This window comes from Solanum verrucosum, unplaced genomic scaffold (assembly GCF_900185275.1).
Source record: "Solanum verrucosum unplaced genomic scaffold, falcon-dt-bn FXZP01000073.1, whole genome shotgun sequence".
Classification (NCBI taxonomy): Eukaryota; Viridiplantae; Streptophyta; class Magnoliopsida; order Solanales; family Solanaceae; genus Solanum; species Solanum verrucosum.
Window position 1 is genome coordinate 2,012,496 of NW_026020298.1, and position 71,865 is coordinate 2,084,360.

The 71,865-nt window shown below is 34.8% G+C and overlaps 2 protein-coding genes across 2 annotated transcripts; both read left to right on the top strand.

Moving 5' to 3' along the window:
* The first annotated feature begins 14,055 nt into the window (after nucleotides 1-14,055).
* On the top strand, nucleotides 14,056-14,421 carry LOC125834805 (uncharacterized). The gene has a single exon (XM_049513955.1). The coding sequence runs from the start codon at nucleotides 14,092-14,094 to the stop codon at nucleotides 14,419-14,421; it is 330 nt and encodes a 109-aa protein (XP_049369912.1). The 5' UTR covers nucleotides 14,056-14,091.
* Nucleotides 14,422-34,380: 19,959 nt separating this feature from the next.
* On the top strand, nucleotides 34,381-55,292 carry LOC125834758 (uncharacterized). The gene is made up of 13 exons (XM_049513908.1): nucleotides 34,381-34,533; nucleotides 35,206-35,290; nucleotides 35,440-35,510; nucleotides 37,480-37,594; nucleotides 37,701-37,780; nucleotides 38,688-38,772; nucleotides 38,843-38,923; nucleotides 39,704-39,798; nucleotides 40,007-40,057; nucleotides 52,498-52,578; nucleotides 53,819-53,891; nucleotides 53,976-54,053; nucleotides 55,039-55,292. Exons 1-13 carry the CDS (start codon nucleotides 34,424-34,426, stop codon nucleotides 55,075-55,077), a joined length of 1,044 nt encoding a protein of 347 aa, XP_049369865.1. The 5' UTR covers nucleotides 34,381-34,423; the 3' UTR covers nucleotides 55,078-55,292.
* The last annotated feature ends 16,573 nt before the right edge of the window (nucleotides 55,293-71,865 follow it).

Here is a 71,865-nt window from a genome sequence, read left to right on the forward strand (position 1 = left end):
ATATATTCGGGTATTAAGAAAGTTTGTGATAAAATATATAATTTTTTTCATCTCCACAAAAATATCAATAAATTATAAAAATCTTATAAACAAATATATACACAGATTTATCGCAATTAAATAATTTTGAGTAAATATTTGAGATTTTTTTATTGAAAGTCTATAACAGTAAATTTTTATCAAAACATTAATTCAAACTCAATATTTTAGAATACAAGAAGTATCACAATAAAACTCTTAAATTTGAACTGTAAGACTTCGATACGTTATAAAGTACAACTGTAAATGCCTAGTGTTTTACAGATTACATGTCACGATCCGAGCCTACACCCCAAAAGTGACACGGCATACAAGACTCCAAAAAGTCTATAGCATTCATGAACATAAGAGCATAGGAAAATAATGCAGAATTTAAAACTTTTCTTTACAATCGAAGTCATTTTTCATAAAAGCAAGCGGAAGTCTTTCTATACTTTGTCTCAAACCATCTACAACACTTTGAATAAAACTTTGGGACTTACCCCATACAAAAGCTTTAAACATAAAGTAAAAGACATATAAGGAAAGGGTGGGTTTGTCCTCGAAACTATGAGGACTCACCAAATCTTCAACTCCAAGCTTATTAGAAACCTATCTTCCAAGTATAGGACATCAAATCTCCAAAGCCTACACTTTGGTAGAAAATGAAGAAATATGGGTTAGCACATTTAATGTACTAAGTATGATAGTCATGCAAAAATCATGCTTTAAAACGGACATTTGGTTGAAAATCATGCATATGCCAATTTTGAGAAAACTTCATGAAACTTTAGTATAAGAGGCATAAGATCATCACATTAAAGCCTTCACCTTAGGTAACCCCAAGCTATACTTTGTGCAATGTATGAATAGCGTCTCATACCACCATCCACACTAAGTACCACATTAAGGCCACCAAAAGTAAACTTACCATTCTTCCTTTTCATCTTTAGACAATACTCTTACATAAGGAACATAAACATTTCATAAGTCATGACAAGGAAGTAACTCATAATACAATCCAAGTAAACCATACATCATTACATTCAAGCATATAAGTCAACATTCTTCATTAGCTTCATTAAGAGCACGTTCATTCATTAGTCATTAAGACAATAGAGAACTCACTATAGCCCTCTCAAAGCCTACTCGTACAATGCATGAATGGCATCCCATACTACCACTCACACATAGAACTTCTTGAGTAACCATAGTGCACATCTCACATGATGGGAATAAGCATTAACCAACATAGACCATGAGAGAAAACTATGGAATCCAGTGTCATATAACCCCACACCGAAGGAAGGTGTTCTACTTGCCTAAGATAGAACTAGATACATTTTAGCTTAGGTGGATCCGCTAGCTAATAACCTATGCGGGCACACAGTTATGGGATAGAAAGATGTTCATTGGAACCTGACCTAAACATGGGGAGAGTTTCCATCTTACCATATCCATTCGGTGCTTAGCCTCCATTCCCATAGAGTATTTCATTACTTTATCATTATCACACATGAGAGGGTGCCATTGGCCTACTGACCCAAAGTAAATTGATTAGCACATCAAAGGGAGTCATAAGCCTACCGATTCAAGGTACATTAGTTGACACATGAAAGGGCGCCATAAGCCTACTGATTCAAGGTACATTATTAAGAAAGATCATTGAATCCTTATGAAAGGGTGTCATGAGCCTACCGATTCAAGTTTCATCATTTCACACATGAAAGGGCCAGCAACATTAGGTCTACCGATTCAAGGTTTATCATCACATTAGTTTCTAGACTCATCATGAAGGGCTACCAACATTAGGTCTACCGGTTCAAGACATTGCCTAGAATACTTCATCATTCATTTATGAAAGGGCTACCAACATTAGGCCTACCGATTCAAGGTTTATCATTACATTCATTCATAGACTCCTCATTAATGAGCTACCAACATTAGGTCTATCGATTCAAGACAAAGCCTTACAATACTTCATTAGTCATTTATGAAAGGGCTACCAACATTAGGTCTACCAATTCCATGTTCATTAATTCAAGACACATTCATTACACAAGAAGAGGATGCTTAAGCCTACCAATTCAAGATACAACCTTCAAGGTCAATTCATCAATACAAGAAAAGGATGTCTTAAGCCTACCAATTCAAGATACATCAATTCACATTACTTTCATTTATACAAGAAGAGGATGTCTAGGCCTACCAATTCAAGATATAACATTACATTATAGAAAGCCTCCACATTCTATCATCATCACTCATGAGTGTTAATTGAGAGTAAGCCTTCAATAATAACACAATTGCATTCTAAACATGATCATAATACTTTCATTGAGATCACACACCTATACTTCACATCATAATCATACATAGTTCCTTCATGAAATTGCCCTCCAAGGCTATGAATCAATCTCAACCCAAACATCTAGAATACTACATTAGATAAGGGAATTAACATGATTCAATAACTAATTCAATATAAACATAAACAATTCAACATACTTTCATGATCAATCAATTCTCAAACACAATTTACAACTTAGGATTTTGGGGGAAACTTGGGTTCATAGGAGAAATTAACCATAATTCATCATTAATTCAACAATCCATTCAAAATTCATCATATATAAACCTTTGAAAACGTTTTGGAATTAAACCCATGCATAGATTGAAAATCCTAGGTTTTTAGGGGATTTTGAAAACTTGAAATCATCTTTGAAGGGGCTCCTTGAATGAAACTTAATCAAGGATGAAGACTACCATACCTTTATGGAAGAAACTCCACGAAATTGAGAGTGAAAGGTGAGATCTTGAGCTTCAAAGCTTGACTCTTTCTTCTCCAATGATGGTTTCTAGAGAGAGAATATTTGGAGAGGGTGGCCGGTTTCTATTTTGTGATTTGAAGTAATGAATTGAAAAAAAGGTCTTTAATACTTTTAAAAGCCTTAAAATACTTTAATTAATCAATAATAACCGTCCCCCAACTTAACTAACCTTAAAAGCAATTTACCAAATCACCCTTGCCTTGGCTGAGTCTTGGGCAGCAACACAGGTGGGACTCACGAAACCCCACCCACGATCACGAGCCGTACTGGATGTCCGTGGTTTGGGTCTGCAATATGAAACTTAGGGCCTTGACCTATGGAAGTCGTCCAAGGGGCGTGGATGGACCTACGGGGCGTAGGTCCAATCCGTAGGTCATGACATTTTTGACAACTTTTGGGTTTTGGGCAGCTTTGGGGGTTAGACTTTAGGGTCCCCCTCAAGGACCCTTGGTTGGTCCTTGGAGGGTCGTACATTGACGTTTAACCCCTAAACCCCTCAACCTAAGCTCGGGACATCATTTTACCACTTCAAACCCCATATCAAACTCAAACACACACTCGTTAGGCTCTAGTTTCACCTACTAGTTTTTCGGGTAGTTACACTACAAGAGTGAAGTGCCTCAATCTCCAATAAATGTACTATGGGCCTCGAACCTTATGTGATGGCCTCTAACTAGAGGTGACAGCCTAGAACCGTAAAACATCAATCTCAGACTAGAAATACGACCTTGAACCGTGAACATCAGTCTCAAACTAGAGATAATGCCCTCGAATTGTGAGCATCAGCCTCGAACCAAAAATAGTCATAGTGTCTAGTGAACTCCCAGCCCAGCTAGCTAGCAAGAGTGACAAAAGGGTATGTCGACTCCGAAGAGGATTTCAATATCAACACTAAGTCAGCGTTGAACGACATCCACCCACCATCATCCATGAAAGGCTTCAAGCCTAGAACAATCCAATCTCAAGTTTTCATACGACGTAGTTCCTCTGGTAACTCATCAGAGCCATAGATATAGAGAGAGAAAGCAGAAGGTCCACAAGGTTGCGCAAACGCCTAAATTAAGGTTCATATATACTATTAGACTCAAATCTGCTATGCAGTCTCAAAGCACCTGGTTCATTGAACGACGTCATAGACATACAAAAGTCACAAGGTTCACGGGTCGAAGTCAACACTAGTCTATCCTAGACTAAGGTTGGACATGCTTCAAGAAACAAGTAGTAAAACAAGTAAATCACATAGCATGTTACACACATATACAACTCTTAACTAACACGGTACTACCCTCGAAACAGTGATAAACAATCCTAAATCATAGTTTCTAAGAAGAAAAGAAGGAATAACTACCCACCCCTAATTCACACTAATCACCATGAATTTACACAATCATGCTTAATCAAAAATAGAAAGGAAGTCATAGCCTACCTGTAGGGTGACCTCACGCGCTCCAAATCACAAGGTTGAAGCTTTTCTCTTTCAAACGACCTCTGAACGATGTCACGATATCAAGAATAGTATCACAACGCCAATATGGTAGTTTAGTTACTAAAATTACATAAAACGGAAACAGACCAATTTTAGAGTCAAATACGAATTGTGGGACCGTGCTGAAATTTCTGGAATTAACTCCATCAAAAGGTCCTAAGCTATGCCTTGAACTTGTGTTCCAAAATGGGACACAATCTGAGGCCTAGAAGCAACTACAACAACAACGTGCAATTAAATTAAGAAACCAAGCTAAGGAATCCCCAAATACGCCCAAAATTACCTCAGACGGAGGCTCACTAACGCAAGCTAATCGTACCACAACATAGCCACAACCTCTACGGATCCATCGGGCTTCGAATTTCCAAATTCCAACAAGAAATCAATGAGAAATTGTCTTTCTAAATTATGAATAGTTGATGCCTTCCCTGGTCTTATTTAAAAGACCTGACAAAGCTTCTCATTGCCAACGTGAGAAGGAGGGTGGCGATCGTGGCTCATTAAAAGGCTGACCGTCGTGATCGCAAGACCCAGCGTCACGATCGCAATGACCTAGGAAGGTCAACCCTTCATCACGATCGCGACAACGAACCACGAGGTCGCGAAGTACTAAGGCACATGTCTTTGCGAACGTGAAGGGTAAATCACCCTGCACCAGATGATGCATATCAATTGGTTTTGCAAGTTCCAAAATCTCTAACGGGGTATTCTGAATTCGTTTAGAACCCCGTGCATGCAAATGAGATATGTTACCCCATCAAATTTAACATTATAGACTCAATGGAACCACTGATACTTCCATCTAAGGTTATATATGAACGATGAAAAGGAGCCATAAACACAGAAATGACCTGAAGGTCATTATATATTGCTTATCTATCATCGTGTTTCAGACAATAAGCAAATTATATTAATCAATAATAAATTACATGAAGGTAAGTAATTGGCGTGAATTGATTTGTTAATAGATTTAGTAGTATATTATCTTGTTTTAGTAATTGAGAACATCCCTCACAACCTTACTTGTAAAAAACTAATATTGAATATTGAAAATCACGTAACTATAGTGTTAAACAACCAAAAACATAACATGATTAGCAAGATATTTTTATGATTGATTTCTTATTAGTCTCTCAACTAGTAGTTATTGATTCAAAGTACATTTCTTATTGAGTCCATTTTTTTCAGCAAAGAAAATGACTTTATGAGATAATAACTATTAGGTGAGTGACAATCTGAACCCCTACTCAATAATTTTACCAGAAAGAAATTTAGAAGCCAAACTTCCAGTTAGATTTCTCTTAGCATGCAATTAGAAGGTCGAGAAAGTAATATTCTCAAATATAATGGTTGGATTAAATGTTTGTATCTAAAAGAAATGTACATACAATTGCCATCAAATTTAAACAAACACTAACTACTAAAATAATCAATATTTAGAGTAAACAAATCAATAGCTCCTACTTGTGATTAGCATAAAACCAGGACTAATTATGATTTTGAAAAATATAATAACATGAGAAATTAATTCAAATCTCTCCCCTCTTCCTTTTTGGTCTAATTGAAAGAAATTTATGCAAGGTCTCTTTGGGACATGATCTAATAAAAAAAGAAGAAGAAAAAAATACCTTCCGTTATATCTGTGGTGCCAATAGATAATTGTTGAACGACATAGCATCTATCAGCAAGACACGATTGTTTCCGCCAATAGTGATTCCTCCATGGTTGGGAAAACTTTTTGTAACAACCTCATGCCCATTTTGTTTCATACCCATAACTCGCTATATCCTTTTAACACCACACCCACTTAAATAAAAACAAAAAAATCCTGCAAAAACCATCAAAATAAAATAATAATAAGTAGAGAAAAAGAGATGTTTATTAGATATAACATATTATGTGATAGAAGTGTTTAACCAAAGAAGTGCCATCATCTTCAACGAAAATCTCAATTTCATTAATTACAAGGACTCTTAATTATTACTTCCCAAACTGAAAATCAAAAGGGAAGTGCTAAATGGCTAGAAATTTTTGCCAGAATTTGACCAGAAAATAGTATTTTAATTATGTTATTTTACTTTTTTGAACATTTTTACCTTTTTAACTTTAATATCTTTTAATTAAAAAAATAAAAAAAAGATAAGTTTATTTTAAAATAAAAAAAATATTATACATTTTTTAAATTTCTAGCCAAATTCAGGCCAAATTTTCTAGCCATTTAGCATTACCCAAATCAAAAGTGTCAATTTATGGGGAGGGGAAAGAGTTTTACGGGAAGAAGGAAAAGAGGAAGACGTACAATTAAAAAAGGAGGTTAAAGAGTGTCAATTTAAGAGAGATTGTACAACACGTGTGGGTTTGGGAACAATACTTCCCTCTAATTTTTTCTATTATGTAGAAAGGTGAAGACCAAGACGATCAATGGCAATTCCGAAATTCTAATATGATTGAAGGGAAAAGTAATTACCAGGCTATTATCAATTTGTTTTAAAAAAGAAAAGAAAGAGGGATAGTAGAAGGAGAAGACCCAAAGCAATAGCTTCATCTTCTTAAAATGGATTGGAAAGAAACCCAAATTGCACATTTCATTTTCTTGGGATCAAAAGTCGTCGCTTCATCTTTTTGAAATCGAAGAGACGATCCAAATTGTACAATTTCATCTTCTTGAAATTGAAGAGGAGACCCAAATTGCACAGCTTCATCTTTTTGAAAAAATCGAAGAGTCACAGCTTCATCTTCTTGCAACCAAAGAGTCTTCATCTTCTTAAAATCAAAGAGTTGCGACTTAATCTTGAGGTATGATTTTCTTTTAACACACAAACAAAAAGAACGGAAGAGAAGGCCAAATCGCACAGTTCACAATTTTATCTGTAGCTTTTCATTTTTTCAATTTCAGTTCAATAAACAAGATTTTCAATTTCTTCTTCTTTTCGAACATTCTCTCTTTTACCTCCCAATTACAGATTAAAATATTCAGAACTTAAAGTTGTTATTCATTTAGATCTTACATCATGACAATTTTATGATCAACAAACTTCTTGCTTCATCATTAATGGAGACTTGCTCATCTTCTTGATATGGTATTTATTCATTTTTTTATGATTTTCATTCACTTTGGGATGAACTGAATTTTAATCTCTGGTATGTTTCATTTTGTCTCAATCTCAATGGAAAAAAAAATGAAAAAAAAAACTTAACAACGCAGTGCTTTTGTAATATTCAAGGGTATAATTGTCATTTTATTATATACCTACGATGATATAATTGTCATTCTACATAATATTTAATATATTTTTTTATGTATAAAATATTATTTTACTTGTCCATTAAGTTCCCTCCACGTGGCTAAATATCACACACAATTACTAAATATCTTCCGTCTAGAAATTTCCACTCATACCTTTAAATAATGCTTCATCTTCTCTTTTCCAGACAGTTCATCTTCCTGTTGTTTCAAGTTTGTTTAGTCTTTTGGTTCTTTCAATTTCAGGTAAGTTCTTCATCAATTTCTTTGTCGTTCTCACATAACTAGATTGTTAAATATTGGTTGACTATTCTTCGAGAATTTGCTGCAATGGTTTCTAGCATATCAGTCTCTCCTTCGCATTATTCCAATTCTATATGGAAGTTCATGAGGCATTTAGTTGTTGCCGACTCTTTTTGAATTTTGTGTTACTATGCAATTTTGTTTGTGGACATCATTATTGTTTATTCACTACAGGTGTGTATTGAATAAATATTGTGAAAATTTTATTTATATATCGCTAAAATGTCTTATTAAAGACGCTTAGATCCTACGTTGACCTTGAACAACACTTTGTCGTTTAAGCGTCGCAGGACCTCATCTTTAGCAATTGCACTAGCGAGGAGCCTAGGATGTCTGTAAAGTATTAAAGACTACAGTGATTTGAAAACTAATTTTTTTTTACATGTTCAGTCCTGATTAACAATCATTGTGTAGGATCAATAATGTGTTCAATATGATCACTAAGTATGCCATCAGCAACCTCATAAGAAAACATACTCATCATACAATCTATTGCCTGCTTTTGCCTAGCCTTAGCTTCCTTATGATTTCTCATTAGATTAGATGCCTCATTAGCATTTTCAACTTATTAACAGAAAATTCAGCCCATAAATGCCTCTTAAATGAACCTTATCTGACTTTAGTAATGGACAATCCCACTTTCAGTTAAAGTTATCACATGAAAATCAGTAGGAAGCCAAACAAAATTCAAAAAATTGCACCTTTTCACATGTTCATCATTAACTCTTATCGGTCTCAAAATAAATGCACCAATGTTGCAACTGAGAGTAAGCAACGAACAGTCACATTATAGTTATAATACCTCAAAATTTTAATTTGAAATAGAATCACTAGGAACAATCTCTTTGTTTTTTTAAGAATAAACCTTCAATCAGTACATCAGTAGTCTTGTTATCTTCATTTCTATCCTTCTCTTCTAATTCATTGTGCTTTAACTCTATGCTCACTCTTTAATGATCCTTCACTTATCTCATTTAGTCAAGCATCTATTCTTGCATTTCAGTTTTATATTAGTCCACTTCATTCTCCTGTTTCATTTGTTAATTCAAATTTACAAAAAGTAGTTTACTTATGTTATGTCTTGTCCATCATAATGTTTCACCCTGTAATTTTAACACCTTACTTCTGTATTGGTGACATATAACTTAACCTATGGAGCATAGAGTTGGTAATATAAAATTTCATGGTTCACATAAATTTGTCTTTGTCATAGTTTATATTTAATCTTTTCCTTTTTAGTATGTCATAGTTACTAACATGATACAGTAAAATAAAGTAGAAGTGATCAGCTATGTACTTGGTACTAAGAAGTTGTAAATGCAATAAAATAAAGTAGAAGTGACCAGCTATGTGCAAGAAAATTAGCCAAAGAGAAAAATAGAAAATAACAATATTATAGTGTGTTGAAAGCTATGTTGCGCAGACTTTTCACTTTTGATGTTGTGCCCGTGTCAAATTCTTCAAAAAATACACTACATTTGGAGAATCTGACACGCACCCACTGATATTTTTGAAGAGTTCGCGCAACATAGGTTAAAAGATGCACTGTTACATCTTTTTTGCTTAATGTTGCATGAATCATGAAGTGATTTTTCGAGCAATGGAACTTCCAGTTGATACAGTGTTGTCATAGGAAGCTTGCAACTTGGTTCTTTTGTTCTAGTACATGAATTGCACATTGATTTTTGTTTGCTATTTTCTACTTATCAATTATTGAAACTTAAATGGAAAAAAGCTATATGTTGTTTGTTACTATTTTCACTCCATATTCTCTTCTATAATACTTTCTAAATCAACCTCTTATTTTTAGTATTTTTTACTTCTTACTCTGTTATACATGTCTATTAAATAAGATTTAATATATGTTTTGAACTATTAACTTTACAGAATTTCCACTATTATGAGGTAGTTGTTCGCTCATGTGTTTCACTTTCCTCTCAGTGTGTTGTTAGTATTACTCAATTAATCCCTTTTTAAAGTTGTTATTACTATCATTTATCACATAATTATTTCCTGTAAAATTATTTTGGCCTCAAAGATATCAAGTAATAGAAACCATAAAAATGTGCATGCTTTCAAAAATCTGATAGAAATGCTAGGAGACGCGAACTATATAGATTGATGCCACCTAAGAAAAAAGAGATTCTTCTGGCACGCAATCGAGCAAAGAGAGCTAAAATGAGAAAATATAACTTATCTGAAAGTTCAATGAATAATGACTTGGCTACTGGATCGTCTTTTAATTCTACCATTGTTTCTCTTGCACAAAGTTCTCATCTAATGAGAGATCCCATGTCACTCCCATCCAAAATAGGTAGTACAATGCCATCAAAACTCAATTATATCAAATTATAAGAAGTCTCAAAATGTCAATTTTGTGAAGCCATAAAATTTGAATATGAACCGCCTGCATTTTGTTGTAGCAATGGTTATGTTCAATTAACTTCACATGAGATTTCAATAAAATTAAAGAGTCTTTATCTTGAAAATTCTGAGCTATCAAAACATTTTAGAACTTACATTAGAATATACAATAATATATTTGCCTTACATCTCTTTGAGTAACTTATGACAAAGAATTAATACCCTCCACAAGTTATTTTATTTCATATTTTGCTTGTGATGAACCATATAAGAGATTTCAGTCCATATGCTTGACATGGGATGAACCTACTTTTCAAAGTAATAGGCTTTTGCTGTAACTACTTCTATTAAATTTAAAATACATTAATAAGTCAATGTACCCTGAGATGAATTATTAATCGGCACATAGGGGCTCAGGTCCTACTTTTGGCACCTTGACCACTGTAGCTTTTCAAAGATATATTGGACCAGGCTACATCTAATATCAACTTTGCCTAAGCAAGCAAAATTGGTCAAACAAATCTCTTTCTTAGATAGAAGGGGAACCCTATGTGGTTACACTCACTCTCTCCTTACCCTCCCAATTCAGTGAATTTACACTTTGTGAATGAAGTAAGCCTCATTAAAATAAAATTTATCCAAATTTTGGGATAGGATTTGGTCAAACACTTCTACTGCCATGTTATTTCTCAAGTTGATCTTGTTATAGGATTACATAAATGCAATTTTACTTGATATTACATTTCTTTAACCCTGTATTTGTTTCTATTTTTTTTACTTCTTCAAAACTTTTCATTACACAAAATTTAACATGACATGCAAGTAATAATGATTAACACATGTAGTTGAGGTGAAGGATCATCTATTCAACATATGAGAGAGTTGAAAATTTTGAAAATGAGAACAAAATAATGAAGAAGATGCTTCAATGGTGAAATAGGGCTTCAGGACGAGGCTTAGTTGAAATTTGATGTTGTCGCATTTTATGTGATTTTGTGTTGTATAACTTATGTGATTAATTTAAAACTGATTCTCTGGGGAAATTCATCAAACTGGAGTGCTCTGTAAATTATTTGTTTCACTCCCTTTTTTAATTTCTTTTTAATCAATGTTGTAATTTATAGAATCCTCTTTTAGTAGTTAATTTCTTTAAATGTATTTAGCTGGAAATTATAACTCAAAATTTTATGATAAGTAAATTTCTGTAGGGAGAGTTCTCGACAAAAACATATGATGCTGGTGTTTTTTCTTGGTTGTTTGTTGCATTGTAGGTAGACACTTGTTGGACATAAAATAATTGTGATTTTGTCATAATTGAACATGATTTTTAATCCTTCATTACTTTTTCACCTGAAACACTGACATTTCATCCTCAATTTTAATGTAACTGGTGATTTTGATCAAAGATGATCTAGAAGATTCAATCATGAAAGATGCATCTGTTTTTGTCTAATTTAAAATAGTATGTAAATGTAATTAACAATCTCACATATAGAAATGTTCAAACTATGTAAATATCTCATTTCAACATTCAGTAGTTTGACATTCACATGAATATATAATGAACAAATTTGGCAGCTATAATATGTTCAAATTAGTAATTTTTTTTATTGAAACATATTTTATTTTATTTGTTTAATACTCAACTCATTAATTTTAGTTACATAATAAATTATACGTTGGGCATGTGCTAGCAGCACGAGCAATACCTATCTAGCATGAGTGGAGTAATGCGATTCTACATATGGTTGAAAACATTAATAACGTACATGTGTGTCGTCTTTTCAAAATGAGTATTGAAAATGTGATCCGTTACTAAATGACGGACATTGTGTTTTTTGAAATTACGGTTATTTAAAAATATTTTTTGCTATGTTGGATCTCGAATATATTTCATAGGTAGATACAAGTAAAATTATACTCCCTCCGTCCCATTTTATGTGAGGTACTTTGACTCGGCACGGAGTTTAAGAAAAGAAGGAAGACTTATAAAACTTGTGGTCTAAAATGAATGATAGAAATTTGTGTGGTTATAAATTATTTCATTAAGAATAAAATAGACATTTTAGAGTTAAATTATTGTACTTAACATAGAAATGTGTCATTCTTTTTTGGACTGACTAAATAAGAAAGTAAGTCATATAAATTGATACAGAGGAAGTAACAAAATTTTAAACGTTCTAGTTGAAAAAGAAAAAATTACTAACCCTCTAAAGGATAATACCTATTTGGACAAATTTCTAAAATCATTGTATTTTAAAAAATGCTCTTTTTAAAAAAATAAAAATAAAAGGAACTTTTCAAAAAAATATTATTCGTGATAAATAATTTGTATTTGATCAATAAGTAAAGAGAAAATGGTCAAAAGCTCAACTACACACTCATTCTTTAGGGTGGTCCTATTACCCTCTTAGACTATTTTAAAATGGAGTTATTTGCTCCCTATGTGCTAAGGTAGCAATGAATGTGTAGTTCACTCTCTTTGAGAGAGTGAGCAAAAACAAATAATAAAACTTTAACTTTATAAGTGTTTCTTTTATTTCATTATTAATTTTTTTTTTTATGTTTCCTTTTATTTTATTTTATTTTACTTTTAACGTTCTTTTTCTTCTTTCTCTTTAACAAGAAACACCAGCAACCTTTTCTTCTTTCTCTTTAACAAGAAACACCAGCAACAACAACATGGGCTGCAGCAGCGGCGGCACCATGTGAACTTCCTCATCCACCACCAATTCTTCGTCTTCATCGGCCTTCCACTATGTGAGAACAGACCCATCAACCATCAATTTCGTTGTGAACCATCATTGCCACTTTCTTTGTAGCTTCAAGATTTTTAAAGTAGGAAATGCAGATTCAAGCATAAACACAAAATTTAAATAGTTAGGTATTGCATCTACCTTCCTATTTCAGATCTGATAAAGCTTTGACTATCAAATCTACAATAAATATCGAATAGTACAAAAATCTTACAATATCTTCATTTTAAAGATTTCTATCCAACTAAACTAAACTAACTGCATCTAAAAATTTAATCCCCAAAATTGACCGACTTTTTGAAGCATTAAATTGTTAATGATTTTGAGTGAAATTTCATCAATATTGAGAGAAAAAGCAGAAAATGGTGTAGAAATTGAGATTTTGAAGGGTAATTAGGCGATTATTGAAAAAAAATTGGGGATTTTTGAAGATTGAATCGAGAGAAATTTGGATGAAAATGGATGAAAAATCTCCGGTCGGTGGCTGATGCCATGCCGGGAGATGAAAGAAAACAAAATAATTGAATTTTATACATTAAAAAAATATATATTTCGTGGCGGGCGCGTGTCCAGCACTACTTAATACGAATCTGGGGGTGAGTTATTAAGGGGTTATATATTCTACTTTTAAAATGTTCAGGGGGTAATAGGACCCCCGTAAAATATGAGTGTGTAGTTGAAATCCGGCTATAGGTAGGGAAGGCTTTTGACCATTTTCTCATAAGTAAATAAAAAAACTTTTTATTAATAATTAGTATTTGACCAAGTTTTTTTAAAAACAATTTTAAATGTATATTTTTTCAAAACTACTGTTATGAACAAGCTTTCTTTTTAACTTTTGAAAACTTTTTATTTTCTGCCAAAGATTTGATTACATTAAGCATTTTTTTTTAAAGAAAATAAGCAGTCTCAAATAAAACTAAATTTGGCCAAACATGGTGTTAGCACAACAAATAGAGTTAACATATTATTGCTACCAACTCAAGCCGTGGTCAACAACACCAACTGCTTGATGAAATGCTAAGAAGAAGGGACATGGAGTATTAGAAACCCAAAAAAATTTGACATTGAAATTGAAGGATTAGAGAAATGCCATTCAATGGAGTATTACTGGTGTCAGTGGCAAAGACATCAGCAGAAGTTTGGCAATTTTTGTCATGTCTGGCAGACCCAATTGACAGCGAAGAGCTTTTGGATCTGGTCATCTGCTTCCCTCTTCAACAATTGGGTCGCTTAGCTCGTTGTGTTTGGACTTTCCTTTGTGTCCCTCCTGACCCTTATTACTATCGCCGTTACTCTTACAATTCTTCTGCTTCTTCTTCATCTTCATCACTTTATGATAACCAAGATTTTGTTGCTGCGCCTCCTCCCCAATATTACTATGATTCTTCTTCTTCTTCTTCTTCACATTCGGATTGACCATCATTACCTAATCTAATCAACTTGTAAAGTTCTCTTCTTCCTTGGTTTGTTTTCCTGCTATTTTGCTCTATTGTATAATATATAATTTTTGTTGACCTGTTGTTGATGTAGTGAAACTGATGTTGTGTTCTTTTGTGATAATCATACTTCTTAGATATTCATATGGATTTATTGAGCGTATCTTACATTTTACCTTTCTAAAATATGTATATGCTTCTCTTTGGAGTTGGGGGTTCCCTCAGCATGTTAAGGAAAAAAAATTAACAAGATTTGTTGCTTGGCTAGAAGAGATTGATTCTGAGATGTGTAGGAAGATTTCTTCGACATTGTGCTAATTCTGTCATGGATCATACTATAGGGTAACAACTCGTGTTTTAGGATTCTAAGTTTGTACCTGTGTATGACATGTTTAGAGTAATGTCTTGGGCTGATGAATATCCACTATTTTAACTACATGTTTTGGGTTCCAACACTGAGGATGGAGTCTTCTATTGTAGGTAGGGAGTGCTTCCCTCCCCTCCAAAACTAGACTTCCCAATGGGAATCCGGATTAATTTGCCTCCAAATTGGCTACAAAAACATCAGGTAGGAAGCCAAGAGAAAATAAAAAATTAAGAGCTTGAAATATGCTTTGAGAAAAGGAGCGTGCTTTAAGAAATTTTAGTACCTCCTGACTTCCTTCTCTTTTCCTTGTTTTTGCTTTTCTTGCTTTCCTCCTTACTTCCATATTTCCTCCACTTCCATGCTTAAAATCTGTCTTATAGGTATTTCCAACCATTACCTTGAGCTGTATGCTTGCTTGTCTAAGAAAACATATTTAGCAAGATTTGACACTAGTCTAGTAGAGATTGATTTTGAGGTGTGGAAGTTTGTGTGAAATGTTCTCTTGAGACTTCTTGTGAAGGATATTGTGTGAATTCTATCATGGATCATACTGTGAGGTAACTATTCTATTTTAGGATTCTATAGAATTTCTCTAAGGTTCTACTTGTGTATGACATGTTTAGGGTAGTATGAGTATTTATTTACACAATTGCAACCTTTAAATCCTGGTATAAAATGTATCTTATGTCATACAGAACAAAGAGTTTGAAGTATGGCTTAGTGAGTAAAGGAGTGTGTATAATGGCCTGATGGGAGAGTACCCTTATTTGTGAAAGCTTAAAAAAGGTTTAAGTACTGACCTAGGTGGAGCTTTGAAAGAAAAATGCTGGTAATGCTGCTAAAACTGAGCCAGCAATATGCTCAAGTAATTATAGTTTGCCAGCTAATCAGGTGGAAAATATAGACAAATGTAGTGTCTTTTATGAAAATTGCCAAATGATGTAGTTTCCACATTTTGGCTAGAGAAAATATCCCATTTCTGAACAGCCGTAAGAATGGTGAAATGGAGATTCTGAGGAACAAATTGAGAGTACACTTACTAGTATATGATTGAGTAATTACAGGATCTGGAGATAGATGGCTACCACCATGGGTATCAAGCACGTTTTGTCCTCATTTCCATACGAGCTAGCTTTAGCCATCTTCACCAGACTATTCTGTCTCCATTATTTGTCTTTTCCACTTAAAAAAATCAAAAGATTATTGTTGGACGGTATGCAACTTGTTTCCTTTTTGGGTATTTATTGCTTTATTATTAATCAAATACTTGTAGAGTATCGTAATGTGGTATAAGATCAAGCAGTTGTCCTATGTGGTGGCTACCTTTATTGAGGGACTCTCTAAATCATCTATGTTAAGGAGTTGTCTTTAAGATTAAATATTGAACATATATTTTTTTCCATCATTAATTAGTGAACATATAATGACAAGTCTTCATTAGCACAACTCTGTTGTTGCGGTATCCACCATTTATGAAGATCTTTTATTGGGAGTGTTTTGCATGTCCAGTTATGCAATGTTAAGCATGCTACACAGCATGACATTATCCATCATCTATGTGTTGTGCCCTCTCTTGCATTTTGCTTGGGGTTCAGCAGAGCTATTAAAAGAAAGTGCTCCTAGTTTTCCGGTTCCCAGTTGTGGTGATAGTGAACTTAATTTATATGTTGTATGAAACCAAGTTTCCTTAACTTTGCTGATCAAGAGAATGTCCTGACATTCTGACATCCATGTTAAGGAATCGTATAAGATTATTTTAGTTATCAAAATCGACTGGGAATGCAATCCAAAGATTGATGTCAATGCTTAAGTAGGAGGATGATAGATTTATGTGCTTCAAGAAGGAATGAGTTATATGTTATCAAATTGGGAGCTCACATTACTTAGAATATGTGGATCTTAGACCAGATGTTTGCATAATCTTCATATCATGAGGTGAAAGAAAACACAATTTAAAGTGTATGATGTCATATGATCTAAGACCCATAGCCGTCAGTTGAAGTCAATCTTTCACTCAATATCCTAATAATGAGTCACTTAGGTACCAGAATAAATGATTGACGGAATACCTTGTCGAATGGGATAAATGCTTTTATTCTGTTTAATAACTTTTCGAAATGGGAAGGTATCTGGTTTTTCAGAGATGATGATAATTTCTTAGGTACTGACCACTTGCTTATAATTTATTTTTAGCGGATGGGGGACTAATGCAGTATTACAAACCACTTGCTTATAATTTATTTTTAGCGGATGGGGGACTAATGCAGTATTACAATCTTTCTTTGCCATGCTCTAGTACTAATCTTTATTATGGATATGTCAAATATGAGATTCTCTGGGATAAACTGCTCCACACATGTGCACGAGATGATGCTATTTTAAGTAATGAAGAGCATTCTTTAGATTTTAGATTTCATGGAATAGAGATGTCTATTTGAATCAGTGGCTCTTTTGTTGAAAACGTTGTTGCTTCTCTTCCCTACCTCCAACATTCAGTGGCTCTTTTAAATGATGAGGATACCTTGATGATTATAGTTATGTAGTTATGCAGGGTTCTCTGGAATAACACTCTTTTGAGGTCAACTTCTCTGTCTACCAACAAGGAATGCATAAAAGGAAATTGTTGGCTGAATTTAAGTTAGTATAAATTATAGGAACCACATATTATAAGTACTAAATAACATCCTATCCCTTCTAGTTTTCTATTTACCAAAAATTCCTTAAAAATGATGTTTGCGGGATACATAGCGTTGTGCACGGGATATATTAGGTTTGATACATTCCACATAGCGGGATACATAACGTTGTGCACGGGATACATAGCGCTTGATACATTCCACATAACGGGATACATGCGGGATACATAAGTAAATAAGGGATTTTTGAAATTTTTGAAATAAGTAGGGATAAATGAATATTAAGGTAAGTAAATGAGTGTAGTTAAGTAATTTGTCCTTTTAAGTTATATGTTGTGGATTGAGATCATCTTGGGATTTAATATGCATATGTAAGTGACACAAGATAACGTCACTTCTTTTTTTATGCCATTGATTTCCGTTTTTAACTAATCTTACTTGGAACTTTTTGGCATCCACATGCTAGCTAATGCCAAAACCTTGCCCACAATCAAACTCAATTCGTTCAACTCGTTTAACTGGCCCGCTCATTCATTAGATCAACCTATTTCAAATTATTAAAAATTGGGTTGGTATGTAACTCGAATTTGCTCATGAAAAATCTTGTCAAAATATTTTTTAAAAACTTTTTTTTTTTCAATTTGATATATTGTATATAGCGATAATAAAGAGAAAAAAAACTATTAGGTACTAAAAAAGTTTAAAAGAACAAATAGAACAATTAGTCTTGGTAAAAATTGGGTTGAGTTGGATTGGATCTAGATCGGTAATGTAATCCATTACCTAACCCATTTTGACCCAAGCGAATTTGGGTAGAATTGTGTTTTGATTCGATTGTTATCTTAATCCATTATGACCTATCTAAATTTGATTCAACCCGCTCAATCGTCACCTCTACTTGTGCTGATACCCAATGCCTTCTGAAACCTTGGTTTGGTGGTTGATTCGAGATGGAGATTACTTGTGACTTCGACTATCGATTTAGCAGAAGAAAATATCATTGACGTCTCTTTCTATTTAACAGACTCAAATTCAACTCGGAAGCCAAATTCCAACTATCGACTAGTATGTTTTACTTTCTATTCCATATATATATTTGAGAAAAGTGGAGTTTTATCAAATATACTTGTACAAAAGTATAATGTCTTTTTGGTGTAGTCTTCAAGTCATTCTGCTGGAACAGCTAATACATGTGATGTACGATGACAAGGCAAAAGTCATACATGTGATGTACATACTTTGGGGCGTGAAAAATGAGCCTAATTATAATTAACTCACTTAATTTGTCCAAAATTTTAAGGGTTTGAATTGGGTTCACTCTTAGCTCATTCAAGTCTTAATTCATTCTAAGAGAATCCTGAATTAAGCTCAATTTAATTTTCCATTTCAACCGGTTTTTAAACTATTTATTTGCATTGACGTAGTGTATGTTTCTATATTGAAGGTATGAATTGCTATTTATTTTATATCTTTTAACATTTATCTATCCATTTGTAACTTCTTGTAATCATTTAAAATTTGTTAAATATAAATTTATAAAATGATTCGGATTTTATTAAATTTATGAATCTACTGGTCCGAATAAATATTATGGATCAATATAATTGAGTTGATTATTTAAGTCCAATAAATATTGATTTAATTAAAGTCTAAATTAATTGATTTGAGCTACAATAGATGACCCCAGTTTGTTAAGTTCAACTTCATCTCATCCTAGAGACCCATTTTTTGTGTCACGTGGTAAATGATGTGGCATGCCAAGTCAAACAAAGAAGCCAATAGGATCATGGCATGTGTCAAATAACAAGCTCGCTCCATAAAACCCATATGACATGTCACTTAAATCAAATTGGTCGAAGAGAAAATTTGTTCCAATCACAATTCTTCTATTCTAAAACTATAAATAAGAATCTTCATAATTCATAAAATGGACTAAAAATTCTAACAAGAAGCGAGAGAAAGCTCATGGATCAAAAGCCGCAGATTTCTCCACGAGCTACAAGTTCGAGAATTCAAGAATAAGCTCAAATCCTTTGAATTCAAGTAAAAGTCAAGATCAAGATCAAGATAAAGTTCAAGTTCAAGTACATCGAAGATTCAAGAACAAGCTCCAAAGCCCTTGAATCCAAGATCAAGTTCAAAATCAATATAATCAAGTTTATAAATCCACAAAATTTAGTTCAAGTTCATCAAAGATTTAAGAACAAGCTCCAATGCCCTTGAATACAAGATCAAGATAATCAAGTTTATCAAACCCAAAAAATCAAGTTCAAGTTCATCGAAGATTCAAGAATAAGCTCCAAAGCCCTTGAATTCAAGATCAACATCATCAAGTTCAAGTTCATATCAAATTCATCGAATTCACAAAATCATGTTTAAGTTCATCGAAGATTCAAGAACAAGCACCAAAGCCCTTGAATCCAAGATCAAGTTCAAGAACAAGAGTCCTTGAATTATATCTGAAAAGACTAATCATAGGAATAATAGAGATTGTCACACTCATATATAAAATCAATAAAAATGATTGTTGCATTATTTTCCAATCTTGATTATTATTTTCTCGAAGTGAATTTTATTGTCTACAAATTTTGGTTCACCCAGTAGGACTATCTCTATCTCTCATCTCAACTTTTCAAGTATCAAAGAATATCAAAATGTCTTCCACTATAGAAGAACAACTAGCAAGCTTGACTAAAGCAATTGAAGGCTTGACAAAGTGCGCACACGAACAAGATGCTAAACTTTATAAGCTAACAAATAAGATGGATAACATGATTGAGAGAAGATAGAGTCAAACACCTCTAAAGCTTCCTAAAATTCAAGATGAAGGAGAATCGTGCATAAAGCAAACAAAGATCAAAGAGATTCATCTCTATGCTTTAGGTTTGATTCCTTTTGATCAATGGAAGGACTTTATCGTTGAGGTCATTGGAGACAAATCTAAGTCCTCGTCCAAATTTTCTCATATGCAAAGTTGTATACACAAAATATTGATAACTTGGAAGTGCAGAGGGCTATCAACTTCTTAAGCTATAACAATTTGACAAAAAAAATAATCAAATAACATATAGCGCACTTTATCAGACTTGCAATGATGCTGGGGCATATGATGATTATCTCGTCAAATAGTTCGTTCGATCTCTCAAGGAAAAGGCCTTTGATTGGTACACAGATCTCAAGCCTAATTCTATAGATTGTTGAAAACAGTTAGAGCAAGAGTTCCCCAATCATTTCTATAGCATAAGATATGTCATTAGTATAATTGAACTTCCAAAGGCACACCAACATGAAGATGAGCTAGTTGTTGACTTTATCAATCGCTGGAGAAGTTTGAGCTTCAACGGCAAATATCGCCTTAGTGAAACTTGTAGTATTGAAATGTGCATTCATGGCGTGAATTAGGGTCTTCACAATATATTGCAAGGATTAAAGTCCAATACATTCGAAGAGTTAGTAACTCATGCACATCACATGAAATTAAGCATGACTATAAAAGGAGATCAACAATCTCTTGTCGGTGGGCCTTACGCAGTTTAAGATCTAAAAAAAGTCCAAAATGTGGGCAAGTCTGCATCCGAAGATGGCTTTGAAGAGTCAAGTATGTCTATACACTCCTTAAGCTTAAACTACAAGTTATAACGCTCCTTAACACATAAGCTTAAACTGCAAGTTACAATGCTCCTTATCACATGAGCTCAAATCGCAAGTTATAATGCTTCTAGATGCACGAGCCTAAATTGTATATCACAAAGCTCTTCAAATTTGAGCTAAATCTCTATGTTTGAAAGGTCTTCAAATTTGAGCTAAATCTCTAAGTTGGAAAGCTCACACATCATGAAGCTCTTTAAGTTCAAGACAAATCTTCAAGAAAAAATGCTCTTGGAAACACGAGCTTAATCTATATGAGTTAAATATTCAAGATAAAATGCTCATTGATACACGAACTTAAAATGTATGTCACGAAGCTCTTCAAATTTTGAGTTAAATCTTCAAGCTGAATGTTCTTTGAAACACGAGCTCAAACTGTATGTAACAAAACTCTTTAAATTTGAGTTAAATCTTCAAGTGTAAATGCTCCTTGAAACATGAGTTTAAACTGTATGTCACAAAGCTCTTTAAATTTGAGTCAAGTCTTCATGTTGAAATGCTGCTTAAGGTACGAGTCAAAACTGCATGTCACTCTTGGCACGCAAGAGTATAAACTATGCATGACACTAAAAAAAACTCTCCAGAACTACGTTGTGACTCAATCCTCTTCACTGACGTACATAGGCGCTTAGAACCATATTCTAAGTTCAGTTGCATGAGTATCAAAAACCCCCATGTCCCCACCTGATTTGTCACATGAAAGTTAAAGTTATAAGTAATCTTTCACCAAAACTTCAGACTTGCACCAAATGGTGGTGACTCGATGGGGGCGAACCCCTATGAATATAAGTTGCTTCAAAACTTGAAGTCTTCAAAACTCTCTAAGTGTGCAAGTTGAAATATTCAAATTCTTCAAGTTTACAAGTAGATGTCTTCAAAATCTCTAAGTATGCAAGTTGAAGTCTTCAAATTCTTCAAGTCTCCAAGTTGAGGTCTTCAAAATCTTCAAGTCTATAAGTTGAAGTCTTCAAATTCTTCAAGTCTTCAAGTTCTTTCAGTCTGCAAGTTGAAATCTTCAAATTTTTCAAGTCTGCAAGTTGACGCCTTCATATTCTTCAAGTCTTCAAGTTGAAGTCTTCAAATCAATCAAGTTTGCAAGTTGAAGTCTTTCAAAATTTTCAAATTGAAGTCTTCAAACCAATCAAGTTTTCAAGTTGAAGTCTTCAAATTCTTCAAGTCTGCAAGTTGAGGTCTCCAAATTCTTCAAGTCTACAAGTTAAATTCTCTAAATCAATCAAATTTTCAAGTTGAAGTCTTCAAATTCTTCAACTCTGCAAATTGAAGTCTTCAAATCAATCAAGTTTGCAAGTTGAAGTCTTCAAATTCTTCAAGTCTGCAGGTTGAAGCATAAAATCAATCAAATTTGCAAGTTTGAGTCTTCAAATTCTTCAAGTTTGCAAGATAATTGACGAATCAATCAAGTATGCAAGTTGAAGTCTTCAAATTGTTCAAGTTCGGAAGTAGAAGTCTTCAAGTCTTGACCTTCAAATTACATTTTATTAGGGCAGGGATGAGTATTCATCCTTTTCCAGCATAAGATTACCTCTAAGTATCCATCCTCTTTATGCCAAAAAATTACCTCCAAATTACCTTTCTTAAGGTGGGGATGCGTATCCATCCTCTTTACGTCAAAGGATTACCTCTAAATTAAATTACCTTCCTTAAGGTGGCGATGTGTATTCATCCTCTTTACACCTTAAAAACCCACAAATTTACCTTTCTTAGGGTGGGAATGTGTATCCATCCTCTTTACACCAAAAGATTACCTCTAAATTACCTCCCTTAAGGTGGGGATGCGTATTCATCCTCTTTACACCTTAAAAATACCACAAATTAACTTTTGATGCGTATTCATCCTCTTTATGTCATAAGGTTGCCTTTAAATTACCTTTCTTAAGGCAGGGACACATATCCATCCCTTCACGCCTCAAAGCCAACTTCTTGTGTTACGACAAAAAAGTTCTCCATTGTATAACTTCCACAAAATACAAATATTGCTTCTATTAACCTACAAAAATAACACAAAACAAAACCAAAAAAAAAAAGGGAAAGGGGGGAGAACAAAAGAAGCCATGATAAAAAGAATACCTTATGTCGTGCTGCTATCCAAGATCCCGCGAAAGTAAGCTACAATGAGCAAGAATCACATCTATTTATAGATTTCAAAAGTAGCTATAAGAAAATTGTCTCCTAAAAGGACTTGAATTATTAATGACGGTAGGTTAAAATAGGACTACTAGTTGTAGTCTTTTACCGACATTAAAATTCCTCCCTAAGTGGATTGTGATTTCAAGTTCAAAGAAGAGAAAATACATAATTACCCCCATTCAACTATAACACTAGGCCAGACCTAAATTTGCATACCTAATAACATAGGTCTTCATCCAGAACTATATCCACAAAAACCTAAATTTGCATACCTAAAAACATATGGCGAGACAATGTTCATCCAGAACTATATCCACAAGAAGAAAATGATGAGGGAGCTGGAAAGGAGCAGGAACAAAAGGGAGAAACAGATCATCAAGGGGATCAAAGAGGAGAAATAACAAACAATGTAGAAGACAATGCCAAAGAAAAGAACGACAAAGGGAAGAAGTCAAAAGAGATAGAATTTAAGAAGCAGAGGGGAAGATCTGGATATAGAAGAGGATACTACAATCAAAGAAGGAAACTAGAACAAGTCTGGAACCAAAAACCACATCAGGAGAGTAACACAAAGATGGATAAAAAAACAATTTGGGGCTTTAGAAGAAGACATGGAGGCTGCACAAAAACATAACAAGGAGCAAGAACATAAAAATCCCAAGGTTGCAGACATACAATTGGAAGTAGGGGCAAGAACAATAAATCAGTAGGGAAGGAAGTGGATGCAATCATGGAGATAACAGGCTAAATTAGTGAGGCAGGAACATCTAAGACAATGCAAAGAAGAGTGACTAGCACAAGTTTGAAACAAATTTCTGCAACTGATAGCTTAGAGATCCCTACAACAAATAATTCTGGCAACTTTGATTTATAGAGGCAAGAATGTGAGGAAGTAATTAGTGAAACACAACAAAGGAAACCAACACATGAGTAACATAAAAGATAAATCGGAGGGGTGATTAAAGCAACAACACCAACAAAGGAAAAATTAGATAATCCAAAATTAGATAAGTTGGCACCACAATAGTTGCAGGAGAAACAAGATACAAAAGAGGAAGAAACATTTGAGGCCAACATAAACCAGATCAGCAGGGAAGGAGATTTGCCACCTAGACAAATACAAATGTTAAAAAACAAACTTGGGATGAATAGATATAACAATCCAGATCTGTCTTATGTCAATACAATGTGTAGCAAAAGTAGGCATGCAGATTTTGATCAATGATAGGTAAAACTCTATTTTGGAATATTAGGTCAGTAAAATCACAAAATTCTTTGAGTGATTATTGAACCTAAATAGACAACATCACTACTCATATAGTGCTCTTTTAGAGCCTTTTCAAAGTCCAGCAGAGTTAGATAACTATAGGAGAAAACTTGGTAAGCAGTATGCCAGCGTTAATTACTCTTCAAAGATTTGAGTGTTTTGGGATGAGGAATGTGAGGAACAAGAATACACAGACACCATGCAACAACTTACCTCTTCCTTCAAGCATAAAGACACTCATAGTCTCTTCAAGATAACTGCATTGTATGCTAGATGTAGTGCTCTAGATAGATTGGAGTTGTGCGAGGACTTAGAGCTAATGGCAAATAATACAAATTACCCTTGGTTGGTAGGGGGAGATTTCAACACTATAATGGATGAATCAGAGAAGTTAGGAGGGTTGCCAGTTACTCAAAGTGAGGTAAACGACTTTGTATAGTGCATGAATGTATGTGCATTACATAAGATCAAGTTCTCTGGTAGCTGCTATACATGGTGGAATGGTAGAATAGAGCAGGATTGCATATTCAAAAGACTTGATAGAGTCATTGGGAATAATGAATTCATGAATATTTTACAAGAAAGTGAAGTGCATCATTTGATCAGAGAGGGGTCAGATCATGCTCCACTTTATGTTACATGCAGCAGTATAACACAAGAGCACGTACTGAAGCCTTTCAGATTCCTAAATTTCTGGACCAAGCACAAAAAATTTTAGAAGATAGTGGAGGAGGTTTGGAAAGAGGAGGCTGTATGATCACCTTTTACAATTGTCCACACCAAGCTGAAAAAGGGTTAAACAAGCACTGGTCCAGTGGAGCAGAACAACTTTTGGAAACTTTTTCTAGCAGGTAGCAACTTTGGAGGACATTGTAAAGGCAAAAGAAATGCAACTGGAAATCAATCCAACAGAAGAAAATAGGAGCTCACTAAGGAAAGCTGAAGCAGAACTGAAAAGATATTTGCACATTGAGGAAGATTATTGGAAGAAAAAGGCAGGGATGAGATGGTTCCAAGAGGGGGATAGAAACACCAAGTTTTTCCATGCATATGTCAAGGGTAGGAGAAGAAAGCTGCAGATCTTAAAAATAAAATCTAGACAAGGAGATGATATTACTTCAACTCAGAATATTGGAGAAGAGGCAGTACATGTTTTTAAGGAGCAATTTATGGAAAATAATAACCCCACTGATTTCTCAATGTTAGATATCATACCTAAATTGGTCTTAGATGAACAAAATGAAGACATGGGAAAATTACCAACAGAGGATGAGGTCAAATAGGTGGTTTTTGCCATGAATGGGGATATTGCAAGTGGTCCAGATGGCTTCTCTGGCAATTCTTCCAATGTTGCTGGAACATTGTGTGGATATCAGTAACATGGTAAGAGTTTTTTTCTATGGACAAGAACTTCCAAGATTTATTACTTATACCAATATGATATTAATCCTTAAAAAAGTGGTTGATAACTTTGGGGACCTGAGACCTATTAGCTTAAGCACATTCACTAATAAGATTATATCAAGGATGCTACATGAGAGATTGGTGGCAGTGCTCCCCGGAATAATCTCACAACATCAAGCAGGGTTTATGAAAGGGAGAAGTATTACTGAAAATGTCTTTTTGGCTCAGGAGATAGTCAGAGACATCAATAGAAAAAATAAACTTACTAATGTGGTGGTGGAGTTATACATGACGAAGGCGTATGATAGAGTATCATGGATCTTCCTCTCTAAGGTGCTTATAAGTTTTAGCTTCTCAGAAAGAATAATAGACATGGTGGTAAGGCTGGTATCTAACAATTGGTACTCAGTTATCATGAATGGGCAATCCTTTGGTTTTCTTTCAGTCAACTAGAGGATTGAAGCAAGGGACCCTCTCTCACCAACCCTCTTTATCATAGCAGTTGCAATTCTGGCTCGAAATCTAAATCAGCTTTTTAAGGATCAAAATTTTAAGGGATTTGGATTACCAAAGTGGAGCCCAGAGAATAATCATTTATCTTATGCAGATAATGCTATTTTGTTTTGTTCAGGACATCCTAATTCAATGAAAAAGATGATGAAGGTATTAAGGGGCTATGAAATAACTTCTGGACAAATGATAAATATTGACAAGAATCTCATCTATTTGCATGAGAAGGTACCAGTAGGAACTTGCAGACAAATAAGAAAGATTACAGGAATTAAGCAAGGTTCTTTTCCTTTTACTTATCTGGGGTGCCCCATTTTTTATGGGAGGAGGAATAAATCCCATTTTGAGGTTTTGATTAAGAAGGTGATGAAGAAAATTAGTCTTTGGCAAAACAGACTACTCTTTTTTGGGGGCAGATATGTGTTGATAATCCATGTGTTTCAGTCTATACCAATTTAAGTTCTATCAGCTATGAACCCTCCAACTTGTGTCATTAACCAGATGCATAGAATTTTTGCAAAATTCTTTAGGGTCTAAGAATAAGCACTGGTGGCATGGAATACAATGTACTATCCAAAAACTGAAGGGGGCTTGGGGTGGAGATCACTACATAATGTATCAAAGGCCCTCGTTGCTAAGCTCTCGTGGAACTTTAGAACTTCTACAAATTCATTATGGGTTGTATATATGTGGAACAAATACTACAAGAAGCACCACCCTATTTTTTCTCAGGGATTTAACACATCACATTTGTGAAGGAAAATGACAGCAATCAGGGGTGAAGTAGAACATGAAATCTGGTGGCAGGTTAAGGCTGGAAACTCTAGATTCTAGTTTGACAATTGGACTAAACAAGGAGCATTGTATCACATAGAGGAGAATGCAAGAGAAGAAGAGTTGGAGGTTAAAGCTTTTAGCACAACATAGGGGTGGAATAGAGACAAGCTACTACAAAATTTGTCAACATAATTGACAATTTACATCATGGAGAATATTTCACCACCAAATATCCAGTTTACCAATGATGTAGCATGGTGGATAACAAATTCACTGGGAGGTTCAATTTCACTTGGGAATTGATGAGAGCCAAACATGATCAAAGAACGGACTATGAACTCATCTGGAATAAAGGGCTACCTTTTAAGATCAATTTCTTCCTATGGAGAGTGTGAAAGAGAAGAATAGCCACTGATGACAATCTTAAAGAGGATGAAAATCAATATAGTTTCCATATGTTTGTGCTGTGATAGAAAAGAGAAGGAAACAATTACTCATTTATTCCTAACAGCCCCCATAACTACTAAACTATGGAGGTTTTTCGCCAATCATGCATGAATTAACATAGAAGGGATGCACCTATAACAACTCATCAATGCTTGGTGGAAGCAGGAGGCAACACCTAAACTAAAGAGCATTTATAAAGTCATGCCAGCTATCATAATGTGGAGTTTATGAAAAATAAGGAATGCCCTCAAACATGGGAGTTGCTTTAGCTGTGAAAACATGGTGACCATGACATTGGAAGTAGTGAGACAGATGGTGAAGTTTCAATTCCCATGGATAAAGAACTTAAAATGGTCCTAGCAGAAAGTCATAATCAGATTACACAATTACAGACCCAAGTTGTATTACTTAAGAGTTACATGGAGACCCCAAAAGAACACCAAGTAAAATGTAATACAGATGGTGCATGCCAAGGAAATCCAGGTCAGAGCTCCTTTGGTTTTTGTATTAGAGACAGTAGGGGTGATCTAATCTATGCTAAAGCTAAAAGAATAGGAATTGTAACAAACATGGAAGCATAAACAATTGTAATTCTTTCAGCTCTTAGAGAGTGTCTGAGGAGAAGGTTATGGAATGCTATAATTGAAACAGATTCAATAAGTCTCAAGAAGATCGTTCTGAAGACTTGGAGGATTCCTTGGGAAATAATAGAAAGGGTGGAGGAAATACAGGAACTACTTCAGAAGACCAGAGCAACAATTACTCATGTCTTCAAAGAGGGTAACTATTTGGTTGACGCCTTGGCTAATGTAGACATTGAATCACAAACAGATCATGAATATCAGGCTTGGCAAGAGCTCCCTCTGGTGTTAAGGAAGATCCTAAATTCGGATAAAGCACAAATTCCTAACTACAGGATCAAGACTCGCATAATCACTCATAATGATACATAAAACAAAGCAGAAGGTGCAGCCACAAATCACAAGATACGAGAAGCGAAATAGGAGACACAACAGTACCAGAAGAAGAAAATACAACAAACGGCTAATACAATTGATTATAATATATATCAAGGAAATACAACTATGTTACACAGAGTTAACTACTAGCCTAGCAAACAAATACTCATCAAGAGACGAAGGGGAGAAGGGCTATGGTACAGATCTAGAGGATGAGTACTTAACTAAGGGACAACGAAGATTTTCGCCTACACAAAAGCTCCAACAGCTACACTTCCTGCATCAGTCATCACCTAAAGAAACAAAGAGCTTCAGCACAGAAAAAAAAGAAAAAAGAAGAGGTAATGAGGAAGACGATATTGAGGCCTGAAGAAGTCGATCTTGAAGAAGTAGACATGCTTTTCGACGAGTTCTTCAAGCAGTAGAGAAGAAGGGATTTGGTCAGCTCACTTTCCTAAAAGTGGTGGGGACCTTAGAGAACATTTTTCATATTTTGGGCTAGTTCTTTTAGACTAGGCCTAATTTTTATTTTTATTTTATTTTGGTCTGATGATATGGGCAATGACTTTGTATTTATCTCTTTATTGAATGAATAAAATGGCAACTGGCCAAAAAAAAATTAAAAAAAAAACTTTTTTAATGAGCATTTAATATAATAAATATATATTAAATACGGTAAAAAAAATTCCCACAAACTTTGATGATCTCTTTTAATGAACATTTACTATATATAGAGAGAGAATGAATGGAATAGAAACATTAACCCACGTAGAAAAATTTAACATGGAATTTAAATAGAATGGAAACATTAAAATAGAATGGAAAACATGGACAAAAAAATGAAGAACACAGAAAAATTTAAATTAACCCATGTAGAAAAAAATATAACATGACAAAGTGGTTACTTTTTTATTTGAATTTTAAAGAAGCTACCTAAAATTGCTCAACTGCTCGTGTAATCTTTATCTTTAAATATTCATAAATAAATAAATCTAATTTAAAAACTTTTTGAAAATAGGCATCTCCATTCTACATACTAATCAAAATCACACTATATCTCAAACAAAGCAGTGTTTTGGGCATGCATATATGTGTCGTTCCACTCGTGTGAAGAGATCGTTTTTGATAAGTATGATTTAGTTATAGTTTCAATTGAGGATAATTCAGTTTCAATAAAAAAATTGTTAATTTTTTGTTAGATTCTAGATACGTTGCATGAATATTTGATGCTTTTCTGTATGCAAATATATTGAGGATATACTGAGAATAAAGACTTGCTTGAATCACAATGGACTAGACTTCAGAAAGATTTACCCAATAGTGATAAAGCACAAAACATCAAATTTACTTATAACTATATTTTTCACTATTAAAATTTATCATTTTCATCATTATCATGTCACAATCACTTTCAAAATATAATAAATTGTATTTTTCAAGGCTAAACTTTTTCAAATATTTTTTTTGCATGATATAGTAGATATTCATAATAAAAAATGAATTAAATTACAAAGAAAAGTAACTTAACGATTATGATTTTATTGTAATATATCTAATACAAGAGTTTTTCTTCTTCTTTTTATTTCTGCATCTTTTAACTTTCTTTTCAAATCTCATATGAAGATGATAAAACACATCAATGAATGAGAAATTCATGACTATATTAAATATGTGATATTAAAAATAAATTGAAATAAACTACTTACTTTCCCTCTCAGATATAATTTAATTTGTACTTTGGTATGTGTTGTTTATTTGTTACATCTTATTATCTATTTTTGTCTCAAAAGTATTTGAATATCTATTTAATTTTCTATCTCCATTTATATCTTATGTTATAATATATTTTGTGTATCAGAAAAAAAATGTACATAATATGAGTGAATATGTTAAATCTTGAAGTTTGTTGCATTTTAGAGTATGAAATTTTACAAAATAATAAAAATAAAAAAAACTTTTTGACAATATTTGATGCTCCTGTTGTAATTGAAAAAATCTCAAAATTTGATATTTATATCTAGCACATTTTATTTTAATTACGACAATACTACAAAAATAGGTGAAAATACTTGCATCAAGAAATCAACCAAATTTCTTATTTACACATATTTAAAGTGTCTCTCTATTATTGAATAAAAATAATAACTATAAAAGTACTTCTAATGAGTATGATATTTATTTTGATCATCTGTTTTCATTTTTAAATCCAATAAATAATGTTGTTTGTATATATATATATATTTATTTATTTATCATTTAAAAAATAAAATAAAATTAGTCACATGTAACGGGAAAACTGTTTTTATTTTTTATTTTTAAAAAAATATTTAGAACTTTAATACAGTAACATTCCTAACAAGTCACACAATAATTTAATTATCTCCACTCAAAACAACAAACACGAGAAACTAATCCTCTTTATTTAATCTTAAATAAAAAATTATTAAAATAAAGATGAACATTTCTGTAAATTGCATACTAAAGATAATGGGAAAAAAATGCATACTAAAGATGATGGAAAATCAATAAATAAATTAAAAGGATTAGAAAAAAAATCAAAAAATTCCTAATATAATCCACCAGAAAAATCACGAAAATATACAATAGGATTTAGTTTTGGCACTTTATACTAATTTTTTAAAAATTTAATAGGATTTAAAATATTATTAAGTATCTATCTATATATAATAGGAGAAAAAATAATGTCACATGTTAGCACCACAAAAAATAATAGTAATAAATGCGCCACTTTAGGTTAGTCGTGGAAGTTAGATTTTTCTTTTTCTTTTTAATTATTTTGATTTTAAATTTTGAATTAATCTAAGTTGCTATTCTAAATATAATTTATCCTATATTTTTGGCTCCTTATTGCTTCTTCATTTTAAAATTTAATCTTTATCCCGGTCATTAATTCTAAGTGAACATTTTGAATTAAAATATGATTGCAACCTTCTTTCTTCTTAACCACCCATTTTTCTCTTCATAAGAATTAATTGTTAAAAGTTAATAGGAAAAATTGGTTCATCATTCTTATAAATAATATACTATTTTTAACTAATCACACATGAAATTATTGCATATCAATAAGATCTTCTCTTTTCTCTATATTCAAGATAAATGCATAACTATAAAATTATAAGTGTTATTTCAAGACCATGCACATAACGGTAGTAAAATATGAAGTGAAATATTGTAATCATTAAGCAAGAAAAACTTCTTATTCAACAAGATCGAATTATATTATTCATTACTAATTTTTTTACAATTCTTCAAAAGAAATTGGTTTTATATATGTTGCTCAAATAGATTTTTTTTTTTTTTTTGCATAATAAGGTCTATTCACAAACACATTAAACACACTTTAGATCCGTGAAATCATAAAAAGTTAATATAGAAAACATAATCATCAAAATTTAACATAGAAAATATAAGTAGAAATTCATTTCGGGTGGGGAGGTTGTCAGAATTATTGCCATTTTCGTAAATTTATAGGGAAAAAACATAAATTATTTCTCAGAGACCATAACGCATTCTACTTGATATTAAGAATAACATCTACCACTTATAAAAATAACAACTTAATTTTTTATGAATAAACCATGAAAAATTTGATATAAAATATTCAAACATAAATAAACGTTGATATTGTTGTGAGTAGTTTTCTGTTAAAAGAATATCATTTAATAATATTAATTATATTAATTATTACTCCTCACATTATTATTTATTTTGAATTCGTATTATATTTCAGTTGGTTTTATCAGTACTAACTATATGTGACTTGCTTATGAAATTAATTCTTGAAAAGTTATACGAATTAATCTAAATAAAATCAATTTAATGCACATAATATAATTTTTTTGACAATTTTAAGTCAAGTTACTGCTTATTATTCTACTATTTGTCAGGTTAGGACAATCTTCCAAGAAAAAAAAGAAAGAAGGAACAACAACATTTTAAATAAATTATAACAACAAATGAAAAAAATAAAAATAAATCATAAATTTAATTCAAAACACAATTATATTTTATAATATCCGCGCAATGCGCGAGCACGTATACTAATTTCTTTTAAAAAGTCAAATATTTCTCTCAAAATATATGGCCAAGCATAGTAAAACTTCACCCAAAAATGACTTGCCAAAAATATTTGAGAATCTATGGCCAAACACTAGATAATTGATCAAGCTTTTTTCAATCCATACGTATAATAAAGCTAGACTTAGGAGAAAAGATCTGACATGCTTTTAAAGCCAAGAATGATATTTATCTTTTTTTTTCTCAATTTTTTGATGTTTTTCGTAATTGTTCCTATTTATATCATATAATTAATTTCTTAAAACAAATTTCTTAATTACATTCTCTTAATTATTGATCTCTTTTTTTCAGTTTAAAAAGCTCAAAAATCACTGTGACTAATTTAGTAATACAATTATTATTTTTTTCTAAAATTTCGAACTTTTCTTTATTATATTGTAATAGAATATGCAGAAAATTGAATATACTCAACATTTTTTTATTCCTGAAATTGCTCCTTTGCTTTGCAATGTGTATCTTGTGGTGTATACCGAATTATGAAGAACATGATTTGAAGGTCTGTAACCTATGTGCTTCTCCGTATGTAGTGTATTTGTGTGTATTATTGAGAGGCTACAAAGTGAGTGTATGTAATTGTATCTCCTTGCAAAGTGAGTGCATTACTCGATCATATGACTGAGAAGACGAATCAATATTGTTACTTTGAGCCATTTGTTGGTTAATATCATCCACAACTATATTTTCATTCTCATAGACCATAAATATTTGATCACTCATTTGGTATTCTCACAAATAATTATGTAACACTGCACAAACTATGACAATTTTCACTTGTGTGTCAATACCATAATGATTCATGCCTTGTTTCACTTGTGTGCAGTTACACATTTTCAGTGCATTAATTTTGTGCTAAAAATCAAACATATTGAAAATAGTGATTATCAAACATAGATCACCAATTTTGTCTTTTTTCATATTAAATTGCTTTAATATTTTCATATGTAGCTGAAAGAGACATTTTTTACTATGAAAAGTCAAAAAAGTATTACTCCCTCTGTTTTTATTTATATTCACCAAATTTAAAGTAATAATAAATTTATGTTTGTGAGAATAATAAATTTATGTTTGTGAGAATAATAAATTTTAAAATGTAATGATGTGATTATAAATTTTATTTACATATGAAATAAATGATTAGTAGATATAAAAGTGGGGTTGTTTTAACATAATATAAACTTGTGGGTCAATTTTTGTATGCAAAAATCTCAAATTATAATATGGAATTCCCATATCATGATTTTTGGAGAATATGAAATACCATCCCATGATATGAAATCATGAGATGGAATCAGCGTGAGATAGCATGTCCAAAAGCTGATTCCATCTCATGATATGGTATCGCATGACCAAACGGCTACTTAGTGAGATGATATAATTTTTTTTTTTTATAATTTTAGTTATTCATTATAAAATATCCAAAAAGTATAAGTACTTTCTATCTTATTTTAACTATACATTATAATATATCCATTTTTTTTTTACTTTTTAAAAAAATAAACGACCAAACTGTCTCATTGACGTCCTTAACCACAATCGACTATGGAGTGGGCTTCTTAGTGGGCTAAAAGGCTTGAAAACAGAAAGGCAAAGTTTTACCCAACACATCATGTGGAAATCTTCATAACGCAAAAGCATCAAATCACAGAAAGAGTGAAAAAAAATAAAATAAAGTTAACATTTATCACAATTGACAATCTTGAAACAAACATTGAGTGAGCATCATGGATTCATCAAACCTTACATCACTTCCAGAAGAAGGCTCAGAAGAAACCCATAATTCCCACAATCTCCCTTCTGCCTTTTCTTCTGCCCCTACTCGCCCTCCCATTCAGTAAGTTCATTTCCCCAAATTAAAAAAATTGAATTTTTGGGTGCTTTATGAATTGTGGGTTTCTAATAAATTTGATTTGAAATATGTGATTCACATTCTTGTAGTTGTTGCTTGTTGAAAGTTCAATCTGTATTAAAGAAAACTAGTATAGCTTGTTATAGTGTTAACAACTTCTACTGATGTAAAAATGGCAATTCTTTTTTAGACTTCATAGATTTCTTGAAATGTTCGGAGGAAACTCAATGCCTTTTGCTGTTAATATATATGCGCTTCCCAAGTGCACCTTATGAAATTTACATTACTTAATTAAAAAAGCACATTTACTTGATGCTAACATATTAGAGGGATTTGCCTTCTGGGTCGAGCTCGTCGTACGGGGCATGACTAGTGCGGGTTACCTCTCCTATGTGGTTTGCAAGCTATTGCATAGGAGCGGTGCTTTTACCCTGTGCGGACTGAAAGGGTCGCGGCTGCGGGTTTCCCTTGTCATAAAAAAAAAAAAAAGTTGGGGGTTGGGGAGTATGGGGGGTTCTTTTAGTGCTTTAGGTCAGATAAAGGTGCCTCTATTTGCAATTCAAAGCCAGAATCCTAGAAGTGTAGAGATTTATTGTTTTTGATTAGTTATATTAAAGTATTATTTGGTTGAAGATTTTGTCTTAATTATCTCTGCAGGACTTCTTCACAGAAATATGCACCTTCAGACTGGTCAGGTTATTTCGATCAAGAGGATGACATTCAGATCCCAGATTCAGATGATGTTTGTGCTAACTTCTGTTGAATTTTCTTAGTGAATATTTTTTCTCTTTGCACTTTGTCACCCCCTAAGAAACAACAACAGCATTTCTTTATGCTCTTCTTTTTGCAGTCAAGTAGCAAGATCATCTTTTATTTGCTTTGTCATTTCAGGTATTTCATGTTTATATGGCAGGGACAGAAGGGCCTGTTATTTTTTGCCTGCATGGTGGTGGTTATTCTGGGTAGGTATTCTGGTGCAATTTTCTAAGATCTAATCCGAATTATTAGTGTTTCTTATGTTTCTGTTGTAGCAGTTGTGGTTACAAAGTGTATAACCACATTCCATTTTATGGTTTAATTTGGATCATAACAAAGGCATTTAATCCTGATGATTTTTTTTTTTTAAAACTTTTAATCCTTATGACACTTTGGTCTACAAACAAAAAGTGATATGGGAGCAACTTACATTTGAACCCTTCTTTTCCACATTTTCTCTTAAAAGAATGAAAATATTGAATTTCAACCTTCTTATTAATAATCATAGCCAAACAAAATCCGAGTTAAGACATCCAAATAATGGAGTATTCCTCACTCTGCATGTTTGTTCTTATGGGCAATCCTTTTGCGCTAATTGACCAATAATACATCAAAGTCCCAAAAAAAGGAGCTTTGCCTGAGTAGAAGCAAGTGACTTGGAGGGAAGAGGAGAGGATCAATTTTATGGCCTAACCTTATAAACAAGATGCAAAAGATGTATAGCAACTCCTTTATTTACAATAATAGTAGTTTAGTTTGACTTGATGCATACTGTGCTGAAGTTGCTTCATTTTCCCTGTGCTTATGCCAACTGTTTAAGAATCATCTGACTGCAGAAGATGCCAGAGAGATCAAGAAAAAGGGGAATCAGGAAGAGCCAAATAGGAAAGCTTGCACTTCCTTGTTCTCACATTTTGGTAGAAAACAGTAATTTGATTGCAGAATGGCTTGGTTAAGGGTGGATAATGATATGATTATACCATTTGAAGGGGAACCTTGTCCTTCGTATAACTTCTGTATCTTGATGTACAAGCCAAAATCCACTGCTTACATAGAACAATTAATGAAGAAAGAAGTATCTTTTGTTACTTCTAACATCATTCTGACTAGTATGGAACAAACTATTGTTTCTCTCATTCTAAATAAGTTTTTTTTAAAGGACATGAGGTATTTGCCCTTGGGTTCGGTCTAGTGGTAAAACGGCATCCATTATATGTAGGTTAGGCGCACGTTACTGGTTTGAACCCTCCCACAGCATAGAAAAATGCCAGGTATTTAAGTGGAGAAGAGTGGAGGTAGGCTCATTAACCATCGAGTTTTGAACTCCGTGCCAGCTAACCCTCGGGGATTTCTCGGTTATAAAAAAAAAAGAGACATAGTGAGGTATTTCTCCAAGCTGTGTTTCTATCCCTGCCAATTTAAAGACATAGGGAGGTAGTCCTCCAAGCTGTGTTCCTATCCCTGCCAATTTTCTAGATCATCGATCTAGCTAAGACTCAATCAGCTATTCTTGAGAGAATCTAAGAGATGTTGAACAAGGGAAACCCAAAGTCCACAGCTGTTATTGTGGTTGTGCCACAAATTTGTATTTTATATAGTCACAAGCTTGGTGTGCTATAAAGAATCTTTTTGTAGCTTTGTGTCAACTCTCAAGGGAATGGGCTTGGGAGTTCAAGTGTCTTCTAGCTGAGAACTTGCGTGGAAGAGGAATTTGTGCCGACTTTTTGGGGATATTTGGAACCTTTCATCTTACAAGTGAGGAAACTTAGTGAAGACAAGGAGCTGGGTAAAAACTTAGGTGGTGGATTTGAGAATAAAATTAAATGTAGTGCAACTACTTTATGTTTTATTTTTCACTTGAATGCTAGGTATCTTGCTTTGCCAGTAGCCTTCTGTTCAAGAAGTTACTTTAGTGACTCCCTTTTTTTTATAGGTCAGACGACCTTAAAAAAATCTTGATGTCCATGCTCTTATACCATTTAGTCAGTTTATTTAGTGAATTCCTTAGTTAATTCAAGATGCTTGGAAATTTTCTTTCTGTTGGAGGGTACAGAGACTGTTGGTGAATGGTTTTGCTTGCTCTCTCCCTCTATCTGTGTCTTGCTATGAAGTAGTTGAACATCAATTTTGAAATTCAAAACAGTATGCTAAATCTATGCAGTTTTATTTTCTCAGGCTCTCATTTGCATTGGCAGCAAGCAAAATTAAGGAGAAAGCTAGGATAGTGGCCATGGATCTAAGAGGACATGGAAAGACATCTACACAAAATGATGTAGATTTGTCTATTGAGGTACCTAAGAACCATGTATCTTGCTACTATGAGCTTCAGCATTTGATGCTTTTGAGAAACTTTTTTTGCCCCAATTCCCATGTTATGGTGGACTAATTGGTTGCAGAGGCTATGCAGTGATGTGTTTTCTGTTTTGAAGACCATGTACGGAGATGCTCCGCCTGCAATTGTGCTTGTTGGCCACAGGTTGTACTTTGTTCATGAAGTTAGTTCATATTCAATTATTTACGCCTTTATTTGACTAGTTACTACGTTGGGAGTAACTTTGTGAATAGATAAATATCTACTTACAGCACTAAAGGTGTATGCGATGCTGGGAGCAGAACAACCCATAGGAGATCAGTCCCAAATAAGTATTATATGCTAATCAAAAACATAGTTTTCAGGATCATACAGTTTTACGACTAATAAAGGATCAATTCTTTGGAGACTGTATATACAGCGCTTTAGATTGCATTCAGCCTTGGTACATAAATCTAAAGTAGCCATTTCTGTTCATGCCAAAATGTTTGGAGGATTTCTTCGCAGTCATCTCTGCTGTGTTAAGCTAAATAAAAGATTCTGTGTTATATCATTTCTAACTAGCTGCAAGCTAAGAGGCACAAAGCTTTTTACTTGGATGCAATTTCCCTGAACAATTTTTTTACATTAGCTCAGTAGTTTTATAACAGAATGACTTGTATTAGTGTAGCAGTGGTCTGTAAACCAAATCGATCTCTGTCGCAACGATCAGACTGATGATTACTTGGAATTTTTAACTCATTGATTTGCCACATTTCTTTGCCTTTTTCCATTTTATCTTCCAGTTTGAAGAGTCATGAAATGTATCTTTTGTTGTTTTACTTTTCTCCATTTTTTGGTTGGTCTGAATTCCTGTCATTTCTTCCTAGATATTTGTTACCAACAATGAAAATGGTTTGCAAGCATAAGAAATAAGGAAAAAACCTTTACATGTTTTCCCTTGAAAGAATTTTTTGTCCTGCTGTGAATTAACTATTTTTGCTTTATATCTTGATCACCTGCATGCTTGGGTTAAATGTTTTCTGTACCACAAATAAGAGGTGGTGCTTAGAGTTTTCTGTTTATGTCACAGTATGGGAGGTGCAGTTGCAGTTCATGTTGCTGCAAAGAAATCACTTCCAAGTTTGGCTGGCTTGGTGGTTGTGGATGTTGTTGAGGTTGTCAATCTTTCTAACTTGTTAGGATATGCTTTTTATTTCATTATGTACTGATTTCCTAATATATCAGGGTACAGCAATGGCATCATTGATTCATATGCAGAAGATACTATCGAACAGAATGCAGCATTTCTCGACCCCTGAAAAAGCGGTACCCAATGCTTAAAACTCCTTCCATTTCTGACATCAGTCTTGCGCACCTCTTATCAAATTGAACAAAGTTTATTATTTTGTTTTTAGTCAAGTAGCATTGTTTCTCAGGTAGGGTTTGGTTTATATTCAATCTACCCAGCCCAACCCGAAAATATTATTTTCCATGAAAGTATGAAAATCACTATCAGAGGGAGTACTCTGCAATAGTCTATATTTTGACTATGTATATCATGTTACTGCTGTTCGCTTCGTGTCCTGTGCCTGTTAAACAACAAATTGTTTCTAATTTAATAAAAATAACACATTGTTTTTTCTATGGAGCTAGCTCAGTTTTATTTTTGGATGTAATATCTTTTGTAATTTTGCAATCTTCTTGATGCCATCAATGAAATCATTTACTTCATCAAAGAATAAGTACATGTCATTGAGGAAACAATCTAGTCACTTATTTTTGTTATTTTTTTGTTGACAAATACAGTCTTGAGTGTCTGACCACCAATGTCACATAATCAGGTGAACGATTTTCCATATGACATCTCCTTGTCATCTTAAGTAACTTTCACACCATAACATTGTGGAGTTTAACTCACAAACCTTTTTCCTACCCCTCTAACATAGCATGATTTATCTGTTATAACCAGAAAACATCTTGGTTTATACTTATTTTTCCTCTATGTAGCTTCTACTTTGTTAGGATTTGAGTTTACAGGAGCTCCTCTTATCCCTTAGATCTTTTGCAGCTCTCATGTTTTTATTTGGAAATTTTATGCATCTACAGATTGAATGGAGTATCAAATCAGGCTCTTTGAGAAATATTGACTCTGCCTGTGTATCAATCCCCAGCACATTGAAATATGATGACTCAAAAAAATGGTGTGTAACCATGTATATTTTATGGCATTTCTTTACTTTTATTTTTTTTATTTTTATTTTAGGGATGGTAATGGGAAGGGGGAGTTCTGTCTTTCAGTTTTCTTTTTCAGACTTGTAAGTAGTATGCAGGTTTTCTAGATGTAATAATTTTTTTTGGTGTTGGCTTTTGATGCTTCTAATTACCCATTGACAAACACTTATACTGCAGTTATACGCATAGAGCAAGACTTGAAGAAACTGAACAGTTTTGGAAAGGGTGGTATGAGCTATTCTTTCTGCTTATCCAGTCTAGATCTTTTATATATCCTGACATATTGTGCTACTTCAAAAATCACTGAATCTTTGATTTAGGGTCCTAGGAGACCATGGGGGACTGTGTTGCATCAGTTGTCTAGCAATTAGCCTCCATTTTATAGGGAAACACTGTTTTTTGGTTCTCTGTGCAATTTCCAAATCATTTTTATTTTTCTTCTCCCTTGCCTGTGATCTTGAAGGTTATGGTAGACCAATTCATTCAGTAAGATAGCAGTCACTTTAAATTACTACGGCAACCAAATGAATATTTAGTCTTTTGTGATCAGAAAGATATGAATTACCTTTCCTTGCACGCTCAACCTTATTTTCTGGAGGGAGGGTACAATTGTAAAGACTAAAGTTCATATAGTTTCGCTTATTATCCTCTTACTCGCACACCTACCAACTAGAATGAAGTTAGACTAACCCCAAAAAGTAACTATCACTTAGAAATGGAATCTAGCCTTTGGGTTCAGTTCAGAGTTCTACCTTCTAGTCTTCTTCCTTAATCAGGAAAAGCCTTTACGCAGGTATGAATCAAATAAAAAAAAGTGAATCCAATCAGTACCAAGACGAAAAGAAGGCTCTGAGAGGTTACAGATTATGATGGACCTACTCCTTTAAATATGTAAGGAGTCTGTGAAGTCCAATACATTAATAAAATCATGAATAATTTTCTTATTACACCAACTATTCAACAGTTAAACACATCTAAATCTACACATTGCTTCTGGTCTTTCTTCAAAGCACCAATGATTTCTTTCTGATCAAACTGACCATAGGATGCACATTGGGGTTAGAAACCTATATTTTTCCTTGCCACTGTACTTGCCAGTTTGTTACACATGCCTTCACATTTCCTGACATCTATGTACCTGAGACAGATTAAAATACTGAAGTTACTATTTAAGTGGGCCTTCAATCATTGAATTGTCTGCAAAATTGATAAGAATCGGGTTACTTGAACGAAAAACAAGAAAATAATGTGGAAGCAAAAGTACGAAGATTAAAGGAAGAAAATTAAAAATAGGTGAAATTTAAGAATAAAATCCCCAAACTTCTACTCCTATTTATAGACGCTACATTAGACTCCTTTTACAACAAGGATGCATTATAATCTTTTCCAAGTAGAATTCTATATATTATTCTTGTTCCTACTCCTATTCTAGCACTTCCCCTCAAGCTGGTGCATACATGTCATAAGTATCGAGCTTATTATAGATGTGATTAATACGAGGACTAATGAGGGACTTGATGAAGATATCTGCAAGAAAACTGGTAAGGACTGCTTTGGATGTCTAGGCAACCTCAATGTAAAGGAACAAATTAAAAAATTGCCAGAAATTGGTGTAAAATATATGAGCTGTCTCAAAATCAAGAGACTAGTAGATCTTGAACAATAAATTAGCCGAAAAAGTGGCCTGAATAGTCTCACACGCCGATGCATGGTCAGATCTCATCAAAGGTGATGATCTCCTGGGCAGTGTGTGAAGTCCATAGGAGGTCAATTCATAGTGGCGCTGGTTGTAGTTTTATCGCAGGGAGACACGGTACCTTTTGGTGGTGTTGGTTTTCGTACAACACTGACGAAAAGTAAAATTACATAAGTCACATCTGAGAAGTCACCAAAAAGATGCACAGAACTACGCAAATTAGATATGAGGAGTCATCGAAATGATGCACAGTGCTACGTAACTCAAATATGAGAAAGTAGTCAGGATTAATGCACAGTGCTACACAAATTAGATATGAGAAAGCAGTCACCGGAAAGATGCATAGTGCTACACAAATCAAATATGAGAAAATATTCACCTAAGAGATGCACGGTGCTACACAAATCAAGTATGAGAAAGTAGTCACTAGATGCATGGTGCAACACAAATTGGATATGAGAAAGTAGTCACCGGAAAGATGCATAGTGCTACACAAATCAAATCTAAGAAGCCACCACAAAGAAGCACGATGACTACTTTCTTTGTCTCAGATGCTTCTCAAATCATTCCTTCTCAGGATGATTATTTTTCATGCATATAGTATTGCCAACTTTTGGGAACATAATCATTGGCTAGATGGGTAGGTGTATGAATTATAATCGCCCGCCGACGGTTAAATCTTTGTTTTTATGCTCTACCAGGATCGTAGAAGCTATGATACCATGCAAGAAATATTGGAGAATAATAATATAATATTAATGAATTGTGTCTCTAAATTATTACATTGAAACCCTATTTGTAGATGCTACATTGGACTCCTTTTCCAAGTAGGACACTACATTACAATCCTTTTGCGAGTAGTATTCTATATTCTTGTTAGACCCGAGTCTACAATCTAGCCGAGACATGGTACTTGGAACCACAAGTGATCCCAAGCTAACCCTTGGCATAGCATATCATATGAAAACTAAAGTGGAAGCTATAAACAAAAGCATAACTGAAATAGAGTTCAAGAATATGTCTATTACAATTGAGTACTAATGTCTAGAAACCTCTAAATTGAATAAAACAATTTGCGAGGAAAATAAAAAAATAAAAAATAAAAATAAACGATTTGCGACAAGACCTCGGATTGCCTGAAAGCTAACACAATTGAAGTGAATAAAATCTAATGACTCACAACTGAAGTCCTCTGAATGCGAGGACTCACTTCAATGCTGAAAGTAGAGGAACTTAGTGAAACGTCTGCCCATGAATCCTTATCAGGGGTGCTGAAATCTACATCATGAAACGATGTAGTGCAAAATAGAGTCAATGCATGGAATGTATTGGTATGCAAGGTAAGGGCTGAGATCAACAATTATACAAGCAACTGAAAGAACTATAAATTTGAGCATGAGTTATACACAAACAATAACCGAAGAACTGAGAGTCAAAACTGTGACATGACATAATATTAGAGAAACAAAAATGTATATCTGAGACCATATTTTCTGATATCATATCTGAAAGGATGCATAACTGAAAATCTTATACTGATAATATCAAGAAAATATAAAATAAATTAAGTAAATCTTTTAGGTTGGAGTTTCTCATAACCGACATACTTTGTGTGAGCTCATGATGCATCAACTTACAATCCCAATTAGGGAGGGCTCCCCTATACCTTGTCAGGGTATAAACCGTGTCTGTCTAATGTGGATCCACTAATCTGAGCCTCTCAGAGCCAAATGGTCAACCGATAAAACGATGAAAGGTAATCCTACGGTAGCACATAGTTCTGGAATTTGGGCTATGTAGAACCCTCGTTTGCTCGGTGCTAAATATTACTCCCACAACATACTAACCATATAGCTTATAATAAAATATCTGTTAAGCTTATCTAGAAGCTTATCATGAGTCTTGTTCAAAATCTCTTTCTAAAACTTATACGAAGCTCTAATCTTGCTTTCTAAAATCATGTGCTGAAATCTTTTTCTGAAACATATCTTTCAAATCATGATAATAATTTTCTAGAACATGCATAACTAGTAGATTCTCAAAATAATTTTCACAATAACATAAAGACGCTAAAATCATGTTTAAAATATAAATTTCAAGAATCATAGACAAAAATCATGTCAAGAACTAGTAGGGATGACAATAGAAAACCTTGCTAAGCATAAAAAGGAAATATAAGAGTCAAAATTCATAATCATGAGTAAGTAATTTAAGAAATGATGCAATTGGATTATAAAAATGGTGAATTTAAAAGTGGGTTTATAAACCCTTACTATTGAATTGAATTCATGATAAATTTTGGGTATGAGGATGAAAGAAATTCCTCATTGGAGTCCTACATACCTTGAATCACTCCAATTGAAACTCTAACGTTGAAGAGGAACCCCAAAAGTCGCTTCTTGTACCTTGAGATGAGTTCTTGTTTTCACTAGATGTGAGAGGGAGTATTTGATGCTAGAATATTGTTAAGAATTCGTGATTAGAGATTGTAATTGTTTAGAAGCACTTGAGATACATATGAGGAACATACCTTGGTGTTGGAGATGAAGGAGAGGAGAGAATTTGAGAGAAAATAAACCAGAAGTTGTCCAAGATGAGTGCCCAAGTGAACCCCCAACTTAAATTAATAAATAGAGCAACTTAAAATCGCGGACACATAAAAATTGTCTTGGTGCGGCGCACACTGCCATTCTAGTAGTCTTTCAGTAAAATGCTCATAACATTTTACTCAAGAGTTAGATTGACGAGCGGTCGGTGGCATTGGAAAGAAGACTCGTAGACCTTTAATTTGATAGGTCATTGGTCACCTAACTCTTACTATTCCGAGATATATGGTCATTTGAAGTTGACCTTTGTATTAACTCTTGCAAAAAACTTAGCCGATAGAAAGGCTTTGAACTCAATGTAGTGCTAGAGGTTTCTTATGACCCTAAACCACATTCTATACAGTATATACACTTCACACACCTAGTAGAGGACCTTAATACACGTACAAATTTGAAATCCTCGGGCTCAAGTTTATATGCATACAGAGCAAGATTCGGATCTATGCTTAGAAATTGCGGGGCATTACAATTCTATTCTTGTTTCTACTCTTATTCTAACCGTTGTAAATAAATTTCAAGTAGCCAATACACAGAGATGTAAAAATAGAAACTCTCAAATAATAATAATGTTGTTATGAAAAATATCAAAATTCACTCCTATATATAGGGGAAATCTATCCTTAATAGTAGGAGATTCAAATCATACTTTTATGGAAATTACAAATGCTAAACCCTAACTAGGAAAGGATGTAAAATAATTCCAAACTTCTTCCCTAACAAAACAAGAAATAAGTGACAAAATATGCACCAAAACTTGCACTCAATTTGGGCGTGAATCAGCTCCTGTTTTTGGGCACAATTTCAGCCTTTTTGGGCTTTAATTTTCAGCTCCTTTGGGCATGCTAATATGCCCCCTTTGGTCTCTCCTTTGGGCCCCAATCTTCCTCCTCTTGGGCTTGGATTTGGACCATGAAATATGTTAGAACTTAGCCTACTATTCGGTACAATTCTTGGGCTTTTCTTCCACAACATACATCTTCTTGATTTCCCATTGAACCCCAACAACCGTGGCTTGCAACTCCTTAGCTTGAGACCTTGATGACAATCTTATGAGGGCTTCTATCTATGTTGCTCGGACTCTTCAAAAATGTCAACGGGTGCTTGTCGGATTCGCTCCGAGACGGGTGCGGCATCAAAAGTGAAGAGTCCGCGCAACTAAGGCTTCTATAGCTTCATTTAGAGCCGTCAATATGGGCTAGGCCCGTTGGGCTGCCCTGGCCTAACCCGTGATTTGATAGGGCTGTGCTACGATTTTTGGAGCCCATTTAAGAAAAGGGTTTTTTAGCCCGGTTTGAATAAGCCTGCCGATTTGTGGGGCTTGAGAAATATGGATAGGGCCAGCCCGTGGGCCAAATTAAAATTAATTAAAAAATAAAAATAAAATAGAGTATTAAAAATTACAAGAGTCTAAACTCAAATCTGTTTAAAGTTTGAAACATTACAATTTAAATACAAATTATATTTATAAAGTATGTACTAAAGCATACTCCAAACCATCAAATAAACACTCACCAAAATACAAATACAAAATGCTCTCAGGCACTTTAATCGAGGTCTGTCAGCTTTTAGCTTAAATTATTCAAACTCTAGATTTCAGATGGGTGGATCCGGCAAGGCTGCCGGACCACACCCAATAGGGGAGGATATCATCTTTTACAATGCAGGGTTCAAGTCCTACGACATTACGAGATGCAAAGATGAGGTTGGAAAATGGTTTGAATGGGTGGAGCGCAGCAGAAAATTGATGAGAGGAGTGAAAGTTAGCATTAAAGTCCTGAAATGGGTAGTTGCAGTATTTATTGAAGCTTCAAAGGTACACGGAAGGACAGTAAAGAGGTGGAACCTGAAGGACCACTTTGCAGAGTTTTATTGCACTCTTAAATACAATGAAAGTGGAAGATACATCAGCTTTATAGCATTACAAGGTCAAAACAAGTCTGTCATAATAACTCCGGAGTCCACACCTAATGGAGGCTGGGGGAATATAGCTCACAAGATTGCTGGGTTCATTTATGAGCCAATCAAAACACAGGGGACAGCAGTGAAGGACAGAAAACAGCTTCACAAGTCTTACAAAGAAGCCCTCTTCCAAAATAGATGGATGACGGAGGCAACAGAGAAGGCCGAAATACAGAGTACAGCGAACAAAGTAAGAATCACAGGTGGTGAATCACAGCCAGTTAATGATCTCTTGAATAGGTGCATCGTAGGAAAATTTCAATGCCAAGCAGACGAAACCCCCAGTTTGAACGATGTAAGAAGATGGGCTTGTAATTCGTGGAAGTTGGCGATACAAGTCAAAGTGTATGCCATGAATGATGGGTATTTTATGTTTGAATTGCCATCCAAAGTGGCAGCAGAGCATGTATTAACAGGTCAATGGATCTGGAGGAAGATGAAGTTGGGGCTCGAATGGTGGAAACCAACGATAGGCTGCTGGCCGGCGGAGATAAGGAGAGATTGGGTATGGATTAGGTTGCTGGGTTTACCTATGAATTTGTGGTCACAAAAAGTCTTCAAGGAGATCGGTGACATCTGTGGAGGCTTTATCGAGACGGAGGAGGAGACTTCTCTCAAGAATCACCTTCATTGGGCCAGAATCAAAGTACGAGGTGATGGGGAGAGGATTCCCAGAGAAGTAGAAGTAACCTGCGATGGCTTCACTTACACCATTCCGGTGTGGTGTGAAGCTCCAGTCACAGTAAGATTATCAGAGGAGAGGAGAGAGGAGAAAGGCAAATACCCAGTGGTCAATACCCAGGATCAGCTTTTGCAGAAGATAAAGGAGGCACAACCTGCGAAAAAGGTAGATGGGCACGTGGGGACTTCAAGTGAGGGGTCCCGCATGCAAGTGGGCCTGAGATTTAAAGGAGGGGATAATAATGTGTATAGTAGGAAAAAGCTAGGTCAAAAGGAATTTTTGGGCCCAAAGACTTTGGGCCAAAAATTTTTGGACCCAATTGTTGTGGAAAATTCTAGAGCCCAAACATCAATTACCTATCCTGTAGATATAATAAATATCGAGATATCAACAAACAAAGCAAAGGAAAACAAATCTCAATGCCAGATCACGCAATGGAATAGAGACCGAGGGGAGCTGGAAGTCGCGAGACAGAGTGTGGAGATGGTAGTCACGGATAGAGAAGAATTGGGGGAGAAGAGTATAACGGTAATGTTTCAACCACTGGAGGAGGAGAATTTAGACGGAGGTACAGAGGAAGCTATTCCATTGGGCATCCAATTTCCAGAAGAAGACATGAGCATTTCGGACTGGATACAACAAAATATAACCAAACTAAGCTCAGAATTCGGGGTTAATTTCAAAGGGTGTGAGGAAAAGGCAAAGGAGTTGTTGATGAAGATCGATAGCAATAAACAAGGAAACAGGGGGAACAGAGTAAACAAACAACAGGCAAGAGGAAAGGATTATTAGAACTAAAAAGGTTGCAACTGGATTTTAAGTTCTATAGCAATGGTACTAGAAGTAAAGAGGGGGGGGGGGGTTTGGCCATTATGGATCAATGAATTTAAACACTGTGTCTTGGAATGTGAGGAGGCTGAATTGTGGGAGGAAAAGGAGTATTACCAGGAACATGATAAGAACTTGGAAAGCAGATGTGGTATGTTTTCAAGAGACAAAAATGGAGGGGGAGATTGTTAATAAAGTTAAGGAAATTTGGGGTAGTAGGTGGGTAGATTACGTGCAACTCGAAGCTAGTGGGACGAGGGGAGGCATAGTAATTATGTGGGATAAAAGAAGATGGGATGGGGAGGTGAGTAGTGTGGGTGCATTTTCAGTTTCTGTTTGTTTCTCTAGGAAGAATCTGGATTTTAAATGACATCTAACTGGTGTCTACTCCCCGAATGATAGAGCAGAAAGGGAAGAAACTTGGTGGGAGCTAGGGGCAGCAAGAGGTCTATTCACGGGCCCTTGGGTCCTATGTGGGGATTTCAACACTGTGAGGTATCCTTCTGAGAAGTACAACTGTAACAGAATCAACAGGGCAATGACAGAGCTATCAGAGTTCATTGAAGACATGGAATTAATGGACTTAGATTTAGCAGGGGGAGAGTTCACTTGGAGAAGAGGGGACAGACACTTCACAGCAGCAAGGCTAGACAGGTTTCTGATCTCTGAAGAATGGGACTCAAATTTCAGGAACATTAAACAATCTGTCTTTTACAGAGAATGGTCTCAGATCACTCCCCATTAATGCTACAATGTGGAGAATGGGGGACAACCAAATCATATTTCAAGTTCGAAAATTGGTGGTTGACTACTGATGGATTTAATGATAGAGTTAAGACCTGGTGGGAGTCTTTTCGCTTCCCTGGAAAACCAGACTTTGTACTGGTAGCGAAGCTAAGGGCCTTGAAAGCTAAGTTGAAAGAGTGGAGCAAGACCAGGCAAGGCAATCTGAGTCAACAGAAGCAATTTGTACTAAATCAATTAGCAGAATTTGAAATGATACAGGACCAGAGAATTTTGGAGGAAGAGGAGATAGTTTCCAAATTGGCTCTTATTGCTGAGTTTGAGGAGGTGGCTAAAAAAGAGGAAACAACATGGAGACAGAGATCTAGGGCAGTATGGCTTAAACAGGGGGATAGGAATACAAGCTTCTTCCACAAAACAGCAAATGCACATAGAAGAGTCAACACTATTGATAAGATTAAAGTCAGAGACGAGCTATTGACTGAGCCTGCTGAGATACAAAAGGAGATCACAGAATACTATGAGAAGTTATATGCTGAAACTGAGGACTGGAGACCAGACTTAGAAATGATAGGGTGCCCTACGATTGATGAGGATGACAATAACCAACTGATGGCCTCTTTTGAAGCACAGGAAATCCTATAAGGCATCAAAGCATGTGCCGGGGACAAGGCCCATGGCCCAGATGGTTTCTCCATGACTTTCTTTAGCCAGTGTTGGGAAGTCATCAAAAAAGAAGTGGTGGCAGCAGTTCAAAACTTCCATGAGGAAGGGGTATTTGAGAAGAGTATAAATGCTACTTTTGTGACCTTGATACCCAAGAAGACGGAGGCTGTGGAACTAAATGACTTCAGACCAATAAGTCTAGTAGGAGGAGTGTACAAGATAATTGCAAAACTTTTGGCCGAAAGACTGAAAAAAGTGATACATAAGCTAGTGGATAGACAACAAATGGCTTTCATCAAGAATAGGCAGATCATGGATGCAGTATTGATAGCCAATGAAAGTGTAGATTCCAGAGAGAGAGAGACAAGAAACCTGGGATCCTATGTAAACTGGATATCCAGAAGGCATATGATCATTTGAATTGGAACTTTTTGATGAATCTGTTACAAAGGATGGGATTTGGAACAAAATGGCTAACATGGATTAGACAGTGCATAAGCTCAGTGAAATTCTCTATTCTGATCAATAGAAGCCCATGTGGCTTCTTCTCGTCATACAGAGGTCTGAGACAAGGGGACCCCTTATCCCCTTTTCTCTTTATCTTGGCCATGGAAGGACTAAACAACCTATTTCAGACAGCAAAAGTAAAGGGCTGGATCAGAGGTTTCCAAGTGGGAAATAATACAAGAAATAATCTAGAGATTACTCATCTACAATATGCAGATGACACTCTAGTTTTTTGTTTTGCAGTAGGGGAGCAGATGCTGATTTTGAGGGTCATCTTCAATATTTTTGAGGCTGTTTCAGGTCTGCACATAAATTGGAGCAAGAGTTTCATCTATCCAGTCAACACAGTGATAAATATTGAAGACCTAGCCAATACACTAGGAGGGAAAGTGGGTGAATTACCAACAACCTACTTGGGAATGCCTTTGGGGTCTAAGAGCAAGTCAAAAGAAATATGGAGTGGAGTAATTGAGAAATGTGAAAGGAAGCTTGCAAACTGGAAGTGTCAATATTTATCGTCAGGTGGCAGACTAACTCTAGTTAACAGTGTCCTGGATGCCCTTCCCTCGTACATGATGTCATTATTCCCTATACCAGCCAAGGTAACCAAGAGGTTGGATGCGATTAGGAGGAACTTCTTATGGCAGGGAAGCGAAGATAAGAGAAAGTACCATTTGGTCAAATGGGAGGAACTGCTGGTAAGTAAGAGAGGGGGTGGACTCAATATCAGAAAGCTGAAAACCCAAAACAAGAGTTTGATGATGAAATGGTTGTGGAAATTTGTCTCACCAGAAGTATCTCTATGGAAGGAAGTAATAATAGAAAAATATGGCATGGAGGATAAATGGATGACAGAGGTGGTCACCAACCCTTACAATTGTAGTGTATGGAGGTCTATCAGGAACCTATGGCAGCTGGTCAAAGAGAGAACAAGCTGCAAGGTGGGCAATGGAGAAAAAGTAGCTTTTTGGAATGACATTTTGTGTGGACAGGAAGCACTCAAACATGCCTTCCCTGTACTACATAGTCTGAGCCAAGGACAAGAAGCAACAGTGGCAGAGTTATGGACAGGACAAGGGTGGAACCTGGTTCTAAGAAGGGGACTAAATGATTGGGAGATGACAACCATAGCAAGATTTCATGATACAATGCAAATGGCTACCAATTTGACAGGAGAGGAAGATAGACTAGTATGGAAGGGGGAGAGAGGGGGAGAGTTCATTGTAAAATCAGCATACAGAGAACTCAGGTCTACGGAGGAGCAGCATGCAGGATGGCCCTGGAGGATGATCTGGAGAACAGAAATTCCCTACAAGGTGAATTATTTCACATGGCTCTTGGCAAAGCAGGCAGTCTTGACACATGAGAACTTAAACAAGAGGAAACCCAATCTACGCTCTAGTTGCTATCTATGTGAAGAACAGGTGGAGACAGTCAACCATCTCTTTTTACACTGCAAGTGGACTGATCAATTGTGGCAGATGTTTATCCAAAAGAGGAAGATTAAGTGGACAAAGCCTGGGAGTATTATAGAAGTCCTACAATGTTGGAACAGGGATGGAAATGCAGGAAAAAATGAGAAGAGATGGAGGATTGTCCCAGCTTGCATTTGGTGGACAATTTGGAAGGAAAGGAATCAAAGATGCTTTGAAGGAAAACAAAACAATATCTAGAAGATAAAGACTAATTGCCTAGGGCTTTATTATTTTTGGTGTAAGCAAGTAGTGATAGGAGATACTGAAAATGTGTTTAATATTATTGATTGGTTGTAACTACAAGATCCTAGGAATGATGTAAGTAAAACTTTTTGGAGGGGGACTACACTTTGATGTAGTACACTTGTGGATATATAGAAGTAATGTTACCTTTCTCAAAAAAATAAATATGTACTACATAAAATAAAAAATCACTAAAATTTCTAAGGAATCACTACATAGGCCGTAGCCTATGGAATATTGTCATAGTTTGTGTTTTATTATGATCATTGGAAAACAATTAGGCTAATATTTCTTTTTTTGAGAATGAACAATTAGGCGGCTAATATTTCTATTTAGCTATTTATGTTTTTACTTGAAATCAAACTTAATAAATATTATAAAGATAATTTTATTTGTGGATTTGATTAACAAGTAGTAACATTAACACCATGTAATATTGTCTTGTCGATATTTATGATAATATTTTAAATTATAATTTAATTTAAAAAAATTCAAAAAATATACTTTTAAGGAAAAAAGGCTGGCCCGACAAAGCCCGTAGCCCGCGTATGCGCCTGCCGACCATTTTCTGGCCCACACAAAAAATGGGCTAGCCTGGTCTGACCCGTCAAATTTTAAAGCCTGTATGGGTTAGTCCGGATGGGGTGGGCTAGCCTATATTGACAGCTCTAGCTTCATCCTTGCCCATGGAGCTATAAAAAATGCTTTCGTATAACGTATTTTTTGGATCTCTAGAACTTAATTGTTTAATTTTCTACATTAGTAGAGGTGAGGATTCTTTTAATTCTTTCCCTTAAACCAAACCGTAAGGTATTAAGAAACAGAACTATTATGATTTATCATAAATTAAAGCACTTAAAATGAAAAAGGACTAATTGTTAAGCTCTTATGATTGTCGGTACCCAAGCTTGTGGTTCTACTCCGAGTGTATGTTCCTTTGACGTATTACATGATGCAATGTAGAAGAAATGACTGATAATCTCTCATCTAGTCTCAGAATGCAGAACCTGCTGCACAAGTTTAAACTCTTCTTCAGATAAATTTGTTTTTATTTAATTCCCTCTGGATTTATATAACTGATACCTTCCTTTTAGAATGGCATTGACTAGGTTTTAGAATCGAGAAATATTTTCTTGCAACTGAGTCTCTATCATGCTTCAAGAGTTCTGACATCTAGTAGTGCTGCACAGGATGTTGAGCATATTGTTTTCCATTCTAGCATATGCCAGTTTGAACCTGAAACTATAATGCTCTTGTCTCAGGTATGAAGGCCTTTCTGAAAAGTTTTTGTCATCTCCTGTGCCAAAGATATTGCTTTTAGCTGGGACAGACAGACTTGACAGGTTGTGTACTTTTACCTGTATCAAAGGTTGTACTGAATTCTATATTGATGCTAGTATGCATGTGAAGCTTCACCACTATGTAGTTATGTATGCAAGATGTTTCTGTATATTCCTATTCTGATATGTGGTTCAAGTACACCTGATGGTTCCTTATATTCCTGTTTCTGATCCAACTTAATAATGAGTAATCGAAACAATTTATGTGCGTGGCTATCCTAAACAATATAATGCTTGCAGTCTCAATTGTAATGAGGAATTGCATGGCCATCCCTCTTGCAAAAGTATCTCTAAATGACTGCCAATTTTATCCTAGTTAACTATCTATTGGTTGGGAATGTGTATAATCCTAAACAGAAAGCAGAATTGCCAAAGTCTGCTTAGAATCTCTGGAGACTTGTCATTGTTCAGTATATGAAAAAACGAGCAGCAAACAGCGGACATATCAATGGAAGCAATAGAGGACTGCCATTTATTCTATCAATTACATAAATGACTAACCTTTCTGGCATTGTCATTATATGTCTATGAACTAAGAATAGTCTTGTAAAAACAATAGTGATGTCATTTGGTTTCAGAGAAGTGTATTATCCTTTAGTGCCTTCTTTTACTACCTCTAATGGAACTGAAACAGATATACAAAGATATTAGAGAAATAAGTGTGTTTATGCTCAACACTCTAACCCTTTTATATAGGGTTCTCCAACTATATCCAACAAAAACAATCAATTTTCAGAACATGTACGTGGGAACGACCTAGTTTCCAAGTAAATAGATGTCACTATGATTTTTATTGGGTAACAGTTTTCTTGTGGAAATACCCTTCATTATATCTACCTTACTTTCTCTCTCACAAAAATAATGTCTTCATTGTAGAGCTTCGATATACCATTGGATTTGTTACAGTTGAGTTTGTTTATATTTGTGTTCTCCATGATGCTTGTTTTGTTCAGAGGACTCGTTCAAGATGCCTTTTCCAGATATAATGTACTTTACAACCCAATGTCTTAAGAGAAGCTATGAAGTAGAATCTCTATCCTGATAGAGGTCAAGATTATTTTTTTCCGGTGAAAGATTCTAAAAGCTTATTTCATAACATTTGGGGATGTTTAAGGCTAGAAGCATGAACTATGTTATCAGTTATCAAAAAAAAATATGCTAGAAGCATGAACTACATCGCTCTAGCTTGTGTTTTGATAAAACATGAGACCAATTTGTCAATAGTTTCTCTTTATTGTCACAGAACACTCACAATAGGTCAAATGCAAGGGAAGTTCCAAATGGTGGTCGTCAGACACACAGGCCATGCTATACAGGTCCATTTTAATTTTCTTAAGATGCCAATTGGTTTAAATTTGGATTGTACATTTGAATATTTGTTTGTCCTTTGAACATTGCAGGAAGATGTGCCTGATGAATTTGTCACTTTGGTACTCAATTTCATTTCCCATAACCGAATAGGCCCACATGGAATTGAGGTTAGTTTGCGGAACTTGCTATTGGACTACTTTGAAGTGTCTAACATGATATTTTAACATCCAATTTTTTTTTTTTTCTTATTTAATCTTTTTCGGGTACGGTAGACTCTGGACCCTGGGATGGCAAATGGGGCGGGGCAAACCCACATTAACCTGCAAACACTAATATCTGCCCCGCCCTGCCTAACAATTTTTTTCTTTTAATTTTTCCCTGCCCCGCTCCACCCCACCCTGCATGAACCCACCCACATAATGGCTTCGCCACCGTCTAGTCCATATAAATGGCTCACACCACCATCCAGTCCAACTCAACCAACAAATCTTATTATAACCACCGATATATAGCCTCATCAGGTACATCCACCATGTTCCAATCATTATGATTTTATATATAAGGAAATTGTATGGGTTAAAAAGGAAAAATAAATACTAAACATCAACTCCACAACAATAGAAAGAAGAAACAGGGAGGCCATTGCCAGGTAATAAGCTCGCCACGTGTTGTGCAAGTAACACTTTTTTTTGGATGGTTATATATTGTTTCATAATGTACGTATAATATTTTATTACTCCTATATTGTATTGTATTGTTTTGATGAATATATTATTTGGAAGATGATATCATTACATAAAATTAGAGTCATAATTTTTTAAGCTTTTGTTTTGTTTAAATATGTATAGACCCGTAACCCGCCCCGCATAACCTTATACCTGCATCCCCTCCGCATAGCCCAAAAACCTCCCCGACCCACCCCATTGTCATCCCTACTGGACCCTATGTATCACTTCATGACTCAAAACAGACATTCTTTTTAGAGGCAGAGGGTCTATCACCAGGCCATCCTTAGTCGAAATACAAACACTTTTGTTCTTCGATATCTTGGTTACTTTTTAGAATAAAACATATTTTTGCAATGTTACTTGTAAGCACACATGTTCTTACAACTTTAGTGAAAATGCATTATGATGGTAACTTTGTTTGCAGATTCCTGGACTTCGTCGACCCCCTCAGTCAAAACCTTGAATACTGGACTGATACAAAATAATAATTGAATAGCTTGGTTCAGTAACTTTTAGTATCACGAATCAAAGCTTTGGAGATGTTTTTATGGAGATTGTACATAAAGGTGTCAACTGTAATAAATGTTCTATTCCGTAAACAAGAACATTTAAAATAGTTTTGCGTTTGGTTTCTTATTAATGCAAGGATTACAAGTACATGCTTTTTTATGATTCAACGTTATGGCACTAGAAATGCTTTTTACTATGTCTATAAAATAATAACCATACCCTCTTGCTGATTCATAATATAAAATACCAAAAAGGGTTAAAATGTTCTTTTAAGTAGGGGTTACTACATCAGATTTGTCCTTTCTTTCACCAATTTGATTGAAAAATGATCTCGTGCCATTTATTGGATCAAATTTACCCCTAATTGTTTGAGTGTCCATGTATGATATTTTTGTGCATATTAGTACCTCCAGATTGTTATGACTATATGGGACTCTGTTTAGTCCGTCTAAATACTTTCTGAATTCTAAGGGTGCTTGCTACATAGGCTGGCCTAGAATACTCATATATATCATATATTATTATAAGTGGGAACCTCCAAAATGAAAAGTTGAATTACCATTTTATCCCTACACTAAATATAAATTTAATCAAATATCTTAATAAATAATAATATTTTAACTATATAAAGATAACATTAAAAGTCCAGTAACTATAATTCTGAAATATAAAACTTATTAATAATCATATGCATTGAACCGGATAAGCAATAGATGGTTCATCTGCCAGTAATTATTATAGTAGCAAATTTCCTCAATATTAATTAGAATACAACCTTTTCACATTCTAACATTTATTAGTTTGATTGAAGCTTCTACATGTTATATTTGTTCATCTATCAAATACTTATTATAGCGTAGTATCTTAATATGTAGTAATTTAGAATACAATGTTTTCTCAACAAAACATTTTCTTGTGTAATTTTTGTTCATTCTTTTCTTAGTTTTTTTGTACTTGCAATGTATGAATCGCTTAACAATGGTTGAACGTAGCTATTTTTTGGAAGTTGGAAAGAACATTGTATCATAGTTCAAGTCTTTTTGTCTCCAACAATAAAACTTTTGATTTTCTTTAGTTACCTAACTTAATTGATGATGAATGATCTTATCTATTCCATTAAATTATGCTCAATGATCAACTTATATAGATGAATTCATAAACCAAGAATATGTACAACTCTCTCCATTAGGGGAAGCATTAGAGGAAAGATTTTCAAGAGTAAGTTCATTTTCAGCTTTGTTATTTTCTGTGAACGTGTTCGTAAAAATATATTATTCTTGTTTATATAATATTTTATGAGTTTTAAGTTTTATAAATTATCAATGTTTCTTATATTCATGTTTATGAGTTAAAATTAATCTGATGTATTGACATAGAAGTGTTAGAGATTGACTTTTGGTCCTTTACCATTAGCTTTGAGTCTTTGCTTAGCTTGAAGTTGTTTGAAACTTTAATTTTTGATACCTTAAATTTGCTGAAGTTGGTAAATTTTTTTTTGATAAATGAAAAAGAATAGGTATTTATATATAATATTTTGGTGATATATGTTTATTAATGTTTTCCTAATTATATAATTAAAGTGGATGAATGAAACTACTCTAACCGGTGAAATCGGTAATCAAAACAACAAGTGGAATACACATCAAGAACATTACTTATGAAAGAGTACATGTAATACATCAATACATTAAATATTGCTCAAATATAATTCATTATACATTTTACCTATCTAGATAAATTTAGTTGTTTAATTTTGTAGTTTAAAATAATATTTAATCATCTAATATTGTTCAACGAAGAAGTCATTTGAATATAAGCTAACTATTCATCTATTTTAGCTTGTACTTTTTCACTTTATTCTATTATTCATTACAATGTATTTTTGATATGATTTATTTTGTATGAACTACTTGTATGGGACACACGTGCGAAACACGTGTCCAGAAACTAGTATATATATATATATATATATATATAGCACCTTGAAATTTACTTTTATGTTTCTACTTTTAGGTTTTTACCTCTATTTTGTTTTTACCTTTATGCCTGCTTCAACTCATGTGTCTCTTTCTGTTGTATTCCTTCCGATGTGCCTCTTCAGGAACTATCTAAACTATCTATAAAAATTAGATAAATCATACCCATTATTTTTTCTTCTTCTTCATGACAAATTTCATCCCTATTTTTATGGAACCTCGCCAATTCCTTGGAGGTCTACTTTGGATCTTCACAAAAAAAATAATGAAATTCTTTTATAATTTCCTTGTAGGTTTTTCCTCTATTCAACATGTCAAAAGAGAAATCGTTTCAACCGGTCAATTCTCAAATAAATTATCACAACCATGACAATTTTTTGGTTCGTACCTACTTTTTGTGGGTTTTCCCCTTCTTTCATCACTTTGTCTGACAACTTATGTTACTGTTTTATTCAATGATTTGTAAAATTTTATTTTTGATGAATTTGTATTGAATTAATTTTGTGTTTTATGTTATGAAAACTTTTTAAGCATTCTTGATGGAATCTGAATTGAGGAAGAGACAACAATGAGCGAATAAATGCCGCCGCAACTTGATAAGGTACTTGTACCTATTAATATATTTTATTGGGAGTTGAAATATTGTTGTATGAATCATATCTCTGAAATGTTGTAAAGTTTGATCGATATGTAAAAGACAAAATCCTTCAAAATTGTCACAACTCTTTGAAAAAGTCATAACCTATTGGAAAAATCAAACCCTTCAATTTAGTAGAAAATATTTTCCGAAAAATACTTTTTAGTGTTTGGTTTGTGAATGATAAATATTTTAAAGAAAATATCTAATTTCTTTTATTAGAGTGTAGAAAATAATTTTTGACCCGAAAATCAACCTCGATTATCGATGTAGGACATGACCCCGACATGCGAACTAGGACACAACCCTGACGACAGTTTTGAAATTCGACCTTGAGATCTGACCCAGGACATGATCCGTCTCTCGACCCGAGACATTCGAATTGAGACCGAATATCAGACACAAGACCTGACTTCGACATCCAACTTGAACACGATCCATCAATCTGGATTTCGACTTTGACACTCGAATCGAGACTTGACTTTCAAATTAGGATCCGATACTGACAACCAACAATCGATGCGAGATTGAAGACTTGAAATTCAAATTTAAATTTCAGCCCTTATTTTCGAATCAGGATACAACCACACCCGATTCGATACCTAACTTTCAAACTGAGAGTTATTTTCTTTAAAAAAAAAATAAAAAAATAAAATTTCTTTTATGTGGGGGGGGGGGGGGGGGAGGGGAGTAAAACAAAAAACTTAAAATTTGAATTTGACAAAAAAACAAACTTTTAATTTTTTTTGGGGTGGGGGGTGAGGGGTGGAGGTGGTAGTGGGGTCGGGGTAGGGTGGCGTAAAAAAATTAAAATTTGAAAGTATGGTAAAAATTATAATTAAAAATATTTTTTTAAAAAATAAACTTTTAAATTTTTTTGGGTGGATTGGGTGGCGTGGGGGGAGGGGGAGGAACTGGTAGGGGTTGCAGTAGGTGTGGCTTAAAGAAAATGAAAATTTAATTTTTTTTCAAAAACAAACTTTCAATTATTTTTTTTGTGGGAAGTGGAGGTAGGGGTAGTCAGGGTTTGGCGGGGTGAAAAAAATCAAAAAATTTAAAATTTCACTTTTTTTTTCGAAAATAAAATTTTAAGTTGTTAATTTTTTTTGGTTGGGGGGATGAGCTGGTTTGGGGGTAGGGGACTCGGGGGTGGGGTGGGGGTTAGGGACAAAACAAATTGATTTTTTTTTTTAAAAGGAAACTTCTAAAATTTAATTTTTTTAATGTAGGGGGTCGGGGTCGGGTAAGAATTATTTTATATTTGAGGTTGGAAGAGAGTTTTGAAAAATATATTCCTTAATTTTTGAAGGAAAGTCATATTCCTTAAATTTGAGGAAAATAAGATGATTTAAATAGCATTCAAGCCAACCAAACATGAAAAAATTGAAAAATATTTTCTAGAACATATTTATTCATACCAATCTCACCCACTATGTTTTCAAAAAGAATGTCAAAAATAATTTGAAGAGATTAAGAGTTCAATTCGACACTTAGTTTTTATGATATGTATGTGGGAGTTGTTAATTGCATAATGAATGTAGATTTTATTGAAAATGGGAGGTGTAAAAAATAAAAAGACCACGTGTTTGATTAAATTTCTTATAACTGTACAGTCAATGGAAGGACAAGTTTGAGTTCGAAAATAGTGTTATATTTGATCCAAATGAGTGGAAAAAGAGCATTATTGAATTAAATAAATAGAAAAAAGGCAAATCTAATCCAATAATTGAAAGAAAGACATTTTGAACCTTTTTATAATTTGTTAAAACTGTTATGATTTAGCTAATTATGTTACTAGTCTAATTAGTCAGTTAGTATATTCAATTAATTAGTTAGAATAGTGAGTTAGCTGAATTCTGTTATTGTTGGAATTGACAGCTCATTAGTTAGTTAGATATTTTGATTCCTTTTTTGTATAAATACATTGTCTCCTTATAATGAAAATCAATTGGTTGATTCTCTCCATACTATCTTTTTCCCTGATTTCTCTTTACTGCATTCATGGATAATCAACCATGGTTATGAGCTAATTTTGACATGGTATCAGAGCACGAGGTATCCCGATTCATCTTTGCCTTTGTGCTTTTTTTTTGATCTCATTATGCTTCCGTATTGCTTCCTTAATATGCGTCTCAGAATTGTTAGCTAGATTAAGTTCTAGATCTGTTTCGTTTCAATTCATTTGTGTTGTGTTTCATCACTGGATCAAATTGTACTTTGTGTATTTCTTTGATCTAAGTTTACTATGGTGATTGTGAGTGGTGAGAATTCTGTGAGTAATAATGGTGTTAACAGTAATGATCTCGGTTCTCCACTGTATATGCATCCTTTGGATAATCCAGGTGCGTCGTTGGTTCAAACTCCTTTTGATGGAGTAGGTTATAGATCGTGGAGACGCAGTGTTCTTAGAGTTTTGTCAGTTAAGAACAAGCTGGGTTTCATCAATGGTGATTGTAAGAGGCTCGATCCAGGAACACCACAGTTTCATCAATGGGAAAGGTGTGATGATATGGTTACTTCCTGGATTCTTAATTCTCTATCTAAGGAAATTGCAGAAAGTGTAGAATATGTTTTTGATTCATGTGAATTGTGGAAAGAATTGGAAGATCGATGTGATCAGACTAATGGTGCAAAGTTGTATCAAGTTCAGCGTGAAATCAATGAATTATCACAAGGAACTTTGAACATTACTACCTACTACACTAAGATGAAAAAGCTATGGGAAGAATTGAGCACATTACACATCAAAACTCAATGCAATTGTAGTTGCACTTGTGGAGCTAAGGATAATATGTTCAAAGTGGAGCAGGATAGAAGGTTGATACAGTTCCTTATGGGGTTGAATGAGGTCTATACTGTAGTTCAAGGGAATATCCTCATGATGAACCCATTACCTTCCCTAGCACAAACATTTTCTCTGTTAGTACATGATGAGAAATAGAGAGAAATTAAACCCAGTGCTCAAATGTTCATGGAATCTGCATCGTTGAATGCAAGCAGTTCAGGGAAGAAAAGCACGGAGTCTGCTGCTTTCAATACAAATGGTTCAGGAGGAGCAGGTCCTTCTAGGTCAACAAGACCAAACCATTCTCCTACGGGGAACACCAATACCAATTTCAAGACTAACTACTCTCAGACCAGTTCCTATAGTGGTAATAGGCCACGTATGGTATGTGATTATTGTAAGAGGCCTGGACACATTAGGGAAAAATTCTATAAACTACATGGTTATCCACAGTCAAACAACAATCCACAGGGGAACAATTATCAGAATTTCTTTACCAAATTATTATAAGGTGAAAGTTATGAAAGTTGGTAGTGTGATACTTGCACCAGACATTGTTTTACATGAAGTGTTGTATGTGCCCTCATTTAAGTATAATCTCATTTCCATTCATTGCCTTTCAAAATCCATGCCTAAAAGTGCTGTGTATTTTTTTGAATCTTCATGTATTCTGGCCCCTTCAATGAAGAGGCCTCTGGTGATTGGTGAAGCAAAGGATGGGCTTTATTTTCTGTGTTCTAAATGTCTGATGAAGCATGTTCATTATGGTGCTGCTTGTACTGCTTCTGCTGCTTTCAACTCTGATTATTTGTCAAGACAAGACGTTTTGAATTCTAAACTTGTGTCTTTTCCTATTCACTCATGTAAACACAATACACAACCTTATGTCTGTCCTTCACTCAATAAAACTCCTGATATTTCTGCTTCTTTTATGACTCATACCTGCAATGATGTGAATGTGTTGTGGCATAATAGACTTGGACATGTACCCTTTGTAAAGATGAAGGAAATTAAGTCTATACCTGAGAGTTTTTCTGCAAAACAGCACTTCCTCTATAATATATGTCCAATGGCAAGACAGGAAAGAATGCCCTTTCATCATAGTACCCACATTTCTACCAAAATATTTCAATTGTCACACATAGACCTATGGGGTCCCTACCACATGATGACACATGATAGGCATAGATACTTTATCACTATTGTTGATGACTATAGTAGATGCACATGGACCCAATAATTGACATGTAAGAGTAACACCTTAGCAGTCATCAAAAGTTTCTTATTCATGCTTGAGAACCAATTCAATACCTGTGTTCAGACCATAAGAACTGACAATGGACTTGAGTTTGTGAATACAGAAACATCAACCTTCCTTAAGGGAAAAGGAATTATACATGAGAGAACCTGTCCTTACACACCCCAACAAAATGGGGTGGTAGAAAGAAAACACAAGTATTTGTTAGAAACTGCCAGAGCCCTACTTTTCCAATCCAAGTTACCTCTTAAGTATTGGGGTGAGTGTGTGTTGTGTGCCACATACATCATTAATAGACTTCCTATCTCCCATGTAAAGGGTAAATCCCCATATGAGTTGTTATATGACACCAAAACAACATACTCACACATGAAATCCTTTGGTTATTTATTCTATCCTACTTTTCCAGAAACCCATAGGGACAAATTCCAAGCAAGGACCACACCCCATATCTTCATAGGCTACCCCTTTGGGACAAAAGGTTACAAAGTTCTTAGTCTGGCCACAAGAAAAATACACATCTTCAGGGATGTAGTCTTTAAAGAAACTATCTTTCCTTTTGTTGTTTTACTTGATGTATCTTCTTTTCCTTCAGTCTTGCATTCTGTGCCTTTCATAGATACTTTGCATGATAACATTGCCTTACAATCTGTACAACATGTGGAAAATAATGTAGTTGGTGCAAGTACTAGTCCACTCTACAAATCACCTAATAATAATACAACCAGTTTATCACCTAATAATGTAGCACCTGCCACCTATCATTCTTCTAATTCTGTCCAACAATCTGAACCTATAATTCCCAAAAGACCACCTAGATCACATAGATTGCCTGCATACCTACATGATTATGTTTTGCCTAACAATGTAACAAATCAGTTACAGAACTCACATATTTCCCTCAACACTGCATTCTCAAAACACCAACATATACCATCTGAGATCTTGGCATTTGAGAGTCAGACACTTGTGAGGAATATCAGTAATGATTATGAACCTTCTTCATATGAGGAAGCTGCTATAAACCCTGCCTGGTAGTAGGCTATGACACAAGAATTTGAAGCAATACACACAAATCATACTTGGGATCTTGTTAGTTTACCTAGTGGCAAGAAGGCCATAGGATGTAGATGGGTGTATAAAGTGAAGCATAAAGCTGATGGAACTATTGAGAGGATCAAAGCAAGACTTGTGGTGAAAGCTTATACTCAAGAAGTTGGAATTGATTATACAGAGACTTTTTCACCAATAATCAAGATGACAACTGTGAGGGCTTTGCTAGCTACTACTGTAAACAAGGGATGGGATATATTCCAACTTGATATGAATAATGCCTTCCTTCTTGGAGATTTACATGAAGAGGTGTTTATGGAGGTTCCCCCAAGCTTAGCAATACACAAGCCAGGGATGATATGTAGATTAAACAAGTCACTATATGGCCTGAAACAAGCTAGCAGGCAGTGGTATGCCAAGCTGACTAAAGCCTTATATTCAAAAGGGTACACACACTCATTGAATGACTATTCCTTGTTCTATAAGAAATCTGAGGCTTCCACCATTTTTGTTGCTGTTTATGTAGATGATGTAATCTTAATTGGCACAAATATTTCTGAAATCAAGGAACTCAAGGCATTCCTTCATGACAAGTTCAAAATTAAGGATTTAGGCAAGCTACATTATTTCCTTGGACTGGAGGTACTCTATAAAGATGATGGCCTTATCATCTCTCGGAGGAAGTTTGTTCTTGACATGTTGAAAGCATATAGGATTGCAAACATGAGCAGCTGCTCATCTCCACTTGATCCTGCATTTAAACTCCAAGCAAAGGAAGGGACTCCTCTCACAGAACCACTTTTCTACAGAAAACTTATTGGAAAGCTGAATTTCTTGATCAATACTAAGATGGACATATCATACAGTGTACAACATCTCAGCCAGTTCATGCAAGATCCTAGAGAGCCACATTTGCAAGCAGCATTTCCTCTACTGAGGTATCTCAAAGCAGACCCCACACTGGGAATATTTATGTCCAAAGATCAGTCTTACAATATCAAAGCTTATTGTGACTCTGACTGGGCTGCATGTCCTGACACCAGGAAGTCAGTAAGTGGCTATATTGTGTTATTGGGTAATAGTCCACTAAGCTGGAAGTCCAAGAAACAAGAGACCATATCTTTATTCTCAGCAGAGACAGAGTATAGGGCTCTAAGGAAAGTTGCAGGAGAATTAGTTTGGCTCAACAGATTACTCACAGAACTTACATTGCCATTACCAACACCTATAGAAGTATACTATGATAGCCAATCAGTCCTTCATATAGCTCGAAATTCAGTATTTCATGAACGTACTAAGCATATTGAAGTAGATTGTCACTTTATAAGGAATCTGCTTCAGACATGTCTCATCTCATTGCATCACATCAGTTCTGATAATCAACTGACAGATATACTAACTAAGACATTGACTGGAATCAAGCATTCTGTAGCATTGAGCAAGTTGTCTGTGTTCTCTACACCTCCAACTTGAGGGGGGGGGATGTTATGATTTAGCTAATTATGTTACTAGTCTAATTAGTTAGTTAGTTAGTATATTCAATTAATTATTTAGAATAGTGAGTCAACTGAATTCTGTTATTGTTGGAATTGACAGCTTATTAGTTAGTTAGATATTTTGATTCCTTTTTTGTATAAATACGTTGTCTCCTCATAATGAAAATCAGTTGGTTGATTCTCTCCATACTATCTTCTTCCCTGATTTCTCTTTACTGCATTCATGGATAATCAGCCATGGTTATGAGCTGATTTTTGACAAAAACCATGTTGGCCCTTTTTCGTATAAAATATACATAGAGAAATGAGGTTTCTTTTTTGGCACTTTGGTTCATAATAATGAGTCCAAAGCCTAAGGGACTTTTGCCCCCCTCCCCCCCCCAAGAAAATCAACCAAAATGGGTTGTTTGTTGACAAACTTTTAAAAATGACTATCATTTGGACATTATTAGAGATCTATAACTATTGTTCGAGTATTTACAATTTATAACTATTGTCTGAGATGTTGAGCTTCAAAAGAAAAATTCCGCCTCTCTCTCCATCTGTCTCTTTCTCTTCCTCTCTCTCACCTGTCCTTTCTCTTTTCCCTTCTTTGTATTTTGTATATTCACTCATATCTCTTTCTTTGAATTTTATTTTTTCACTCTTATCTCTTGTTCTTTGTATTTTGTATTTTCACCACTCTCTCTCTTTGTATTTTATATTTTGTATTTTTACCTCTCTGCCTCTTTATATGTAATAGTTTCACATTTGTCTCTTTTTGTATTTTGTATATTTATCCCTCTCTCTTTGTATTTTGTATTTTTACATATCTTCCTCTTTGTATTTTCACCTTTCTCCCTCTTTGTATTTATATTTTCACCTCTTCCCTTTGTCTCTCTTTGTATTTTGTATTTTTGTCTCTTTCTCTCTCTTTTTATTTTATAGTTTTACCTCTCTTTTCTTTGTATTTTGTATTTTCACCCCTCTTCTTTGTATTTTATATTTTCACCTTTCTTTCTCTTTGTACTTTGTATTTTTACCTCTCTATGTATTTACACATATTTTGAGGTATCATGTGAATGTCTTTGTTGTCTTCATGCGTGCATTTAGGTTGTATCACTTGTATTTCAAAATTTTTGTATCACTTTTATGCATTTGTTCTTGTAATAGTTATTCACTCGTGTATCACTTGTATTCAAAATTTTTTATCACTTGTATTAATTTGTTCTTGATAATTTGTATTCATTCACTCTTGTATCACTTATATTCATTTGCACGTAGAAGTGTGTATCGAAAATTGAAAAAAAAAGGTTAAAAGAGAGAAAATATATCAGTGCACAAAGCAAAATATAAGAAAATGACTATATATATAGAGGGGATATACAATTGATAAACATACACAACTAAATATAAGAAAAAAAGGCTATAGAGAGTAAGGGAGAGGAAAATAGAGCAAAATATAATTGATACAAACATACACAAAAAAATACAAGAAAAAAAGCTATAAAGAGAATGATAAATTTTTCCTATACATAATTAGGCATGTTATATTAGAACAAGCAGAAAATGAAAGCCACAGTGAGACTATCTAGTTTAGAATACAAGAAAGAGTTTATCTTTTATCAGTCTAATGATAATTTTTGGAGGGTTATTCATAAGCATCATGAGTTTGGTTTTTGGTTGATGATCCTTTTTCAAGGTATTTTCAGTGGTATGTGTAAAACAAATAGAATAATTGGGGAACACAACTGTCTCACCAAAGATTCCAGGAAGAATCATTCCATGTGAATAACAACATAATTACTATTACATTGATATCATCTATTATGGCCAACACATACATTATTAAAAAGGTTCAAGTTTATTTATAAAGGATTGCATAAATTTATTTCAAATTATATATGTCACGACCCAAGGTAGCTCCTAGGCATAACATAGTGTATAATACCCCAAGAGGCCCCATACAAACCACTAAGCATACATAGACAAGATAATATAAATCAAGAGATTTAATAGACAGTTTCAACATATAAAAGTTTTATAGAGAAAATCGAAAGTCTAAACATATCTCTGTAACACCCCAGATTCGAGAAAGACCAAATAGCAGATTTTCGGAGTTGCAGGTGCCACTGACGGAGGACAAACAACGGCCCGTGGATGGGACCATGGACTGTAGGTAGGGTCCGTAGGTTGGCCACCCAGAACTCCCCAGAAATCCACGACCTACGGCTGGACGCACGGACCGTAGGTGGGACCACGGTTCGTGGATCATGACCCCCAAACCTAGTCTCTGAAGCCAAATGACGCCCTTCCAGGACGGACAGTTGGTCAGTCCACGATCCGTCGGTCAGGTTCATCAATGGCTTTGTCATCTTTTAAGTCAGGGTCGTTTTGGTCTTTTCCCCTATGCGTTGGACATTTAAACTACGTCATTTAACACCTAAACTACGTTGTTTTAACCAGTTTAAGCCTAGTAACTTAGTCATAACCTACCTAAAACCTTTATTCTCCTAAATCACCAAACAATTTGAGCAAAAAGGGGAAGAAAGAGCGACAATTCTCTCAAGAAATGCAACAAGTTACGTTCTGTTCCAGCCCCAAAATCGAAGGATTTCTACGTGAATTTCGTCACCAGGTATGTGGGATTTCACTAGTGGGTTCCTTTCATCCACTAGGTCCCTAGAATTCAGTTAGATCTCTGAATCTCCATATCTTGTTTAGACCTAGGGTTTCTAAAACCTTGGATAACTATTGTGATTTAGCTGTTGTAGTATCCTAAATCGAATTAGCTTGTTTCTTGGAAAGTTTACTTAGTTCCTTGCATGAAACTCAGAACCCTAGTTTGTATAAATTCTCTTAGTTCATGAATTATACTTGCTAGGTCAGTTAAACAGATAATCATGCTTTAGATTTCGAATGTCACATTATGAGTATATAAATGTTGCATTCTCTGTTAGCATGTCAGTATTTTGAGCTATCTAGTATTTCAGTTACATTTAAGTCATATACATATTCAGTTGGAGTAGACTTAGTAACGAGTTGGACTAGGGTTCAACATACCCTTAGAGTCCCAGAACTACGTGCCCTCGTAGGAGTATAAGTCCCCTCCGTTGGGGATCCGATTTAGTGATCGCGCCAGTCATTCATTTATACCTCTGGCAAGGTATATTGGGTCCTCTCGATGGGGCGTATACATCGGACTCCATGTTTAGCTTACATGGTTTTATATCGGTTAATAGTAGCTCCCACAGTCAAACTCTAGTGCATTTGACTAGGTTTTTAGTTTATACTTCAGTATTCAGTCTCAACATGTTATGTTCATGATTAGCACTTGGTCATTGCATTCAGTTTAGCTTTTCAGTTATATTTCAATAATTACATTCTTGCTCAGTTGTCACGACCCAATGGTACCCCCTAAACGTAACATGACACATAGAACCCCTAAGGAACCATGTAAGCCACTTAGCATATCATAACATAAAGTATTAGAACAATAAGAGTAAAATCACATTTAAGTCCAAAAGTTTCATAAAAGCGAAGCGAAAGTCTCGACTTGCCTCAATTAGGCATCTATTACAATCGAAGTACCAAATAAGGTTACAACCCTTACAACATAGTTCTCAAATGAAAGTACAAGAAAGAAAACTAGAAAATCATTATCCGTCCTCGAACCAAGAGGACTCACCAAAAGCAAGAAGAATAGTCGATCCAAGCTTTGACCAAAAAGGAGATCACCTCAATCACCGAACCCTACACTTTTTAGAAAAATGTAGAAGAAATATGGGTTAGTACAAAAATGCACTAAGTATGATAGCCATGCATAAAGTCATGAAAACATGCTAAAAAGGGACATTTAGTTGAAAAGCATGCACTTTACCAAGTTTAAGAATCATCATGAAGATTAGTGTAAAAGCATGAGTCATAAGTATATTCGACATATATGTCATCATATCATAATGGAAACATACCATAAATACCCTCAAAGCATCCTTGTGCAATGCATGCATAAGATCCCATAATCTGACCCATACTAAGGAAAGCTTATTGAGTAACTATAGTTCATAACTCATATTCTTGTCATCCTATCTACAATGACCCAAATAGAATCATGTTGCCTTCAAGTACGAGGCAAACCCACAATAAAATCCATATTTATTTCTTCCCACTTCTAAGTGGGAATTGGTATATCTTGCAAAAAGCCTCCCGGCCTTTGATGCTCAACCTTAACTTGTTGACAATTGGGGCATTTGGCTACAAATTCCGCAATATCCCTTCTTATACCATTCCACCAATAGACTTCCTGTAGATCATGGTACATCTTGGTGGCTCTCGGATGAATAGAATACCGAGAACTATGAACCTCCTCTAAATTTTGCTCTCTCAACCCATCAACATTCAGAACACATAATCGACCTTGGTACCTAAGTACCCCATCTCCCCCTTGGGAAAAGCTTCAACGGACTTCTTGAGTACCGACTCTTTCAATTCAACTAATATAGGATCAAGGTCTTGTTTAGACTTCACATCCACCACAAAGGACGATTCAGAGCCATTATGAACCATGAAACCACCCTTGGTGGAATCCACAAATTGGACACCTAATCGGGCCAATCTATGCACCTCACGAACCAATTCTTTCTTTTCATCCTCTACATGAGCCACACTACCCATGGACAATCTATTAAGAGCATCCGCAACTACGTTAGCTTTGCCGGGGTGGTAAAGGACACTCATGTCATAGTCCTTCAAAAGTTCTAACCACCTTTTTTGTCGAAGATTCAAGTCCTTTTGACTAAACACATATTGAAGACTCTTGTGATCGGTGAAAACGTCCACATGGACCCTATACAAATAATGTTTCCATATTTTCAAGGCAAATACTACCGCCGCTAATTCAAGTTCACGGGTCGGATAATTCTTCTCATGGACTTTAAGTTGCCTTGAAGCATAGGCATTCAATTTACCGTTTTGCATGAGGACACATCCCAAACCCACTCTAGAGGCATCACAATATACAACAAAACCATCCGTACCCTCCGGTAAGGTCAATACCAGAGCGAAAGTAAGTCTATCTTTCAACTCTTGGAAGATTTTCTCACAAGCTTCTGACCACTCAAACTTAGCCTTCTTTTGAGTCAAAGTCATCAATGGAGAAGCAATGGAGGAAAACCCCTCTCCTATAGTAACCGGCCAAACCCAAAAAGCTTCTAATACCAGAAGGAGTTAAAGGTCTAGGCCAACTCTTGACCGCATCCGTCTTCTTAGGATCTACCTCAATACCCTTGGTTGATACAATATAACCTAAGAAAGCAACATACTTTAACCAAAACTCACACTTACTAAACTTTGCAAATATATGGTGGTCTTTAAGGGCTTGCAACACAATCCTCAAATGGCCCATATGTTCATTCTCACTCCTCGAATAGATCAAAATATCATCGATAAACATGATCACAAACATATCAAGGTATTGCCTAAACACCCTATTCATTAGGTCTATAAATGCCGCCGGGGGATTAGTTAGGCCAAATGACATCACCACAAATTCATAGTGACCATACCAGATCCTAAAGGCTGTCTTGGGAATATCAAGCCCTCTCACCCTTAGTTGGTGATAACCCGAACTAAGATCAATTTTGGAGAAATAGTTTGCCCCTTGTAGTTAGTCAAACAAGTCATCGATTCTCGGAAGGGGATATTTATTCTTAATGGTCACTTTGTTAAATTGACGATAATCCATGCACATTCTAAGAGGCCCATCCTTCTTTCTAACAAACAACACTGGAGCACCCCATGGAGAGATACTCGAATGAATAAAACCCTTATCTAGCAAATCCCTTAATTGCTCCTTCAACTCTTTCAACTCGGATGGAGCCATTCTATAAGGAGGAATGAAGATAGGTTGTGTATCCAGTAAAAGATCAATGCCAAAATTTATTTACCGCTCGGAAGGAATACCGGGCAAATCATCAGGGAAAACATCTGGAAACTCATTCACTACCTGAACGGACTCTAAAGTTTTAGATTCAACATCCATCACCCTAACAAAATGGTAAATGCACCCTTTGGAGATCATTTTCCTAGCTTTAAGACAAGAAATAAATTGACCTCTAGGGATAAAATTTCCCTCCTTCCATTCTAAGATAGGCTCATTTGGAAATTGGAATTTAACTACCCGAGTCCTACAATCAATGAAAGCATAACATGCATGCAACTAATCCATACCCAAAATAACATCAAAGTCTAACATGTCTAACTCTACAAAATCTACCAAATTGACTTTATGGGACAAGGAAATTGTACAACTTCTATAAACTCCTTTAGCCACCACCAAGTAACCAATCGGGCTAGAGACCAAAAAAGGTTCTACTAACTCTTCGGGGAGTATTTCAAACTTCATGGCCATAAAAGGTGTTACGAAGGACAAAGTGGCACCGAGATCTAACAAAGCATATATATATATATATATATATATATATATAGAAAAGACTTTTAACATACCAGTCACCACATCTGGGGAGCTCTCTTGGTCACCTCGGGATTGAAGAGCATAAAAGTGGTTTTGCTTTTGAGAATTGGGGTTGGAACCACTTGGATGAGCTTTTTTTATCTTCCCTTCCTTTATCCTTGAGCATAGGACAATCTCTCAGCCACTCTTACCACAACAATATCACCCATCTGAGCCAACTAAACACTTGCCTTCATGTTTTCTACCACATTTTGCACAATTAGGCCTAGCAACATAAGAACCACCACTATTGCCTCCTTGAGGTTTAGGGTTAGACACCCTATCATTGTTGACCCTTGGGGGAACACTAGAGGATCCTTGGTTGGTGAACCTTTGTTTGAACCTTGTTCGACCTTGTCCATCTAACCTAGCATTGGAGAAATTCCCATCCTCTGTTCTAGCTCTTTTCACCTCCCTATTCTTATCTTGGAGTTTCTCTTCCTTTATTTGTTGAGCATACACCATGAGACGTGAGATATCCATATTATCATGAAGCATTGCCGAGCGACATTTTTTTCTCACCAATCTAGACACACCCGTCAAATACCTACTCATCATATCCCTTGAGTCCGCAACCAAAGCCGGAGCATACTTAGACAATTGGGTAAAATTTAGAGAATATTCTTGAACACCCATAACGAAGGTTAAAAAATTCTTCCACCTTAGCTTCCCTCAATTCTCGGGGAAAGAACCTATCAAGGAACACCGATTTGAACACTTCCCACTCTATTGGACCCACTCCTACCGGCCTATTGTTCTTCCATTGAGTATACCATACTTGAGAAACACTCTTCAATTGATAAGCGGCTAGCTCCACTTTTTCTACAGAAGTCACCCCCATGGCATCAATTATTTTATAAACCTTTTTAAAAAATTCTTCAGCATCCTCTCCCACTTTGGAACCAAGAAACACGGGAGGGTTCATCCTTGGAAAATCCCTTAATCTGGAAGCCGCAAAATTCAAATTAGTGTTCATAGGAGCAATCACCTCTCTATTGGCTTGAGTTGTCACAACTTGAACCAATAATTGAATTGTAGACATAAAC

Coding starts and splice junctions, on each gene's coding strand:
- LOC125834805 (XM_049513955.1), top strand. CDS start 14,092: ATGCCATTCAATGGAGTATTACTGGTGTCAGTGGCAAAGACATCAGCA.
- LOC125834758 (XM_049513908.1), top strand. CDS start 34,424: ATGGATTCATCAAACCTTACATCACTTCCAGAAGAAGGCTCAGAAGAA. Junction 37,595..37,700: donor ATGTAGATTTGTCTATTGAG/GTACCTAAGAAC, acceptor AATTGGTTGCAG/AGGCTATGCAGTGATGTGTT. Junction 52,579..53,818: donor GGGACAGACAGACTTGACAG/GTTGTGTACTTT, acceptor TTATTGTCACAG/AACACTCACAATAGGTCAAA.